The sequence below is a fragment of the Artemia sp. Qi Xiang Cuo genome, chromosome 4, assembly GCF_049724085.1.
Source record: "Artemia sp. Qi Xiang Cuo chromosome 4, ASM4972408v1, whole genome shotgun sequence".
Lineage (NCBI taxonomy): Eukaryota > Metazoa > Arthropoda > Branchiopoda > Anostraca > Artemiidae > Artemia > Artemia sp. Qi Xiang Cuo.
The window spans coordinates 11160132-11232220 of NC_142797.1; positions in this window are offsets into that span (position 1 = coordinate 11160132).

The following is a 72089-nucleotide window of genomic DNA, read 5'->3' on the forward strand; positions in this document are numbered from 1 at the left end:
TGTTACCTTTGACGGATAACTTGCTGCTATCAGAAAAAAAATGTTACTACTAAGAAAAAGCTGTTACTTCCAAGACAAATTTGGTATAATTAAGTAAAAGTTTGTTATTATTAAGGAAAAAGTTGTTACTTCGAAGAGAAAATTTGTTAGTGTTAAGAAAAACTTACTACTTCTAATTGAAAACTTGTCATCATAAAAAAAATGTTACTTATAAGAAAAATATCTTGTCTTTGACGGGAAACTTGCTGTTATTAGAAAAAACTTGTTTCTATTAAGAAAAAACCTATTACTTCCAAGAAAAATTTGAATAAAAGTTTGTTAGTATTAAAGAAAAATTTGTTACCTCGAAAAAGAAATTTGTTAGTGTTAAGAAAACTTGCTACTTCTAACAGAAAACTTGTTATCATAAACAGAAAATTGTTGCTTCTAAGTTAAATTTGTTACCTTTGGAGAAAACTTGCTGCTATTAGAAAAATTTGTTACTATTAACTTCCAACAGAAATTTGATAGTCAGAAGTAACGGTGTAGCGTTGCCTATAGTAAAGGCCATACGGCTCCAATATTTATTATTTATTTGTTATTATTTTTTTCCAAGAGGCACTTCATATGGAACAGGTTGTCGTAGAAACTTCAAAGGTGGCTCATTCGATTGGAAATCGATAGTTCTAGGGCCCTTTTTAATAGTCGAAACTGACTGGAGGGCAAATAGCCCCCCCCCCCGCCCATGAATCCCCCAAACATATCCAATCAAAATTTAGAGATAGCCATTTTGTTCAGCCTAGTTGATTTCCGCACAGAAAATATTTTCTTGAGAAGGACATTCCCCCACAACCCCCAGGGCAAGGGTTTTAAGTTGTGCCCTGGGGGCATAAAAATTTTTTATACAAGGCGTTGTCGTAGAAACTTCAAAACAGGCTCATTCGATTGGAAATTCAAAGGGCTAGTGCCCTTTTTAATAGTCGAAAGTGATTGGAGGGCAACAAGCCCCCCCAAGCGCATCATTTTCCCAAACACATCCAATCAACATTTTGAGATAGCCATTTTGTTCAGCGTAACTGCTTTCCAGATGGAAAATATGTTTTTGAGGAGGAAACTCTCCAAAACCCTCAGGGCAAGGGTTTCCAGTTATGCCCTGGGGGCATATAAGGTTTTTATAGAAGGTGTCGTCGTAGAAAATTCAAAAAAGGCTCATTCGATTGGAAATTCAAAGAGCTAGTGCCCTTTTTAATAGTCGAAAGTGGTCGGGGGGAAACTAGCCTCCCCCCCACACCCCTCGTTCCCACAAACATATCAAATCAAAATTTTGATATAGCCATTTTGTTCAGTGTAGTTGATTTACAGATAAAAATTATGTTGTTGAGGAGGACACTCCCCCAAAACCCTCAGGGTAAGGGTTTTAAGTTATGCCCTGGGGGCATATAAGGTTTGTATAGAAGGCGTTGTCGTAGAAACTTCCAAACACGCTCATTCGATTAAAAAATCAAAGGGCTAGTGCCCTTTTTCATCATCAAAAGTGATTGGAGGGCAACTAGCCCCCCCCCCCTCACGCCAATCATTCCCACAAACACATCCAATCAAAATTTTGAGATAGCCATTTTGTTGCGTAGTTGATCTCCAGATAGAAAATATGCTTTTGAGGAGGACAGTCCCCCAAAACCCTCAGGGTAAGGGTTTTAAGTTATGCCCTGTGGGCATATAAGGTTTTTATAGAAGGGGTTGTCGTAGAAACTTCAAAACACACTCATTCGATTAAAAATTCAAAGGGCTAGTGCCCTTTTTAATAGTTAAAGTGATTGGAGGACAACTAGCCCCCCACGCCCATCATTCCCCCAAACAATCCAATCAAAATTTTAAGATAGCCTTTTTGTTCAGCGTAGTTGATTTCCAGATAGAAACTATGTTTTTGAGGAGGACACTCCCGCACAACCCTTAGGGCAAGGGTTCTAAGTTATGCCCTGGGGCCATATAAGGTTTTTATAGAAGGCGTTGTCGTAGAAACGTCAGAAAAGGCTCATTCAACTGGGAATTGAAAGGACTAGTGCCCTTTTTAATAGTCGAAAGTCATTGTAGGGGAACTAGCCCCCTTCCCCCAACGCCCATCATTCCCCCAAACACATCCAATCAAAATTATGAGATAGTCATTTTGTTCAACGTAGTTAATTTTCATATAGAAAATATGTTTTTGAGGAGGGCACTCCCCCACAACCCTCAGGGCAAGGGTTTTAAGTTATATCCTGGGGGCATATAAGGTTTTTATAGAAGACGCTGTCGCAGAAAAAAGGCTCATTCGACTGGAAATTCAAAGGGCTAGTGCCCTTTTTAATAGTCGAAAGTGATTTGAGGGCAACTAACCCCCCTCTCACGCCCACCTTTTCCACAAGCATATCCAATCAAAATTTTGAGACAGCGATTTTATTAAACGTAGTTTTAAGTTCTGGAAATTAGGTCTTTGAGGATGACAACTCCCCCAGAGTCCTCAGGGCAAGGGTTGTAAGTTATGCCTTGGGGGTATACAATGTTTTTTTTATAGACAACATTGTCGTATAAACTTCAGAGAGGGCTCATTTGATTGGAAATTGAAAATTCTAGTTTACTTTTTAAGTGTCAAAAGATATTGGAGGGCAACCAGCTTTCCTGCCCCTCCTAAACCCTATTTTCCCAAATGCATCCAATAGAAATTTTAAGATAGCTATTTTGTAAAAAATAGTTCAAATATCTTATAACAAAAAATCTGGTGTTTTACACAACCCACCAGGGCCCGGGGGCAGGCGTTGTAAGTTATGCCCTGGGGGCATTTATGGGTCTTATGGAAGGGATGCTTGTATTAACTACAAAGAGGGATCTTTTGATTGGAAATTGAAAGTTCTAGTTAACTTTTAAGAGTTAAAATAGATTGGAGGGCACCTAGCCTCCCCCCTCTACGCCCTTTTTTCCTCAAACCCATCCGATAAGAACTTTGAGATAGCCTTTTTTAAATAGTTCAAAGACCCTATAACGCAAACTCCGGGGTCAAAACAGCCCCCCAGGGCCCGAGGGCAGGTGTTGTAAGTTATGCCCTTGGGTAATATATGGTTCTTATTGAAGGGACGTTCGTAAAAAAATCAGAGATGGCTCATTTGCTTGGAAATTGAAAGTTCTATTTAAGTTTTTTTGAGTCAAAAGATAATGGAGGGCAACTAAGCCCTCGCGCCCCTTTTCCCCAAGTGCATCCAATAAAAATTTTTGAGATAAGCATTAAGTTAAAAATTTCTGAAAAGTCAAATAGTGAAAATTCAGGTGTCGTCACAACCCCCCCCCCCCGTGGCAGGCGTTTTAAGTTATGCCTTGGGGTATATATTGTTCATATGAAAGGGATGCTCGTATAAATTTCAGAGAGGGCTCATTTGATTGCATATTGAAAGTTCAAGATCACTTTTTAAGATTCAAGAGGGTTAAACTAGCCCCCCCTCTCTCTTTTTCGCCAAACCCGTCCCCTGAGATTTTGAGATAGCCAGTGTTTTGGAAGTTGTTCAAAAATTAGATAACAAAACACCCCCAGAGTCCGGGGGATAGGAGTTGTAAGTTTTGTCCCTTGGGCGTATATGGTTCTTATGAAAGGGATGCTCATATAAACTTCAGAGGGGGCTCATTTGATTGGAAATTGAAAGTTCTAGTTCAATTTTAAGATTCAATAGAACCCCCCCCCCCCAGGGCACAGGGGAAAGCGTTCTAATTTATACCCTAAGGGCATGTATGGTTCTTATGAAAGGGATGCTCGTATAAACTTCATAGAGGGCTCATTTGATTTGAAATTGAAAGTTGTAATTCACTTTTTAAGAGTGAAAAGTGATTGGAGGGCATCTAACCTCCCCCAAACTCCATTTATTTTTTCCCAGGGGCACTTCGTATAAAAGGGGTCGTCGTATAAACTTCAAAGGGGGCTCATTCGATAGAAAATCGAGAGTACTAGTGCCCTTTTTAAGAGTAGAAAGTGATCAAAGAGCAACTGGCCCTTTTTCCCCAAATACATCTGATAAAAAATTTTTAGGTAGCCATTTTGTTAAAAAAAATAGTTGAAAGACCATATAACAAAAACACCTTTACGTATGGTTATTTCGTTAAAAATAGTTCAAAGATCAGATAAGAAAAACTTATGTGTCAACATAACCCCCCCCTCTCCAGGGCCGGGGAAGGCGTTGTAAGTATTGCTCTGGGGGCATATATGGTTCTTATGGAAGGTATGCTCGTATAAAATTCAGAGAGGGTTCATTTGAATGGAAATTAAAAGTTGTACTTAATTTTTTCAGAGTGAAAAAAGATGAGAAGGCATCTAGCCCCTCCCGCCCTCCACACCTTTGGGGGTATCGGATGGATAAACCCATCAGATAAAAATTTCAGGTGATAATTTTGTTAAAAATAGTTCAACCATCAGATATTAAAACTCCAGGGTCGACACAACCCCCAGGACCCAGGGATAGGCGTTTTAAGTTATAGTCTGGGGGTATATATGGTTCTTATAAAAGGGATACTCGTATAAACTTCAGAGAGCGCTTATTTGGTTGAAAATAAAAGTTCTAGTTCACTTTTAAAGAGTCAAAAGAGACCGAAGCTTAATCTAGTCCCCCACGCCCTTTTTCCCAAAACCCATCCAATAAAAATTTTGAGATAGCAATTTTGTTAAAAATCGTTCAAACATCAGAAAATAAAAACTCCGAGGTTGACACAAACCCAATTTTTCACCTTAATATTGTTACTTTGATATCGGTTTTGTTATTTTGACGAATATTTGATTTTTTTTAAGTTTGATTTTGAAAAAAGGAATTATTAAAAAATTAAAACTTTTTGCAATTAAAAACGAACAAAACTTAATTTAAAAAAATTTCCGAAAAATAAGTTTTTCAAATAAAAGTAAATGGCATTTTAAGCTTAAGCTCAGAAAATACAAATACCTTCTAAAATTAAAAAACAAAACGACCAGAAATAACTATTAAGAATAAATGAAACCCAAAACGAACAGAAATTAAATAAGCAATCATAGCTAAAACATACAACAAGTAACAAATGAATAAATAGATCTTAAAGCGAGTAATGCTTAGATTGAATATGAATATAAAGCTTAAAATGAAAAAAATATCTTCCTATTGAAGTATAAATGAAACTTAAAACGAACAGAAATTAATAAACAATCAATGCAAATAAACATACAATAGATATTAATGTAAGTAAATAAATAAATCTTAAAACGAGCGAAACTTAAATTGAATACGCAGATCAAGCTTGAAACGAACAAAAATCACCACAACCAAGAGTTTGGGTATGACCTCCTTCTCTCATTGTAAAAGTCTAAAACCTACAGCGTCATAGGCGCTTTACTGAAAACTATTTGCGTCTTGAACAGTCTTGGATAGTATAAACAACATCAAATTGAATATTTGATGAATAATGATATTAATTTTTGAAAGATCCATCAGTTCAAGAATTTATTTCACTGTAATTGTATTTTTATTTTCAATACTGTAAGAAGTGGAAAAGAAAATATTTGTAATATAATTCATTTTAATTAAGGCCAATTACGCAGTAGGCTTTTGTTTTTTATTTACAGTTAAGGAGGGGGCAGTCAGCTTCACTTACCTATGTTGTATTATTAGTAAAGATGGTGGGAGCAGTAAAGATGTTAAATATAGAATAGCAAAGGCTCAGGGTGTTTTTTCACAGTTAAAAAAAGTCTGGAAGAATAGAAAGATAAGTCTGCAAACCAAGATTGGAATATTAGAAGCCACAGTGATGACAGTGGTCAAATATGGCTCTGAAGCATGGACACTCCGAAAAGCGGATGAAGATTTTCTAGATGTTTTCCAGAGAAATTACTTAAGGATTGTTCTGGGTACCCGGCTGACTGACCGTATTTCAAACAATAGGATATATAAAAAATGTGGTTCAATACCGCTCTCTAGGGCTATAATGAAAGAAAGGCTGAGGTAGCTAGGGCACGTTGTATGGATGACGGATGACAGATTGCCAAAGATTGTCCTTTCCGGCCAACCGTCGAGGGCTAAACAGAAAGCAGGTTGTCCCCGTCTGGGGTGAGAGGACGTTATAAAGAAAGATTTAAAGGAAATGAAAACTTCGTGGACAGGTGTTTGAATAGATTGGGGTGGATGAGGAACTTGCGTAGCTGTGTTGGCCTCAGGTGGCTAGGTGCTGTGGTGAGTTGTTAGTAGTAGTAGTAGTAGTATCCAAACTCTTTTTTGTAGTGAAATTTAATTCGTCTTGTACAACTTTAGAAAGAACTAATAAATTAAACTGAATATATGTGTTATAATGATATTAATTGCTGAAAGTTCATCAGTCTAAAATTTTACTATAATTTTAATGTTTATTTTTAATATTAAGTACAAAAAAAAATATTTGTAATAAAATTGGTTTTCAGAATAGCGCCAATGAAGCAGTAGGTTCTAGACTTTTACAGTGAGAGAAGGAGGTCAATCCCAAACTCTTGCTTGTGGTGATTTTTGTTCGTTTCAAGCTTGATTTGCGTCTTCAATTTAAGTTTCAATCGTTCTAAGATTTATTTAATAATTTACATTAATATCTATTGTATGTTTGTTTGCATTGATTGTTTATTTAATTTTTGTTCGTTTTAAGTTTTATTTATACTTCAATAGGAAGATATTTTTTAGACATTAGGAAGTATTATGGAAATATTTGTTACTTCGAAGAGGAAGTTTGTTAGTGACAAGGAGAACTAACTTTTTCGAACAGATCACTTGTTATCAAAAATAAAAATTGTTACTTCTTGTGAAGTTTTTTATCTTTTACGGGAAACTTGTTGGTATTAGAAAAATTTGTTACTATTAAGAAAAAACCTGTTACTTCCAAGAGAAATTTGATAGAATTAAGTAAATATTTGTTAGCATCAAGGAGAAAGTTATAACTTCTAAGAGAAAATTTGTTAATATTAAGAAAAATTTGCTATTTCTAACAGAAAACTTGTTATCAAGAAAAAATATGTTACTTCTAAGAGAAATATCTTATCTTTGACAGAAAACTTGCTGTTTTTTGAAACAGTTGTTAGTGTTAAGAAAAATATGGTACTTCCGAGAGAAATTTGATAATATTGAGCAATAGTTTGTTAGTATTAAAGAAAAAATTGTTACTTCGAAGGGAAACTTTGTTAGTGTTACGAAAAACTTTTCAGTTCTTGCAGAAAACTTTCTAGCGTAAGCAAAAAATTGTTACTTCTTAGAGAAATTTGTTATCTTTTAACGAACAAGTTACTGCTATTAGAAAATATTTGTTACTATTAAGAAAAATCTGTTAATTCCAAGAGAAATTTGATAGTATTAAGTAAATTTTTGTTACACTGATAAGATAAACCACGACACAACACTAGAAAAATATCTTGAGTCTCGTTTCAAACGAAAAAAACTTCCAAAATGCACTTTGAAAACATCAACAAAGGTAGCACTGACAAGATAAATCACGACGCAGCGCTACAAGAACACTCTTAGTCATACGTTTTGAGCGAGAAAAATTTTACAGATGGACTTTTAAACTTCAAGTGAGGTGACAGGATAAACCACGACACCACTTTACAAAATTTTGGTTAATGGTCTGCAATGGCTTGGTATAGGGCTAAGAATTGTCGGAAAATAATAGCAATAGGAAGTATAACCTGACAGTGTAACACAGTGGTGTGAATTGCTTGGAGTATCACACTCTCGTAATGAAATGGCGAGTTCTGCTTTTCAAGTAATATCAGTGTTTAATCTAGATGCGTGAGCTTATTTTCGGTGGGAAAAGGTTGAAAATATCGTAGAGGGGCTCCATATGGATGACGGAGGTGGAGATATGTGATGCCATCATGGCGTGGAGTATTTTAGAGGTTATTATAAAAGTCCAGGCTCGCAAAAAACATATATCAATGAGTTGAAGTATAATTCTTAACAAAAAATCTCGGCAAAAATGTCTTTTGGGTGATGGGGCGATGTCAGAGGGTGCCACAGAGCAGTAATAGTTGGTATTGTGGTGTGAATTTCTTGTTTTATCAGATTCTAGCAATGAAATACCAAGTTCTGCTGTTTAAGAAAAAAAGTGTTTAATATAGATTCATAAGGTTGTTTTCTCTAAAAAAAGGTTGTAAATGCCCTAGTAGGGGAGGGGGAGGTCGTGAGGATTGAGGGGGACATGTGTGAGGCCACGATGGCGTGGAGTGTTTTCGAGGTTATTGTGAAACTCCAGGCTCGCGAAAAACTTGAATCAATGGGTTGAAGTATAATTTTTAACAAGTAATGTCTGAATAATTGTTTAGGGTTGATGGGGCGATGTCAGAGGGAGGCCACAGAGCAGTAAAAGTGTGGCATTGTGGCGTGAATTCCTTGGAGTATCTTGCTCTAGCAAGGAAGTGCTGAGTTCTGCTGTTCAGGTAAAAACAGTGTTTAATTAAATAGATTCATTAGCTTATTTTTTTAGGAAAAAGTTGAAAATGTCTTGGGGGGAGGGTAATCATGGAGGGGGAGGTTTGTAATAAAATGTGTTGTGGAGCGTTTTAGAGGTTATTATGAAAGTCCAGGCGCTCAAAGAACTTTAATCAATGGGTTGAAGATTAATTTTTAACAAGAAATGCCTGAAAAATGTCTTGGGGGTGATGAGGCGATATCAGAGGGGCTCCAAAGAGCACTAATAGTTGTCATTGTGGCGTGAATTGCTTGAAGTATCATGTTCTACAGCTTTAACGTTAGGGTGGAGGCTTTAAAGAATTTTTACCTTGGAGCGGGGAAGGGGGGGTGAAAATATAACTTGCGCTCTAAGGGCAATTCAAGGCTGTCGGAAATACCTCAATAATACCTAAAATTTACATCTAATGTCAACCGTACCCACTGAAAATGATTGCTAGGGGGAGGGTGGGGCGTACTGTCATGAAGCTGTGAAATATTCATAGTCACTGCTCAATGAAAACAGTGGCATTTTCGTTAATACCTCAATAGTATTTAAAAATTTGCATCCAATATAAATCTGGCCCTTTGGAATGATTGCTAGGATTTATTTTTCTTTAATGCATGGTTCCTTTTGCTTATACTTTATTCTTTATAAGCTTTTTGACATTTTAGTTTTTGTTTGTCGTTTTTTTAAGTCTTTTTTCTGTGTTTTAATATTGTTGTAAATTTGTTTTAGTTAATAAAACTTTTATTCACAATAATCCTAATCCTTTAGATTTATTTAGGATGCGTCTCTAATACCTAGGTGTTTAGTTAATTTAAGCATGCATTTCGCCTTTATTACTAAATATATTTTGAGAGAAATCATCAATAAAATTTGACAGCAATCCTCAAAAAGCATTACTTAATGAAGAGGTTAATTTCTGGAAATAAATTTTTTCCGGCTGCGTGTCAAATTTTTGCTGTAAACATGATATTCTTGCGTGTACGAAAAATGGGCAAATCTCAGGTGTTTCGCAATAGGTTAATTTTAGAATGTAATAAGTAAAAAAAAATACTGGAAATAGCAGATTAGTCTTGATGGCTGGAGTGATGGAAGGAAATTGACCTTTCAAGTCCCAGCGAGGACAAAGAACTAAAGAAGAAAGAAAGAAAGAATAAGGGAGAAAAACAGTTTGTACGTTTCGTCTTAAAATGAAATGTAAAAAAAGTATGATGTGACAGTGATATCCGCGCTGTTATTAAGTAGGATATGCACCGTCGTTGCGTAAGATGCGCTAACCTTATATATAGTGCTTGGCACCATTAAGTTAAAAGAAATAAAAATGAGTTGAACATATCGGGCGAAACAAAAATTCCCAAAAAGTATTATGCGAGAGGAATATATGCACTGTTATTACGCAAGATGTGTGCTGCCATTGCGTAAGGTGTGTGCCGTCGTTAAGTTACAAGCGGGGATTTCCCGCGGAGCCTGTGGCAAGGCTATATAAAATTGTGTTATCCATATTACACCGGACCGTTTAAAACGGGGTAAGTTGTGTGGCGTCATTGGGGTCCAGAGATGTGTGTTGGAGGGAGTCTCACCATCTGAAATAAGATTGCGTCAAGCATATTACATCTGGAAACAGGAGCCGCATTGCACAGGTGCGACGGCATAGGGGCTAGTAGCTCTACTTATAGGCTCCCTATCTGGGGAGGGTGTGTCGCTAGCTGTGCTCCCTATATTGGAACACCTGGGCTAGTAACCCAAATTACTGCTACTTGTGTATTTTATTGACCACACTCCAATTACACTTATAAAAAATACTAAAACATCCGGGAATCGTGCCAGGGCATGTTGTCGGAATCTTGCCAGCGTATGTTGTCGGAATCTTGCCAAAACTGAAACAAAATTAGACCATCGGGGATCTTACCAGGGATATTGTCGGAATATTTTCAGGGATGTCTCGATTTCACAGGGCATCATAGGGATTCCATGCTATTTTCCTAGGGCTGTCACAGAAACCCTATGCTATTTTCCTAGGGGTGTCACAGTAATCTTGCCTGGGCTGCCGTGACGTTACAGGGAGTCGTAGAAATTCCATGTTAATTTGCTATGGGCGTCATAGAAGGCCTTAATGCCCCTCTATTATAAGATACGTTTGGTGAAAAGAGGGGTAGTTGGGAGGGGCTAGTTGACGTTCATCGCTTTTGACTCCTAAAGGAGAGCTAGAACTTCCAATTTCAACCAAACGAGCCACCTCTAAAGCTTGTACAGCCTTCTCTTCAAAAAACCTTAAATACCCCAGGGAAATAACTTACTACCCTCCCACTCAGACTCTGCTGGTCTTTATTAATTTAAATGCCTTGATGTATAGCCTTTGGACTATTTTGAATAAAAGGACCATCTCTAAATTTCACTTGGATTATTCCTATCAGAAAAACACGATGAGAATCTTTATTTTTGTGTGTGTGTGTGTGGAGGGGGGGGGGGGGCAGCTGCACTCTGATCCCTTTGACTCTTAAAAAGAGCACTAGAACTTCTGATTACCAATCCGATGAGTCCGCTCCAAAGCATATATGACCGCCCTTTCTATAAGAGCCTTATAAGCCCCCAGGTCATAGCTTGCAACCCTTGCCCTGAGAGCTGTAGTGGGAGGAGGGGGTATCTTGCTCGGAGCCATAAGTAGAATGGGGGGTTCTACTCCCACCCCTCACCCGTGCTGCCACCTATAACTTTTTTGCACCCCAAATATGGGCATAGTGTCCCTAGAGAGAACACGTGGTTAATGGGGTCAATGACATTTCTCCAGGAATAGATCCAAGTCATTAATGCCTTTGCCTCGGAAACAACTCTTTTGGTCGAACTCCAAAGGATATTAATAACCAAACGCCATGGAAACAGTTCTCCAAGAAACATCTTAGCGATGAATTGTTTTAGCGCGGGAATCAGGTTTCTAAATAATTTGAAATGTGCCAGCGCAGAGATGCCAAAAAAAAGGAACACGCTGAAATTTCGTTTAGGGATTATTTGGGCGAAACTGTTTTAGCCATTTTATGTAATTATTTCGACGAAACAGTTAGAGGCATTTTAAAAGATGATTTAAAAGATGTTTTAGAAGAGGTTTTGAGTGTGGTCGTTATAATACACAAGTTCAATTTGAACAGTGTTGTGAGGTCCTCTACCCCAACCCCAAAGGGCTCCGATCCCCCTACCCCAACCCCAAAGGGTTCCAATCCCCCTTCCCCAACCCCGAAGGAAGCCCCCGGTACTCAAAGGTCCCCCAAGCTCACCAAGGGCCCCCGGCCCTCAAGGTTCCCCCAGACCCCCCCCGGGGCCCAAGGGGCCCCTCCCCCTTTGGCCCCCCAAAGGGGCCCCTCTCCCTCCATCTCCTCCCTCCTCCTCCTCCCCTCCCCTCCCCTCCTCCCCCTCCCCTCCCCTCCCCTCCTCCTCCTCCTCCCCTCCTCCTCCCTCCTCCCTCCTCCTCCTCATCCCCTCCCCTCCTCCCCTCCCCTTCCCTCCCCCATTTCTTACACTTTTTTGTGCATTGAGACACAGAACGACCCCCTCCCCCCGGCCCCTCCCCCCTCCATAGGTCTGATTTTTCAAAGTTCATTTTGAATTTCCTTCGTTGAAATGCAAGAGTTGGAATGTTTCAATAGTGTTTGGTTGTGGTTTACCTTGTCACAGTTAAATTTTCTGGGTTTTTCATAGTTCAATTTGAATTTCTTTCCTTGAAATGGAAGAGTTGGAATATTTCAGTAGTGTTTGGTCGTGGCGTACCTTGTCATAGTTACATATTCTTGATTTTTCAAAGTTCATTTTGAATTTCTTTCGTTGAAATGCAAGAGTTGGAATGTTTCAATAGTTTTTGGTTGTGGTTTACATTGTCACAGTTACATTTTCTTGATTTTTCAAAGTTCATTTTGAATTTCTTTCGTTGAAATGCAAGAGTTGGAATATTTCAGTAGTGTTTGGTTGTGGTTTACCTTGTCACAGTTACATTTTCTTGATTTTTCAAAGTTCATTTTGAATTTCTTTCATTGAAATGCAAGAGTTGGAATATTTTAGTAGTGTTTTGTTTACCTTGTCACAGTTACATTTTCTTGATTTTTCAAAGTTCATTTTGAATTTCTTTCATTGAAATGCAAGAGTTGGAATATTTCGGTAGTGTTTGGTTGTGGTTTACCTTGTCACTCTTATATTTTCTTGATTTTTAAAGTTCATTTTGAATTTCTTTTGTTGAAAGGCAAGAGTTGGAATATTTCAGTAGTGTGTCGTTGTAGTTTACCTTGTCATAGTTACATTTTCTTGATTTTTCAAAGTTCATTTTGAATTTCTTTTGTTGAAATGCTAGAGTTGGAATATTTCAGTAGTGTTTGGTTGTGGTTTACCTTGTCACAGTTACATTTTCTTAATTTTTCAAAGTTCATTTTGAATTTCTTTCGTTGAAATGCAAGAGTTGGAATATTTCAGTAGTGTTTGGTTATGGTTTACCTTGTCACAGTTACATTTTCTTGATTTTTCAAAGTTCATTTTGAGTTTCTTTCATTGAAATGTAAGAGTTGAAATATTTCAGTAGTGTTTGGTTGTGGTTTACCTTGTCACAGTTACATTTTCTTGTTTTTTCAAAGTTCATTTTGAATTTCTTTCGTTGAAATGTAAGAGTTGGAATATTTTAGTAGTGTTTGGTTGTGGTTTACCTTGTCACACTTACGTTTTCTTGATTTTTCAAAGTTCATTTTGAATTTCTTTCGTTGAAATGCAAGAGTTGGAATATTTTAGTAGTGTTTGGTTGTGGTTTACCTTGTCACAGTTACATTTTCTTGATTTTGCAATGTTCATTTTGAATTTCATTTATTGAAATGCAAGACTTGAAATATTTCACTAGTGTTTGGTTGTGGTTTACCGCGTCACAGTTACATTTTCTTGATTTTTAAAAGTTCATTTTGAATTTCTTTCGTTGAAATTCAAGAGTTGGAATATTTCAGTAGTGTTTGTTTGTGGTTTACATTGTAACAGTTACATTTTATTGATTTTTCATATTTCATTTTTAATTTCATTCGTTGAAATGCAAGAGTTGGAATATTTCAGTAGTGTTTGGTTAAGGTTTACCGTGTCGCAGTTACATTTTCTTGATTTGTCAAAGTTCATTTCGAATTTCTTTCGTTGAAATGCAAGAGTTGGAATATTTCAGTAGGGTTTGGTTGTGGTTTACCTTGTTATAGTTACATTTTCTGGATTTTTCAAAGTTCATTTTTAATTTCCTTCGTTGAAATGCAAGAGTTGGAATATTTCAGTAGTGTTTGGTTGTGGTTTACCTTGTCATAGTTACATTTTCTTGATTTTTCAAAGTTCATTTTGAATTTCATTCATTGAAATGCAAGAGTTGGAATATTTCAGTAGTGTTTGGTTGTGGTTTACCTTTTCACAGTTACAATTTCTTGATTTTTCAAAGTTAATTTTGAATTTCTTTCGTTGAAATCCAAGAGTTGGAATATTTCAGTAGTGTGCTGTTGTAGTTTACCCTGTCACAGTTACATTCCCTTCATTTTTCAAAGTTCATTTTGAATTTCTTTTATTGAAATGCAAGATTTGGAATATTTCATTAGTGTTTTGTTGTTTTTTACCTTTTAACAGTTAAATTTTCTTATTTTTTCATAGTTCATTTTGAATTTCTTTCGTTGAAATGCAAGAGTTTGAATATTTCATTAGTGTTTCGTTGTGGTTTACCTTGCCACAGTTACATTTTCTTGATTTTTCAAAGTTCATTTTGAATTTCTTTCATTGAAATGCAACAGTTGGAATATTTCAGTAGTGTTTGGTTGTGGTTTACCTTGTCACACTTACATTCTCTGGATTTTTCAAAGTTCATTTTGAATTTCTTTCGTTGAAATGCAAGAGTTGGAATATTTCAGTTGTGTTTCGTTGTGGTTTACCTTGTCACAGTTACATTTTCTTGATTTTTCAAAGTTCATTTTGAATTTCTTTCGTTGAAATGCAAGAGTTGGAATATTTCAGTAGTGTTTGGTTGTGGTTTACCTTGTCATAGTTACATTTTCTTGATTTTTCAAAGTTCATTTAGAATTTCTTTCTTTGAAATGCAAGAGTTGGAATTTTTCAGTAGTGTTTGGTTGTGGTTTACATTGTCACAGTTACATTTTCGTGATTTTTCAAAGTTCATTTTGAAATTCTTTCATTGAAATGCAAGAGTTGGAATATTTGAGTACTGTTTTGTTGTGGTTTACCTTGTCACATTTACATTTTCTTGATTTTTCAAAGTTTATTTTGAATTTTTTCGTTGAAATGCAAGAGTTGGAATATTTCAGTAGTGTTTGGTTGTGGTTTACCTTGTCAGAGTTACATTATCTTGATTTTTCAAAGTTCATTTTGAATTTCTTTCGTTGAAATGCAAGAGTTGGATTATTTCAGTAGTGTTTGGTTGTGGTTCACCTTGTCACAGTTACATTTTCTTGATTTTTCAAAGTTCATTTTGAAATTCTTTCGTTGAAATGCAAGAGTTGGAATATTTCAGTAGTGTTTGGTTGTGGTTTACCTTGTCATGGTTATATTTTCTTAATTTTTCAAAGTTCATTTTGAATTTCTTTCGTTGAAATGCAAGAGTTGGAATATTTCAGTTGTGTTTCGTCGTGGTTTACCTTGTCACAGTTACATTTTCTTGATTTTTCAAAGTTCATTTTGAATTTCGTTCGTTGAAATGCAAGAGTTGGAATATTTCAATAGTGTTTGGAAGTGGTTTACCGTGTCACACTTACATTTTTTTGATTTTTCAAAGTTCATTTTGAATTTTTTTCATTTAAATGCAAGAGTTGGAATATTTCAGTAGTGTTTGGTTGTGGTTTACCTAGTCACAGTTACATTTTCTTGATTTTTCAAAGTTCATTTCGAATTTCTATCGTTGAAATGCAATATTTGGAATATTTCAGTAGTGTTTTGTTGTGGTTTAACGTGTCACAGTTACATTTTCTTAATTTTTCAAAATTCATTTCGAATTTCTTTCGTTGAAATGCAAGAGTTGGAATATTTCAGTAGTGTTTGGTTGTGGTTTACCTTGTCACAGTTACATTTTCTTGATTTTTCAAAGTTAATTTTGAATTTTTTTTTCGTTGAAATGCAAGAGTTTGAATATATCAGTAGTGTTTTGTCGTGGTTTACCTTGTAACAGTTACATTTTCCTGATTTTTAAAATTTCATTTTGAATTTCTTTTAGTTGAAATGCAAGAGTTGGAATATTTCAGTAGTGTTTCGTTGTGGTTTACATTGTCAAAGTTACATTTTCTTTATTTTTCAATGTTCATTTTGAATTTATTTCATTGAAATGCAAGAGTTGGAATATATCAGTAGTGTTTTGTAGTGGTTTAACTTGTCACAGTTACATTATCTTGATTTTTCAAAGTTCATTTTGAATTTCTTTCGTTGAAATGCAAGAGTTGGAATATTTCAGTTGTGTTTAGTTGTGGTTTACCTTGTCACAGTTACATTTTCTTGATTTTTCAAAGTTCATTTTGAATTTTTTTCGTTGAAATTCAAGAATTTGAATATTTAAGTAGTGTTTGGTTGTGGTGTACATTTTCACATATTCATTCTATATATTATTCATAGTTCATTTTTAATTTATTTCTTTGAAATGAAAGAGTTGGAATATTTCAGTAGTGTTTGGTTGTGGTTTACCGTGTCACAGTTACATTTTCTTGATTTTTCAAAGTTCATTTCGAATTTCTTTCGTTGAAATGCAAGAGTTGGAATATTTCAGTAGTGTTTGGCTGTGGTATACCTTGTCACAGTTACATTTTCATGATTTTTCAAAGTTCATTTCTAATTTCTTTCATTGAAATGCATGAGTTGGAATATTTCTGTAGTGTTTTGGTGTTTTTATCCGTGTCAGACGGTAATTCTACTGATATTTATTATTTTGTTTTTAATTTGTTTCTTTGAAATTCACGAGTCGGAATATTTCAGTAGGGTGTGGTTGTGGTTTACATTTTTAGTGTTACATTCTTTCTATTTTTGAAAGCTCATTTTGAATTTCTTTCGTTGAAATGCAAGAGTTGGAATATTTCAGTAGTGTTTGGTTGTGGTTCACCTTGTGACAGTTACATTTTCTTGATTTTTCAAAGTTCATTTTGATCTTCTTTCGTTGAAATGCAAGAGTTGGAATATTTCAGTAGTGTTTGGTTGTGGTTTAACTTGTCATTGTTACATTTTTTTTATTTTTCAAAGTTCATTTTGAATTTCTTTCTTTGAAATGCAAGAGTTGGAATATTTCAGTTGTGTTTCGGTGTGGTTTACCTTGTCACAGTTACATTTCCTGATTTTTCAAAGTTCATTTTGAATTTCTTTCGTTGAAATGCAAGAGTTGGAATATTTCAGTAGTGTTTGGTAGTGGTTCAAAGTTCATTTTGAATTTCTTTTGTTGAAATGCAAGAGTTGGAATATTTCAGTAGTGTTTGCTTGTGGTTTACCTTGTCACAGTTACATTTTCTTGATTTTTCAAAGTTCATCTGAATTTATTTCCTTGAAATGTAAGAGTTGGAATATTTCAGTAGTGTTTGGCTGTGGTTTACCTTTTCACAGTTACATTTTCTTTTTTTTTCAAAGTTCATTTTGAATTTCTTTCATTGAAATGCAAGAGTTGGAATATTTCAATAGTGTTTGGTTGTGGTTTACCTTGTCACAGTTACATTTTCTTGATTTTTCAAAGTTCATTTTGAATTTTATTCATTGAAATGCAAGAGTTCGAATATTTCATTAGTGTGTTTTAGCGTTTTAACTTGTCAGAGTTACATTTTCATTAATGTTAATATTTCATATTTAATTTATTTCTTAGTTTATATTTTTATGTTCTATATAAGTTTTGTTATGTTGTAGTTTACAATTTAAAAGTTAAACTCCCTTAATTTTCCAAAGTTCATTTTGAATTTCTTTCGTTGAAATACAAGAGTTGGAATATTTCAGTAGTGTATGGTTGTGGTTTACCTTGTCACAGTTACATGTTCTTAATTTTTCAAAGTTCATTTTGAATTTCTTTCGTTGAAATGCAAGAGTTGGAATATTTCAGTAGTGTTTGGTTGTGGTTTACCTTGTCACACTTACATTTTCTTGATTTTTCAAAGTTCATTTTGAATTTCTTTCGTGGAAAAGCACGAGTTGGAATATTTCAGTAGTGTGTTGTTGTTGTTTACCCTGTCACAGTTACATTCCCTTAATTTTTCAAAGTTCATTTTGAATTTCTTTCGTTGAAATTCAAGAGTTGGAATATTTCAGTAGTGTTAGGTAGTGGTTAAAAGTTCATTTTGAATTTCTTTTGTGGAAATGCAAGAGTTGGAATATTTCAGTAGTGTTTGCTTGTGGTTTACCTTGTCACAGTTACATTTTCTTGATTTTTCAAAGTTCATCTGAATTTCTTTCCTTGAAATGTAAGAGTTGGAATATTTCAGTAGTGTTTGGCTGTGGTTTACCTTATCACAGTTACATTTTCTTGATTTTTCAAAGTTCATTTTAAATTTCTTTCATTGAAATGCAAGAGTTGGAATATTTCAGTAGTGTATGGTTGTGGTTTACCTTGTCACAGTTACATTTTCTTAATTTTTCAAAGTTCAATTTGAATTTCTTTCGTTGCAATGCAAGAGTTTGAATATTTCAGTAGTGTTTCGTTGTGGTTTACCTTGTCACAGTTACATTTTCTTTATTTTTCAAAGTTCATTTTGATTTTATTTAATAGAAATGAAAGATTTGTAATATTTAAGTATTGTTTTTTCGCTGTTTAAATTTTCAAAGTTACATTCTCTTAATTTTTCAAAGTTCATTTTGAATTTCTTTCGTTGAAATGCAAGAGTTTGAATATTTCAGAAGTGTTTGGTTGTGGTTTAGCTTGTCACACTTACATTTTCTTAATTTTTCAAACATCATTTTGAATTACGTTCGTTGACATGCAACAGTTGGAATATTTCAGAAGTGATAGGCTATGGTTTACCTTGTCACACTTTCATTTTATTGATTTGTCCACGTTCATTTTGAATTTCTGTAGTTGAAATGCTAGAGTTGGAATATTTCAGTAGTGTTTGGTAGTGGTTTACCTTGTCACAGTTACAATATCTTGATTTTTCAAAGATCATTTTTAATTTCTTTAGTTGAAATGAAAGAGTTTGAATATTTCAGTATAGTTTTGTTGTGGTTTACCTTGTCACAGTTACACTTTCTTGATTTTTCATAGTTCTTTTTGAATTTCTTTTGTTGAAATGCAAGAGTTGGAATATTTCAGTAGTGTTTGCTTGTGGTTTACCTTGTCACAGTTACATTTTCTTGATTTTTCAAAGTTCATCTGAATTTCTTTCCTTGAAATCCCCCCCCTCCAAACTCAAAAATTTCTAGGAACGTATTTTCATCATATTTAAATATTTACCTACGTACGCATCACAGGTTAGATTAGATTAGGTTAGAGACAGACAAAAAGTTAGGTGTATGGTTAGGTTAGGTTAGATTATGTTAGGTTAGGTTAATTTAGGTTAGACTCGGTTAGCCTACGTACGCGCGCGTACGTAGGCTAACCGAGTCTAGCCTAAATTAACATAACCTAACATAATCTAACCTAACCTAACCATACACCTAACTTTTTGTCTGTCTCTAACCTAATCTAATCTAACCTGTGATGCGTACGTAGGTAAATATTTAAATATGATGAAAATACGTTCCTAGAAATTTTTGAGTTTGGAGCGGGGGGGGGGGGATTTCAAGGAAAGACATTCAAATGAACTTTGAAAAATCAAGAAAATGTAACTGTGACAAGGTAAACCACAAGCAAACACTACTGAAATATTCCAACTCTTGCATTTCAACAAAAGAAATTCAAAATGAAGTTTGAAAAATCAAGAAAGTGTAACTGTGACAAGGTAAACCAAAACCAAACAATAATTAAATATTACATATCTTGCTTTTATAAGATAGAATTTCAAAATTATCTTTTATAAATCAAGTAAATGTAACTGTGACAAGGTAAACCACAACCACACACAACTGAATTATTCCAACTCTTGCATTTCAACGAAAGAAATTCAAAATGAACTTGGAAAAAGCAAGAAAATGTAACTGTGACAAGGTATACCACAACCAAACACTACTGAAATATTCCAACTCTTGCATTTCAACGAAATAAATTCAAAATGATCTTTGAAAAATCAAGAAAATGTAAGTGTGACAAGGTAAACCACAACCAAACACTTCTGAAATATTCCAACTCTTGCATTTCAACGAAAAAAATTCAAATTGAACTTTGAAAAATCAAGAGAATGTAACTGTGACAAGGTAAACCACAACCAAACACTACTGAAATATTCCAACTCTTGCATTTCAAGGAAAGAAATTCAAAATGAACTTTGAAAAATCAAGAAAATGTAACTGTGACAAGGTAAACCACAACGAAACACTACTGGAATATTCTAACTCTTGCATTGCAACGCAAGAAATTCAAAATGAACTTTGAAAAATTAAGAAAATGTAACTGTGACAAGGTAAACCACAACCATACACTACTAAAATATTCCAACTCTTGCATTTCAACGAAAGAAATTAAAAATGAACTTTAAAAAATTAAGTGAATGTAACTGTGACAAGGTAAACTACAACAACACACTTCTGAAATATTCCACCTCTTGCATTTTAACGAAAGAAATTCAAAATGAACTTTGAAAAATCAAGAAAATGTAACTGTGACAAGGTAAACCACAACCAAACACTACTGAAATATTCCAACTCTTGCATTTCAATGAAAGAAATTCAAAATGAACTTTGAAAAATCAAGAAAATGTAACTGTGACAAGGTAAACCACAACCAAACACTATTGAAATATTCCAACTCTTGCATTTCAATTAAAGAAATTCAAAATGAACTTTGAAAAATCAAGAAAATGTAACTGAGATAAGGTAAACCACAGCCAAACACTACTGAAATATTCCAACTCTTACATTTCAAGGAAAGAAATTCAGATGAACTTTGAAAAATCAAGAAAATGTAACTGTGACAAGGTAAACCACAAGCAAACACTACTGAAATATTCCAACTCTTGCATTTCAACAAAAGAAATTCAAAATCAACTTTGAACCACTACCAAACACTACTGAAATATTCCAACTCTTGCATTTCAACGAAAGAAATTCAAAATTAACTTTGAAAAATCAAGAAAATGTAACTGTGACAATGTAAACCACACAGAAACATAACTGAAATAGTCCAACTCTTGCATATCAACGATAGAATTTCAAAATGAAATTTGAAAAATAGAGAAAATTTAAACAAGATAAGGTAAACCACAAACAAACACTACTGAAATTATCCAACTCTAGCATTTCAACGAAAGAAGTTCAAAATGAACTTTGAAAAATCAGGGAAATGTAACTGTGACAAGGTAAACCACAACCAAACACTACTGAAATAATCCAACTCTTGCATTTCAACGAAAGAAATTCAAAATGAGCTTTGAAAAATCAAGATAATGTAACTCTGACAAGGTAAACCACAACCAAACACTACTGAAATATTCCGACTCGTGCATTTCAACGAAAAAAATTCAAAATAACCTTTGAAAAATCAAGAAAATGTAACTGTGAAACGGTAAACCACAACAAAACACTACTGAAATATTCCAACTCTTGCATTTCAATGAAATAAATTCAAAATGAACTTTGAAAAATCAGGAAAATGTAACTGTGACACGGTAAACCAAAACCAAACACTACTGAAATATTCCAACTCTTGCATTTCAACGAAAGAAATTCGAAATGAACTTTGAAAAATCAAGATAATGTAACTGTGATACGGTAAACCACAACCCACTACTGAAATATTACAACTCTTGCATTTCAAAAATTTAAATTCAAAATGAGCTTAGACAAATCCTGAAAATGTAAATTTGAAAAGGCAAAACAATATAAAACACTACTATAATATTACAACTCTTCCATTTCAACTAAAGAAATTCCAAATGAACATTTAAAAATAAAGAAAATGTATCTGTGAAAATTTAAAACACAAAGAAACACTACTGAAATATTCAAACTCTTTAAGTTCAACGAAATAAATTCAAAATGAAATTTGAAAAATAATGAGAATGTAACTGTGACAAGGTAAACCACAACCAAACACTACTGAAATATTCCAACTCTTGCATTTCAATGAAAGAAATTCAAAATGAACTTTGAAAAATCAAGAGAATGTAACTGTGACAAGGTAAACCACAACCAAACACTACTGAAATATTCCAACTCTTGCATTTCAACTAAATAAATTAAAAATGAACTTATAAAATTCGGTAGAAGGTAAATGTTACAATGAAAACTATCTACAGACACTGATTAAGTATTCAAACTATTGCTTATCAACGAAAAAAAATACAAAAGTAAATTTGAGAAATCAAGAAAATGTAAAACTTATAAGTTCAACCAGACCAAAACACTACAAAAATATTCCAACTCTTGCATTTCAACGAAAGAAATTCGAAATGAACTTTGAAAAATCAAGAAAATGTAACTGTGACACGGTAAACCACAACTAAACACTACTGAAATATTCCAACTATTGCATTTCAACTAAAGAAATTCAAAATGAACTTTGAAAAATCCAGAAAATGTAACTGTGACAAGGTAAACCACAACCAAACACTACTGAAATATTCCAACTCTTGCATTTCAATGAAAAAAATTCAAAATTAAAATTGAAAAATCAAGAACATGTAACTGTCACAATGTAAACCAATACAAAACACTACTGATATATTCCAACTCTTGCATTTCAACGAAATAAATTCAAAATGAACTTTGAAAAATCAAGAAAATGTAACTGTGACAAGGTAAACCACAACGAAACACAACTGAAATATTCCAACTCTTGCATTTCAACGAAAGAAATTCAAAATGAACTTTGAAAAATTAAGAAAATGTAACCATGACAAGGTAAACCACAACCAAACACTGCTGAAATATTCCATGTCTTGCATTTCAACGAGAGAAGTTCAAAATGAACTTTGAAATATCAAGAAAATGTAACTGTGACAAGGTGAACCACAACCAAACACTACTGAAATATTCCAACTCTTGCATTTCAATGAAAGAAATTCAAAATGAACTTTGAAAAATCAAGAGAATGTAACTCTGACAAGGTAAACCACAACAAAACACTACTGAAATATTCCAACTCTTGCATTTCAACGAAAAAAATTCAAAATGAACTTTGAAAAATCAAGAAAATGTAACTGTGACAAGGTAAACCACAACCAAACGCTACTGAAATATTCCAACTCTTGCATTTCAATGAAAGAAATTCAAAATGAACATTGAAAAATCAGGAAAATGTAACTGTGACAAGGTAAACCACGACCATACACTACTGAAATATTCCAGCTCTTGCATTTCAAAGAAAGAAATTCGAAATGAACTTCGAAAAATCAAGAAAATGTAACTGTGACATGGTAAACCACAACCAAACACTACTGAAATATTCCAACTCTTGCATTTCAACGAAAGAAATTCGAAATGAACTTTGAAAAATCAAGAAATGTAACTGTGGCAAGGTAAACCACTACCTAACACTACTGAAATATTCCAACTCTTGCATTTCAACGAAAGAAATTCAAAATGAACTTAGAAAAATCAAGAAAATGTAACTGTGACAAGGTAAACCACAACGAAACACAACTGAAATATTCCAACTCTTGCATTTCAACGAAAGAAATTCAAAATGAACTTTGAAAAATCAAGAGAATGTAAGTGTGACAAGGTAAACCACAACCAAACACTACTGAAATATTCCATCTCTTGCATTTCAATGAAAGAAATTCAAAATGAACTTTGAAAAATCAAGAAAATGTAACTGTGACAAGGTAAACCACAACGAAACACTACTGAAATATTCCAACTCTTGCATTTCAACGAAAGAAATTCAAAATTAACTTTGAAAAATTAAGAAAATGTAGCTGTGACAAGGTAAACCACAACCAAACACTACTGAAATATTCCAACTCTTTCATTTCCACGAAAAAAAAATTTAAAATGAACTTTGAAAAATTAAGGGAATGTAACTGTGACAGGGTAAACTACAACAACACACTACTGGAATATTCCAACTCTTGCATTTCAACGAAAGAAATTCAAAATGAACTTTGAAATCAAGAAAATGTAACTGTGACACGGTAAACCATAACCAAACACTGCTGAAATATTCCAACTCTTGAATTTAAATGAAAGAAATTCAAAATGAACTTTGAAAAATCAATAAGATGTAACTGTGACACGGTAAACCACAACACAACACTACTGAAATATTCCAGGTTCTGCATTTCAATGAATTAAATTCAATATGAACGTTTAAAAATCAGGAAAATGTAACTATGACAAGGTAAACCACAACCAAACATTACTGAAATATTCCAACTGTTGCATTTCAAATAAAGAAATTCAAAATGAACAGTGAAAAATAAAGAAAATGTAACTGTGAGACGTTAAATCACAACCAAACACTACTGAAATATTCCAACTCTTGCATTTCAACGAAGTAAATTCAAACTTAACTTTGAAAAATCCAGAAAATGTAACTGTGACAAGGTACACCACAACCAAACACAACTGAAATATTCCAACTCTTGCATTTCAAAGAAAGAAATTAGAAATGAGCATTGAAAAATCAAGAAAATTTAACTTTGACACGGTAAACCACAACCAAACACTACTGAAATATTCCAACTCTTGCATTTCCACGAAGGAAATTCAAAATGAACTTTGAAAAATCAAGAAAATGTAACTGTGAGAAGGTAAACCACAACCAAACACTACTGAAATATTCCAACTCTTGCATTTCAACGAAAATAATTCAAAATGAACTTTGAAAATCAAGAAAATGTAACTGTGACACGGTAAACCACTACCAAACACTAGTGAAATATTCCAACTCTTGCATTTCAACGAAAGAAATTCAAAATGAACATTGAAAAATCAAGAAAATGTAACTTTGACAATGTAAACCATAACCAAACACCACTGAAATATTCCAACTCTTGCATTTCAATGAAAGAAATTCAAAATGAACTTTGAAAAATCAAGAAAATGTAACTGTGACAAGGTAAACCACAACCAAACACTACTGAAAAATTCCAACTCTTGCATTTCAACGAAATAAATTCAAATTAACTTTAAAAAATGAAGAAAATGTAACTGTGACAAGGTAAACCACAACGAAACACTACTGAAATATTCCAACTCTTGCATTTCAACGAAAGAAATTCAAAATGAACTTTGAAAATTTAAGAAAATGTAACTGTGACAAGGTAAACCACAACCAAACACTACTGAAATATTCCAACTCTTGCATTTCAAAAAAACAAATTCAAAATGAACTTTGAAAAATCAAGAAAATGTAACTGTGACAAGGTAAACTACAACAACACACTACTGAAATATTCCAACTCTTGCCTTTTCAACAAAAGAAACTCAAAATGAACTTTGAAAAATCAAAAAAATGTAACTGTGAAAAGGTAAACCATAACCAAACACTACTGAAATTTCCAACTCTTGCATTTCAACGAATGAAATTCAAAATGAATTTTGAAAAAACAAGAAAATGTAACTGTGAAAAGGTAAAACACAACCAAAAACTAATGAAATATTAAAACTCTTGCATTTCAACGAAGGAAATTCAAAATGAACTTTGAAAAATCAATAGAATGTAACTGTGACAAGGTAAACCACAACCAAACACTACTGAAATATTCCAACTCTTGCATTTCAATGAACGAAATTCAAAATGAACTTTGAAAAATAGATAAAATTTAAATGTGAAAAGGTAAACAACAACCAAAAACTACTAAAATATTCCAACTCTTTAATTTCAACGAAAGAAATTCAAAATGAACTTTTAAAAATCAAGAAAATGTAACTGTGATAAGGTAAACCACAACCATACACTACTGAAATATTCCAACTCTTGCATTTCAACGAAATAAATTCAATATGAACTTTGAAAAATCAAGAAAATGTAACTGTGACAAGGTAAACCACAACCAAACACTATTGAAACATTCCAACTCTTGCATTTCAACGAAGGAAATTCAAAATGAACTTTGAAAAATCAGACCTTTGGAGGGGGAGGGGCCGGGGGAGGGGGTCGTTCTGTGTCTCAATGCACAAAAAAGTATAAGAAATGGGGGAGGGAAGGGGAGGGGAGGAGGGAAGGGGAGGAGGAGGAGGAGGGAGGAGGGGGAGGAGGGAGAAGGAGGAGGGGAGGAGGAGGAGGAGGGGAGGGGAGGGGAGGGGAAGGGGAGGGGAAGGGAGGGGGAGGGGAGGGGGAGGGGAGGAGGAGGAGGGAGGAGATGGAGGGAGAGGGGCCCCTTTGGGGGCCCAAAGGGGGAGGGGCCCTTTTGGCCCCGGGGGGGGGGGGTCTGGGGGAACCTTGAGGGCCGGGGGCCCTTGGTGAGCTTGGGGGACCTTTGAGTACCGGGGGCTTCCTTCGGGGTTGGGGTAGGGGGATTGGAACCCTTTGGGGTTGAGTTAGGGGGATCGGAGCCCTTTGGGGTTGGGGTAGGGGACCTCACAACACTGTTCAAATGGAACTTGTGTATTATAACGACCACACTCAAAACCTCTTCTAAAACATCTTTTAAATCATCTTTTAAAATGCCTCTAACTGTTTCGTCGAAATAATTACATAAAATGGCTAAAACAGTTTCGCCCAAATAATCCCTAAACGAAATTTCAGCGTGTTCCTTTTTTTGGCATCTCTGCGCTGGCACATTTCAAATTATTTAGAAACCTGATTCCCGCGCTAAAACAATTCATCGCTAAGATGTTTCTTGGAGAACTGTTTCCATGGCGTTTGGTTATTAATATCCTTTGGAGTTCGACCAAAAGAGTTGTTTCCGAGGCAAAGGCATTAATGACTTGGATCTATTCCTGGAGAAATGTCATTGACCCCATTAACCACGTGTTCTCTCTAGGGACTCTATGCCCATATTTGGGGTGCAAAAAAGTTGTAGGTGGCAGCACGGGTGAGGGGTGGGAGTAGAACCCCCCTTCTACTGCCATAATTTTTTGAAATTTTAAGTACGATGAACAAAATTGTTATCTTCAAATTTTGATTGGAGGTGCTAAGAGAAATGATGATAGTGGAGGGGGGTGGAGGGGGCTGGTTCCTATCAAATCACTTTGACCCTTGAAATAGGCACTTTAAATTCAAATTTAAAAAAAGAGCCCCGACTGAAGTTTATACGGCTGCCAATTCCATAAAAATGTTATATGCCTTCATGGCATAACTTAAAACACTATCCCCAGGGTACTGGGGGGGGGGGGTTGTGTCAACCCTATGGGCATTATTATCTGTTCTTTGGACTATTTTGAACAAAGTCGCTACCTCACATTTTCGATCTGATGTGTTTGTTGAAACGAGGGGCTGTCGAGGAGGGGAGGGGGGCTAATTTCCCCCCATCACTTTGGACTTTGAAAAGAGAACTAGAACTTCAAAGCTTTTACGACCACCCATTCTATAAAAACCTTATATGCCCCAGGGCATGGTGTACAACCCATATTCCCAGGAGAATGGGGGTTGTGTTAATCCTAGAGGCATTTTATACGTTCTTTAGAATTTTTTGAGCAAATTCAATATCTCAGTATTTCAATCAGTTTAGTCTGGGGAAAAGAGGGGCAGTCGAGAGGGGAGCACTAGCTGCCCTCTGCCACTTTTAACTCTTAAAAGAGAACTAGAACTTCCAATTTTCAAACAAATGAGCCTTCTCTAAACTTTATACAACCCTCCCTTGCATAAAAACCTTAATGCCCCCGGGGCATAACTTACAGCCGTTATCCCTTGGTTCTGGGGGTTTGTTTCAACGAAGAATGTCTTGTTATATGATATTTAGGCTATTTTAAATAAAATGACTATATAGTATAATAGTTGTTTCAAAATTTTGATCGGAAATGTTTGGGATATGATCGACATAGGGGGGGGGGGCATTTGCCCTCGGATCAGTTTCGACAATCAAAAAGGGCACTACTCGTCTCTGTTTCATGTCGAATGAACCCTTTTTGAAGTTTCTATGACAACTTATAAGAACCTTATATGCCCCCAGGACACAGCTTAGAACCCTTGTCCTGAGGTCTGTGGGGGGGGGTCTTATCCTCAAAGACATAATTTCCATATCTTTCAACTAGGTTGAAGAAAATGGCTACATCAAAATTTTGATCGGAAGTGTTTGGGGAAAAAATGGGCGTAAGGGCGCGTTTCCCCTCTGATGGCTTTGGATTATTAAAAAGAATACAAAACCTCTCAATTTTCAATTGAAAGAGCCATTTTGGAAGTATCTACGACAATATTTTCTATAAAAACCTTACATTCCCCTAGGGTGTAACTTACAGCCCTTACCCTGATGGCTGTGGGGGGGGGGGGACATTGTCATTCTCAAAGACATAATTTCGGAACCTTCCAACTACGTTGAAAAAATGGCTATCTCCAAATTTTGCCCCCCCCCCACCACTTTTGACTTTGAAAAGAGAACTAGAACTTCCAAGTTCTTAAGACCACCCATTCTATAAAAACCTTATACGCCCCAGGGCATGACGTACAACCCTATTCCCCGGAGAATGGGGGTTGTTTAATCCTAGAGGCATTTTATATGTTCTTTGGACTTTTTTGAGCAAAGTCAATATCTCACAATTTCAATCAGATTAGTTTGGCAAAAAGAGGGGCAGTCGAGAGGGGGGGGGGGCACTAGCTGCCCTCTGCCACTTTCGACTCTTAAAAGGGAACTAGAACTTCCAATTTTCAAACAAATGAGCCTTCTCTAAAATTTTTACAGCCTCATCTTCCATAATCCCTTAAATGCCCCGGGCATAACATACAGCCCTTGCCCCTTGGTTCTGGGGGTTTGTTTTAACCACGAAAGTCTTGTTATATGATATTTAGGACATTTTTAATAAAATAGGTATCTCAAAATATCTATTAGATACATTTCGGGAAAATACAACGTGTGTTTGGGGCGGGGGGGGGGCTACCCTCCGATCACTTTGACTCTTAAAAAGGGCATTCGAGCTTCTGATTATCCATCCAATAAGCACCCTCCAAAGTTGATATGACCACAATTTCTATAAAATCCTAATATGCCCCCATGGCATAACTTACAGCCCTGGCCCTGAGGGCTGTAGGGGGGGGGGTGTCATCCTCAAAGACATAACTTCCGGACCTTTGAACAGCGTTGAACAAAATAGATATTTCAAAAGTTTGATCGGAAATGTTTGGGAAATGATCGGTATGGGGGAGGGGGGCATTTGCCCTCCGATCAGTTTTGTCAATTAAAAAGTGCACTAGTCGTCTCTGTTTCATATCGAATGAACCCTTTTTGAAGTTTCTATGACAACTTATAAGAATCTTATATGCCCCCAGGACACAACTTAGAACCCTTGTCCTGAGGTCTGTGGGGGGGGGCCTCATCCTCAAAGACATAATTTCCAGATCTTTCAACTACGTTCAAGAAAATGGATACATCAAAATTTGGATCGGAAGTCTTTGGAGAAAAATGGGCGTGGGGGCGTATGTCCCCTCTGATGTCTTTCGATTATTAAAAAAGAACACAAATTCTCAATTTTCAATCGAAAGAGCCATTTTTGAAGTTTCTACGACAATGCTTTCTATAAAAACCTTATATGCCCCTAGGGCATAACTTACAACCCTTACCCTGATGGCTGTGGGGCGGGGCAGGGCGTTGTCATCCTCAAAGACATAATTTACGAACCTACCAACTACGTTGAAATAACGGAAAAATCTGTAATTTTTTTTTGTTGAATTGAAACTTGAAAAAATCTCCAAATTTTGATTGGAAGTGTTTTGGCAAAAGATTGTAGTGGGAGGGGTTAGTTGCCCTCTAATCTTTTCTTAAGATTAAAAAGGGCACTAGCTCTCTCATTTTGCAATCGAATGAGTCTTTTTTTGAATTTTCTACAACAGCTACGTCAATACGAAGTGTCCTGGCTTATTAAAAACAAATAAATAATACATTGTGAAAACATTGTTCTTTACTAAGACAGCGCTATTTCGCTGCCTATAATTATGAAGAGATATGTATAATTGGGGATCAGCTATTATGTAGAAGACAACTGGATCATTCCGTTGGTGGTAAAAGGGGGTTCCTGATGCCTCAAAAAGTGCATTTTTATAAGCACATTTTTAATTTCAATGAGTATTCAGGTAAATATAAAAAAGGGTCCGCTGGAGGGGAAAGGGTATAAATTGATCTCCAGTCTCCCTTCGTTAGGATTAAACCTGAATATGTAGATGCTTTGAGTGACATATACCTTTTTATTGCAGATGTTGGTTTTTATGTTTCCATGAGGTTTATATATCCATTTGGGTTTTAAATTTGGTTTTTGTTTTTCCACATTTTTTATCTTTCCATGAGTATTCAGTTATATATAAAAGAAGGACAGAATGTAATGGAAGGGGAACCTTTCTATAGCAGATTTTGGTTTCTATATACTAAACAGTTGTGTGACAACAAAATACAATCATGTACATTAAATGAATCGGCCTTTCATGGCTATTTCAAAGATGTAAAATTGGTTAAATTTAAAGTTATCCAACAACAGTTATGAGCTTGAGAAAAATTTTTTCCATTTACAAAACAGGGAAGCACTTTTGAAACTATGTTCTTCTATTTATGAAGTGACCTCAGTTTCATCATCCCCGCTAATCTTCAACCATTCTTTTTTTCAAATGCATTTAATTGCTTGTGATAAAAGATGTAATGAAAATATTAAAAACTTATAGAACTTTTAATAAGGCAGTGAGAACTGAAATAAATTCTCACGTTCAGCCTATAGTTTATAGAATATGACCTTCTTTAGTTTTTGTTGTTGTAAACTATCTTTTTGAATCTTTCAATATGTTTTTTTTAATTTTTTAATCAATTTAATCGTGCCACCTGTTTTTGTTAGTTTTTTTCTGTGTTTTTAAGCTGATTCTTTCTCATTTGCTGAAATATTAGGATTTATTGGGACAAAATTAAAAAAAAAAACTGTTTTTCCATTTCAGTGTTCATTGTCTTATTAAATCTTATTCTTTTTCATATTTTATTTGAATTTAATCTTAAATGACTTAACAGGGTTCCATATACAGCCCCACGTCCAATATTAATTGCTAACTAGTGCCAAGGAGATACTCTATTTATATTAAATTGCCTCAGAGCTCTTTAGTCTAATTAAAAACAGAATTTAAAGAAAGACTCGAAGCGAGTCACGAAGAATTTTGTTGACAATAATTTAGGGAAAGAGCTATAAAATACTGTAATCAGGGACCATTATTTAAGTTGCCGGACATTTTTGGGGGACATTTTACATTCCACGATGTTTTTATAGCAAAATGAGCTCGGTCTTGAAGGGTGAATGGAAATTTATGACCTTGCATATGAGGGGAAAATTGGAATAGGTGATGGTAATGGAAAATAAAGTGGCTAGATATTCGTTAATGAGGCTGAATTGTGATATATGGAACTCTGGAAAGTATAAAAAGGAATATTGTGTCAGTTCCATATGGCAACGTAACTTTTTCCCAAAGTAAATAACCAATCATAATGAAACAATCTAGACCACTGTCAATGATAATGACCCTGAGGAGGTCTAGGAAAAGGAAAATGAAGTTCCCTTCTAGAAACGAAACAAAGGCAAATACCAGAATCTAAAAATAAAACAACTTTTTTCGCCATTTTGTGCGTCTTCCTCATTAACCAGGGACGACAGGCAGGGACCCATGGATAATATTTGGCCCAGAGGTTAATGGTCAAAATACTTACCAAAAAAGAAAATTTGTCTGAATAATGAAGTGGTAACGAAATATTTTTTCAGTAACTCTCCAATTTGCTCTTCCGGTAAGGCATTTATTAAATTATGATTTAATCTACGTAAAAAAATTCTCCATTTTGCAGACAATTCGTGCATCTCTTAGTATCTCTTTTTGTGCATCAAAACGGTAGCAGAATTAATTTTTTTTTTTTTTTATACACTCCTACTCGATTCGACAGGTTTCTCGGCCTCCATCACCACGTGAACATCTCGGAACGTCTCTAAATTGGCAGCTCGTAGACATACTTGGCAGCCCCACACTTAGCACATTCGACATGATGTAAGCCATTTTTGAATGTGGGTATATATAGCCCTACTCTCGGTTTGATTAAGTCCAATCCACACGGTTGCTTAGCTAGACATCAATGTCTAGCTATAATTTTTTTTAACCAATCGCAACTTAATTTTCTTTTACATACATCCGTGATTGGTCCCCCGGAAAAGAATCTGAAATTCCTTGGGTTTCTAGGCACTTCTAATTCAAATAATCAAATAAAACATCTTCTTTTATTATCACCCCCCCAAAAAAAAAATTATTATTACACCAACCCCCACGAAAAATTCTTCGGTTGGCTACGTGGCTGGTGCCTCGTTTTTTATTCTTTTTTTTCGGGTCTGTCATAGAACAGACTCAGCTGCTAGTTAAATTGTAACTTAGTTGTAAATTGGTTAAACTATTCCTTTGTGGAACATTCCTCGATATGTGCCAGGTAATTATTATTATTTTTTTTTCTCTCTTTTTTTTGTGCATGTCAACCAACGGGCTCAGCTGTTGCTGTAATTATAACTTAGTGGTAGCGTAAACCCCTTCTCCGTGAATCATAGATTCGAGCCTACGCCTAAAGTTTGATTATTTGTAAGGGATTAACATGGCCATGTATATCCTTCGAGAAGCGAGTTCATATGTACTGTAATGGTAATAAATCACAAGAAAATGGGTGGCAATGCTGTCAATAATACGTGATTGCCCCGTAAATCAGCAAACGTGTCTTGTCTGCCAATAAACAATTTAGCCTTATCTGGTTATAAGTCAGAACTCACATTTGGCGTTTTTACATCCCAAAAGTACATAGAAAAAATCTGAAAGTATAGGGTGACTCGACCTACTAGTAAAAAAAAAACTATAAAAAAAAGGGAAATTTTAATAGCAATTTTTACATCAAAAGAATTGGATTTTCAAGTTGATTCTGAATATGTAAAACTAATTAGATTTGAAGTTACTCATCAAATTTATGAACCTAATGAATTAGAAAAACGGGGGAAATGGCTCAGAGAGGGGAGTGATCTTGATAAACATTACAATAAAAATTTCAGCGTATCGGAGAACCGTATTGGAGGAGCTTGAGGTCCTACAAAAAAAAAGCGAAACATATTTTTTTTAAAAAGGTGACCGCAGAATTGTGTCTTTTTCTACTATTATTTTTTATTTTCCCCAGATGTGATCCTACAGTACCATTGGTCCTAAAATATCAAGAGCAAGAGGGCTGATTAGAACGGAAATTGAATGCTTTAAGAGGGAACAGTGTAGAAAAATTCCCAGCTATTTCATCCATGTTAAATTACTTTTAGCTTGTCTGGCGACAGCAGACGCATAAAGTCATCAATTTTGGTTTCTATCTGTTCCCCTGGTCTAGCAAAATAGTGTGAATTTGCTAATTTTTTTTTGGGGGGGGGGGCTTTCTAAATTAGGATTTTCTTGCAAATTCTATTTCAACTTGTATATACAAATTTAACAAAACTAACACGGACTTGTAGAGGAATTTGAAAGGGACAACTTGACTTTAAATTTTTTTCCTAATAAATTCAAAAAAGACATTTTCTTAAGTTTATTTGTTTCTACTAAAAGGTTGTTACCATCAGTTTTATATTAGAAACTCCTGAACTGCTGCATATTTAGTTTCAGTAAGCGGGCATAAATAGCGGTCATCATCGGCTGGCATGATAAGTGAATGTTTCAACATATTATGCAAATAGGAATGCTCCGTCAAATTAGTTTACAGTCAAAGATTTTGAAAGAAGAGAAAGGAAATTAAAGAAGAACTTGGCCTAGTTAGTTCACAAGAGTGCTTTGTGAAATATGGTAAAGAAGCGTAATAAAAGAAGCATTGGCTTGGTGACTGTGCAGAAGCACAGGGAAAAACTAAAGCAAAAATACAAAAAGCTTGGAAGACCACGACTTTCAAAACATTTGCTCGACTTGAAGGAAACATCTCTTCAAGAAGAGCCTGCAGCAGAACTCCCAAAACTAAAACTCTTAGGAAGTTGTTCAGACGAATTAAATAGATTTAGACTGATAAACAAAGCAACACGGGAAACGGAGGAGAGGGCAAATACAAATTTTATATTTAAGTTTGTTTAATCATTTTCTTTCTTTTTCAATTCTATTCACCTAGACTTTCAAACTAAAACACACTAAATTTGCCTTTGGAAGAAGCATGTGACTAATAACCCTTCAATTTTTATTGTACTCGGTCCCTAGTAGAAAAAATTGAATACAACTATAATTCATTCTAATCTGTAGCGTAAATCTTGAAAAAAAAACTAGACTTTGATCTATGAACTTCTACTTAGTCACTGGCTGATCCAGGAATGGGTCACCCCCTCAACATTTTCCTGGAACCAATTTGGTCAATCATTGACACTCTTGTCAAATTGCCCTACACCCCCCCCCCCCCCCAATATTCTGCTATAAATCTGCCCCTGTATTTAGTGATATTTATGCAAATAAAAACACCACAATCATACGGGCAAATGAAATACTTAGTCACGATTTATGCAATGTAGTTTTTTTTTACTTTTGCTTTATATAGTTTAGTACATAATTTTACATAACATTTTACCGACAGATGCAAGGGTCTGTATAATATTTTGACAAGAAAGTTAAAAAAAATGAGGGGGGGAGGTATTGAAGTTTCAAAACTTATAACTTTTTACTATCTATTCCACTTAGTCCTAGTAGAAAAAATGTTTGATAATCCGGGAGAAATATAGGAAATGCTACCAAAGCAAGAAAGATTCTTCTTTGAAGCACTTCTGCCAGAAATAATTGATGGTAGGGTTCCAAGAAGCATGGACATTCGGGAACCATTCCTTTGAAGCAATTAACTTAGTGTCGAATTGATATATTATATTTTTTCAACGAATTCCGCTTGAATAAATTTTTGAACCACATGCTATCATATAAAAAAAAATTAAAAGCCTTACCTTCACAATTCTTACTGTATTATCATTAAATTTCATTTAACTATAATGTTAAACTTAAATTTTTAGTGCTTTTTATAAGATTCAAAGGGATATGATGCCAACCCGTTTCCCTCTCAAGCCCTTTTTCGCTACCCTTCTTCCAAAGACATTTGATCAAAATTTGGCATTTTGTTCAAAATGGTAAAAAAGTCATGAAGTTTCACCGTAATACCCTCATCCTTTTTTTTGTTATACCCAGGATATATCCCTCCCCCTTCTCAATCATAAATACTACACGGAAAAAAAATCGACAAATTGCGTAATTTTTCATTCTTGCCCCAGGGTCTGTTGGGGACGAGGCACCACAGATATATGAATCTGAGTTGTCAGATTTGTAGCCCCTCCCCCTCAATTACTTTCTAATATCCCTTTCAACAAGTCGTGAAAGTTTTAACTTAATACCCTCGGCTCTTCTAAGGCTATTGCTGATAGAAAATTTTAACAACCCGCATGCAAATAATATGCCCTGATGTTGATCAATAACCCTTCTAAAATTACCTGAAAGCAGTCCCAATTGGAAATGGTCACAGTCGCAAGTAGTTGCAATCAAATTAATGAATGGTCTTAGCTGTTGCAGAAGTAGCAACAGTAGGGGGCCTGAAAGTTTCAAGTTAAAGCCCTTAGCTATTCCTATGGTATTACAGATACGCCTTTTTTATAGGCCATGTGTCCGTATAATGTCCTTTGATTTAGTTAAAAATATCCCTCAACATTCACTTATGTTGCACATTGACACCCTTACTCTTTTGGAACACATGGGGGTTGAAAATCCCCCCCCCCCTTTCTCAGTGATAAATAATGGGTGTAAACAATCGAAAAATTGCATAATTTTTAAATTGCCAAATAATTTGCCCCAAGATACCCGTATTCTTTATTGTAAATATTTTACCAATTATCCTTACGTTTTTTTCTCTAAATAATTGTTTTTCAAATTTTATTCCTCCTTCCATACAACCAGGATGCACAGAGTGGTTTTTTATTTAGTTAGAAATATCCCTCACCATCCACTAAATTTTCACATTTAGACTTGTGCTCTTTTGTGACCCAACCAGGATAGAATATTTTTCCCTTTCCTAGTGACACATCCTGCGTAAACAATCAAAAATTGCATAATATATGAATTTTCAAATAGTTTACCTTAATTTTGCGTATTCTTTCTTGTAATTGTTTTATCAATCGTCCTTACATTTTTCTATAATTGATTCTTCTTCCTTTTTTAAATTACTAGTCTTTCTTCGACTTGACTAAAGACTAATGCTGAGAGCGAATAAAATTCTTCCAATCTGTCCACTTTTTAACTTTTTTTGGGATTTTGTCTTTTAAAATCAGGTGACAGCTTGAAACCCTGCTATCCCAATTTTGCTGAGTTAATTTAAGGACCGCCTTCTAAACCCGTTTATATTCATCAAAAAATAACTGTCCCATTTTTGTACATTAAGATCTCTTCTGTATAGCTAATTTTTGGTTTTGATACCGTCCAGCCTTAAAGGCAAGTTGTCGGGGATTTTGAAATAGCCAGAAGGCCCTATATGTATACTTTTATTACTACCACTACAGTTAATGTAAATAATGATGCTAAAGGTATTAAGATAAAATTTTTATGTAACGTTTAGGAGGAGTTTCAATTAAACGAAAAAAACTGTAGGAATTCAGGTTTTCAATGGGGCATATCAGCAATATCCGAACCAGAAAAACTCTGTTACAGCTAGAAGAATAATTAGAACTTGTAAAGGAGCTGACTCGATTGACAAGTAAAACTTCTGGTGGCCTTTTTAAAAGTAAGAGGAGATTGGAGGGCAAGCAGCCCTCTTCCTAAGCCCGTTTATTTTCCAAACAATTTCAGTCAAAATTTTGAGACAACCATTTTATTCAGCATAGTACAACTGTCCAGCAACTATGCGAGGTCCAGCGAGTATTAAGGTGAAACTTCTAGGAAGTGTTTAGGGGGCTTTCCAATTAAAAGAAAAACTGTATACATGCAGGTTTTCAAAAAGGCATACAAGCAATACCAAAGGCAGCACCAATCTATAATAGCTAGAAATATCATTGAAACTCTTGAAGGAGCTAATTAAATACAAAATTAAAAGTTCTGCTGCCCTTTTTAAGAGTAAGAAGAGATAGGAAGGCAAGCAGCCTATCTCCCAAGCCCATTCATTTTCCAAACGCATTCAGTCAAAGTTTTGAGAAAACGATTTCATTCAGCATAGTACAATGGTCCAGCAACTATGTCTTTAGGGATATTAAGTATACCCCCCCCCCTAGAATTGTGCAATTGGTCCATTATGCTTTAAAACTAAATGTTGCTTTTAAATAAATAAAAAGGCATTGTGTTAATAGTTGCAAATAAGACACCTCAGCAATATATTAAAGACGACTGAGGGTATTAAGTTGGAGCTTTTTTAGATATTACTATTAATGCTTCTGCTCTTACAATTTAAATAAATAGAAACAGTGTAAGTGTATCCAGGTTGTCAAAGAGCATAGATAGAATCTTTTGGGAATGATATTAAGTTTTATTTTTCAGGTCATTTTCAGAAGCTATAAAATTAAATTAAAAAATATTGTTTGTGTCAGGATTAAAAATTGTTGAAAAGTTTCTCCAACATACAAATAGCCTCCCATACTATGGATTCTCATAGAAAATTAAATAATAAATAACATTTTTTCAACTGAAAGTAAGGAGCAAAATTAAAACTAAAAACGAACATAAATTATTAAAACTCAGTTTAAAATTCAAACTTTGGCGTAAAGAGCGAAGTGCTGAAAAGGAGACAACCCCCTTTCGATACGTAATAATTTCTGGTCGTTCTAATTTTTAATGTAACTCCTTACTTTCAGTTTAAAAAATTAATACACATTAATACACATTTTATGTTGAAGTTTATTTAATCATTTTCTTCATTTTTCAATTCTATTCACCTAGACTTTCAAATTTAAACATACTGAATTTGCCTTAGGAAGAAGCATGTGACTTATGACCCTTCAATTTTCATCGTACTTGGTCCCTAGTCGAAAGAATGACATACAACTATAATTCATTCTATTCTATAGCTTAAATTTTGAAAAAAACTAGACTTTGATCTATGAGCTTCTACTTAGTCACTGGCAGATCCAGGGATGGACCCCTCCCCCATCATTTTCAAGGCACCGATTTGGTCAATTATTGGCACTCTTGTTACATTGACCCCCACCCCTCCAGGGTTATGCTTTAGAGCCGCCCCTATATTTAGTGATATTTTTGCAAACAGAAACACCGCAAATACGGCAAATAAAATGCTTAATCACGATTTATGCAATGTAGTTTTTTTTTTAATTTTGCTTTATATAATGTAGTGCATAATTTTTACATAGTATTTTAACGAGAGATGCAGAGGTCTCTGTAATCTTTTGACACTAAAGTTAAGAAAATGAGGGGGGGGGTACTGAATTTTCAAAACTTATAACCCTTTACTATCTATTCCACTTAGCCTTAGTAGAAAAAATGTTTGATAATACGGGATAAATATAGGAAAATGCTATCAAAGCAAGAATGATTCTTCTTTAAAGCACTTCTGCCAGAAATAGTTTATCGTAGGGTTCCAAGAAGCATGGACATTCGGGAACCAATCCTTTGAAGCAGTTAACTCAGTTTTGATTAGATATATTAATTATTATTCAGTGAATGCAGCTTGAATAAATTTTTGAATTACGCACTATCATATAAAAAATTCAAAGCCGTACCTCCACAATTCTTACTGTTTTATCATTATAGTTCGTTTAACTAAGGTTTCAGCATAAGTGAGGAAGAAGCTGTTATGCCTATTTTCTATTGTTTTATTGTTACATGATTGCTGTTACAAGATGTTTTTGTCGTTTACAAAGATGAGTTCCTTATCTTTTTGTTTGTATTTGACATGTTTATTATTATTTCGCAGAATTTGGAACATTTTTAAAATCAAAACATCGATCCTATAGTTGGACTTTTACTTAATCATTGGGATAATAGGGAGACAGTAGTTGTATTGGACATCATTTTTGCTCTTTTGGAGGGAGAAGGGATGCAGCTGAAGAAATATACTCTGTTTGGCCTTTTCAGTTATTTATTTCACTTCTTTTTATGGCTTCTTTTTGAAACAATGCTATACGCTGCAGTTCAGTACAATTTTTTTAATGATTAATATATCTGTTAAAAGGGAATATCATATGCATATACATTTAAGGGAACTGTCTTTCACACATATACAGGGCCCCTGAAAGGGGAGAAGGTACAAGAGTAGGAGGGACCTAATATCTCCGAGGGGGACATAATTTATGCATGTTTTTATGGTTTTTGTCACTGAGAATGAAAAAACAGGATTTTTCTCACTTTGATGTATTTTCATGGTTTATTGATTCTAATGGGGTCAAGGTCAATTTATTTTTTGTTGTTTGTCTAGGTGTAATGACTCCGAGGGGAAGTTTGCCCATGCGCATTAACGGGGAGAGATGTATTGATCTAGGACAAGAGGGGGAAGTGGATTTCCGAGAAATTGATTGCGTAATCGGCTAGGAACTAGATTTCTGAGAAATTGATTGCGTAATCGAAGGGGAAGTGGATTTCCGAGAAATTGATTTGAATAATCGAGGGGAATTACTGATCCACAAAAGGGGAATTGAGAAACATTATGGCTTCTTTGATCCTTAGGTCTGAGGGATAAATGATCTTTAGTGACAGAGATAAATTAATATTCTATTTTTAAATATGGCTTTTCCGATGTTAAGGTCTGAGAGATAAATTAATATTCTAGCGAAACCATAATAGGATAGCTAGGAGCATATTAGAGATGAAGAGATTAACCCGGGAAAGGGTTTCCTAGGAATTTCAAATGTGACAGTGCAGGGATGCCAAAACAAAAGGAACACGCAGAAATTACGTTTAGGGATTATTTGATCGAAACCGTTTGAGACATTTTAGAAGATGATTTAGGCGAAACCGTTTGAGACATTTTAGAAGATGATTTTTAGGAGATGATTTAGAAGATGATTTGGGGTGAAACTCTGTGGTCGTTATAATACACAAGTTCCATTTGAACAGTGTTGTGAGATCTCCTACCCCAACCCCAAAGGGCCCCCTACCACAACCCCAAAGAGTCCAAAAGCCCCCACGGGCCACCAAAGGGCCCCCTCCCCCTCCCCCTGGGGCCCCCAAAGGCCCCCTGGCCCCCAAAGGCCCCTTAGCCCCCAAAGACCCCCACGAGCCCCTAAAGGCCCACCGAGCCCCCAAAGGCCCCCGAGCCCCTCCCCTCCTCCATCCCTATTTGATTTTTTTTTTATTTTTTTCGGACTGATTTTTTTAGACTTAGAAATTATCCAACATTTTTCCGGTTTTTTCTTTAACCCATTGGCATAGAGTTTCAGTCTAGAGTCTTAGCTTAGTTTTTTTTAGAGTTGAAGTTTACTTTAGTTTTAGTTAAGAGTATAGAGTTTTTAGCTTAGAGTCTTAGTTTAGAGTTTTGTTAGAGTTCTATTTTAGTTTAGTTTTAGTTAAGAGTTTAGAGTTTTACATTAGAGTCTTAGCTTCGAGTTTTAGTTAGAGTTGAAGTTTACTTTAGTTTTAGTTAAGATTTTATAGTTTTAGCTTAGAGTTTTTGTTAGAGTTCTAGTTTAGTTTAGTTTCAGTTAAGAGTTTAGAGTTTTTAGATTAGAGTTTATAGTTTTAGTCAGAGTTGAAATTTTGTCTTGTTATAGTTAAGAGTCGAGAGTTTTAGGCCAGAGTCTTAGCATAGATCTTGTGTTGGAGTTTTAGGTCACTTTAGTTTTAGTTAAGAGTTTAAGAGTTTTAGCTTTTAGTCTTAGCTTGCAGTTGTAGTTAGAGTTGAAGTTTAATTTAGTAATAGTTAAGAATTTAGAGTTTTATCTTAGATTCATAGCTTAGAGTTTTAGTTAAAGTTGTAGTTAAGTTTTAATTAAGAGTTTAGAGTTTTAGCCTAGAGTCTTAGCTTAGAGTCTTAGCTTAGAGTTTTTGTTGAAGTTTTAGTTTAGTTTAGTTTTAGTTAAGAGTTTAGAGTTTTACCTTAGAGTCTGAGCTTAGAGTTTTGTTAGAGTTCTAGTTTAGTTTAGTTATATTTAAAAGTTTAGAGTTTTAACTTAGAGTCTTAGCTTAGAGTTTTAGTTAGAGTTGAAGTTTACTTTAGTTTTAGTTAAGAGTTTAGAGTTTTAGCTTGGAGTATTAGCTTAGAGTTTTTGTTAGAGTTTAGTTTAGTTTTAGTTAAGAGTTTAGAGTTTTAGCTTAGACTCTTAGCTTGGAGTTTAGTTAGAGTTGAAGTTTAGTTTAGTAATAGTTAAGAGTTTAGAGTTTTAGCTTAGAGTCAAAGCTTAGAGTTTTAGTTAAAGTTGTAGTCTTAGTTAAGTTTTATTTAAGAGTTTAGAGTTTTAGACTAGAGTCTTAGCTTATAGTCTTAGCTTAGAGTTTTTGTTGAAGTTCTTGTTTAGTTTAGCTTTAGTTAAGAGTTTAGAGTTTTACCTTAGAGTCTTAGATTAGAGTTTTTTAGAGTTCTAGTTTAGTTTAGTTTTAGTTAAGAGTTTTACCTTAGAGTCTTAGCTTAGAGTTTTAGTTAGAGTTGAAGTTTACTTTATATTAGTTAAGAGTTTAGAGTTTTAGCTTAGAGTCTTAGCTTAGAGTTTTTGTTGAAGTTCTAGTTTACTTAAGTTTTAGTTGAGTTTAGAGCTTTACCTCAGAGTTTTAGCTTAGAGTCTTAGTTAGAGTGCCAGTTTAGTTTAGTTAAAGTTAAGAGTTTGGAGTTTTACCTTAGAGTCTTAGCTTAGAGTTTTAATTAAAGTTGAAGTTTACTTTAGTTTTAGTTAAGAGTTTAGAATTTTAGCTTGGAGTATTAGCTTAGAGTTTTTGTTAGAGTTCTAGTTTAGTTTAGTTTTAGTCAAGAGTTTACAGTTTTTAGCTTAGAGTCTTAGCTTAGAGTTTTTGTTGAAGTTCTAGTTTAGTTTAGTTTTAGTTAAGAGTTTAGAGTTTTAGCTTAGGCTCTTAGCTTGGAGTCTAGTTAGAGTTGAAGTTTAGTTTAGTTATAGTTAAGAGTTCAGAGTTTTATCTTAGAGTCAAAGCTTAGAGTTTTAGTTAAATTTGTAGTTTTAGTTAAGCTTTATTTAATAGTTTATAGTTTTAGCCCATATTATTAGATTATAGTCTTAGCTTAGAGTTTTTGTTGAAGTTCTAGTTTAGTTTAGTTTTAGTTAAGAGTTTAGAGTTTTACCTTAGAGTCTTAGCTTAGAGTTTTAGTCAGAGTTGAAGTTTACTTTAGTTTTACTTAAGAGTTTAGAGTTTTAGATTAGAGTCTTAGCTTAGAGTTTTTGTCGAAGTTCTAGTTTACTTTAGTTTTAGTTAAGAGTTTAGAGTTTTATCTTAGGCTCTTAGCTTAGAGTTTTAGTTAGAGTTGAAGTTTAATTTAGTAATAGTTAAGAATTCAGAGTTTTAGCTTAGAGTCATAGCTTAGAGTTTTAGTTAAAGTTGTAGTTTTTGTTACGTTATATTTAAGAGTTTAGAGTTTTAGCCTAGAGTCTTATCTTAGAGTCTTAGCTTAGAGTTTTTGTTGAATTTCTTGTTAAGTTTAGTTCTAGTTGAGAGCTTAGAGTTTTACCTTAGAGTCTTAGCTTAGAGTTTTAGTTAGAGTTGAAGTTTAGTTTTGTTTTAGTTAAGAGTTTAGAGTGTTTAGCTTAGAGTCTTAGCTTCGAGTTTTTGTTAGTTCTAGTTTAGTTTAGTTTTAGTTAAGAGTTTAGAGTTTTAGCTTAGAGTCTTAGCTTAGAGTTTTAGTTTGAGTTGAAGTTTAGTTTAGTAATAGTTAAGAGTTTATAGTTTTGGCTTAGAGTTGTAACTTAAAGTTTTAGTTAGAGTTCTAGTTTAGTTTAGCTATAGTTAAGAATTTGGAGTTTTAGCTTAGAATCATAGCTTAGAGTTTTAGTTAAAGTTGTAGTTTAGTTAAGTTTTAGTTAAGAGTTTAGAGTTTTAGCTTAGAGTCTTAGCTTAGAGTTTTCGTTAGAGTTACAGTTTAGTTTTAGTTAAGAGTTTAGAGTTCTTAGCTTAGAGTCTAAGCTTAGAGTTGTTGTTGAAGTTCTAGTTTAGTTTAGTTTTAGTTAAGAGTTTAGAGTTTCAGCTTAGAGTTTTAGCTTAGAGTTTTAGTTAGGGTTGAAGTTTAGTTTAGTAATAGTTAAGAGTTTAGAATTTTAGCTTAGAGTTTTTGTTAGAGTTCTAGTTTAGTTTAGTTTTAGTTATGAGTTTAGAGTTTTACCTTAGATTCTTAGCTTAGAGTTTTAGCTAGAGTTGAAGTTAAGTTATAGTTAAGAATTTAGAGTTTTAGCTTAGAGTCATAGCTTAGAGTTTTAGTTAAAGTCGTAGTTTAGTTAAGTTTTAGTTAAGAGTTTAGAGTTTTAGCCTAGAGTCTTAGCTTAGAGCTTTAGTTAGAGTTGAAGTTTAGTTTAGTTATAGTTAAGAGTATAGAGTTTTTAGCTTAGAGTCTTAGCTTAGAGTTTTTGTTAGAGTTCTAGTTTAGTTTTAGTTTAGAGTCTTAGCTTAGAGTTTTAGTTAGAGCTGAAGTTTAGTTATAGTTAAGATTTTAGAGTTTGAGCTTAGAGTCCTAGCTTAGAGTTTTAGTTAGATTTTTATTTAAGTTTAGTTATCTTTAAGAGTTTATAGTTTTAGACTAGATTATTATCTTAGTTTTTAGTTATAGTTGGAGTTTAGTTTGGCTATAGTTAATAGTTTGGAGTTTTATCTTCGAATCTTATCTTAGAGTTTTAGTTATAGTTAAAGTTTAGTTTAGTTATAGTTAAGAATTTAGAGTTTAAGCCTAGAGTCATAGGTTAGAGTTTTAGTTAAAGTTGTAGTTCAGTTAAGTTTTAGTTAAGAGTTTAGAGTTTTAGCCTAGAGTTTTAGCTTAGAGTTTTTGTTGAAGTTTTAAGTTGTAGTTTAGTTAAGTTTTAGTTTTACTTTAGTTAAGAGTTTAGAGTTTTACCTTAGAGTCTTAGCTTAGAGTTTTTGTTAGAGTTCTAGTTTAGTTTAGTTATAGTTAAGAGTTTGGAGTTTTACCTTGGAGTCTTAGCTTAGAGTTTTAGTTAGAGTTGAAGTTTACTTTAGTTTTAGTTAAGAGTTTAGAGTTTTAGCTTAGAGTCTTAGCTTAGAGTTTTTGTTAGAGTTATATTTTAGTTTAGTTTTAGTTAAGAGTTTAGAGTTTTTAGATTAGAGTCTTAGCTTAGAGTTTTAGTTACAGTTGAATTTTAGTTACAGTTAAGAGTTTAGAGTTTTAGCTTAGAGTCTTATCTTAGAGTTTAGTTAGAGTTGAAGGTAAGTTTAGTTATAGTTAAGAGTTGATAGTTTTAGCATAGAGTCTTAGCTTAGAGTTTAGTTAGAGTTGAAGTTTAGTTTAGCTCTAGTTAAGAGTTTGGAGTTTTAGCTTAGAATCATAGCTTAGAGTTTTAGTTAAAGTTGTAGTTTAGTTTTAGTCAAGAGTTTAGAGTTTTAGCTTTGAGTCTTAGCTTAGAGTTTTCGTTAGAGTTCCAGTTTAATTTAGTTTTAGTTAAGAGTTTAGAGTTTTAGCTTAGAGTCATAGCTTAGAGTTGTTGTTGAAGTTCTAGTTTAGTTTAGTTTTAGTTAAGAGTTTAGAGTTTTTAGCTTAGAGTCTTAGCTTAGAGTTGTTGTTGAAGTTCTTGTTCAGTTTAGTTTTAGTTATGAGTTTAGAGTTTTACCTTAGAGTCTTAGCTAAGAGTTTTAGCTAGAGTTGAAGTTTAGTTATAGTTAAGAATTTAGAGTTTTAGATTAGTATCATAACTAAGAGTTTTAGTTAAAGTCGTAGTTTAGTTAAGTTTTAGTTAAGATTTTATAGTTTTAGCCTAGAGTCTTAGCTTATAGATTTAGTTAGAGCTGAAGTTTAGTTTAGTTACAGTTAAGAGTTTAGAGTTTTTAGCTTAGAGTCTTATCTTAGAGTTTTATTTAGAGTTCTAGTTTAGTTTAGTTTTATTTAAGAGTTTAGAGTTTTAACTTAAAGTCTTAGCTTAGAGTTTTAGTTAGAGCTGAAGTTTAGTTATAGTTAAGAGTTTAGAGTTTTAGCTTAGAGTATTTGCTTTGAGTTTTATTTACATTTTAAGTTAAGTTTAGTTATATTTACGAGCTTAGAGTTTTAGCATAAGATATTATCTTATAGTTTAGTTTTTGTTGAAGTTTCGTTTAGATATAGTTAATAATTTGGAGTTTAAGCTTAGAGTCTTAGCATAGAGTTTTAGTTAGAGTTAAAGTTTAGTTTAGTTATAGTTAAGAATTTAGAGTTTAAGCTTAGAGTCATAGGTTAGAGTTTTAGTTAAAGTTGTAGTTCAGTTAAGTTTTAGTTAAGAGTTTAGAGTTTTAGCCTAGAGTCTTAGCTTAGAGTTTTTGTTGAAGTTCTAAGTTGTAGTTTAGTTAAGTTTTAGTTAAGAGTTTAGAGTTTTAGCCTAGAGTCTTAGCTTAGAGCTTTAGTTAGAGTTGAAGTTTAGTTTAGTTATAGTTAAGAGGTTAGAGTTTTTACCTTAGAGTCTTAGCTTAGAGTTTTAGTTAGAGTTCTTGTTTAGTTTAGTTATAGTTAAGAGTTTAGAGTTTTAGCTTAGAGTCTTAGCTTAGAGTTTAGTTATAGTTGAAGTTTAGTTTAGTTTTACTTTTTAGTTTTAGCCTATAGTCTTATCCTAGATTTTTAGTCAGAGTTTAAGTTTAGTTTAATTATAGTTAAGATTTTAGAGTTTTAGCCTAGAGTCTAAGCTTAGAGTTTTAGTTTGAGTTTTAGTTTAGTTCAGTTTTATTTTATAGTTTAGAGTTTTAGCCTAGAGTCTTAGCTTAGAGTTTTAGTTAGAGTTGAAGTTTAGTTTAATTATAGTTAAGAGTTTAGAGCTTTACTAAAACAAACTCTTAACTAAAACAAAACTAAACTTCAACTCTAACTAAAACTCTGAGCTAAGACTCTAAGCTAAAACTCCAAACTCTTAACTATAAATAAACTAAACTAGAAATCTTACTAACACTCTAGTCTAAGACTCTAAGGTAAAACTCCAAACTCTAAACTGTAATTTAACTAAACTAGAACTTCAACAAAAACTTTAAGCTAAGACTATAAGCTAAGACTCTAGGCTAAAACTCTAAACTCTTAACTAAAACTTAACTAAACTACAACTTTAACTTAAACTCTAAGCTATGACTTTAAGCTAAAACTCTAAACTCTTAACTATAACTAAACTAAACTTCGACTATAATTAAAACTCTAAGCTAAGACTCGAAGCTAAAACTCCAAGCTCTTAACTATGCCTTAACTAAACATAAGCTGTAGCTAAAACTATAAGCTAGGCCTATAGGCTAAAACTATAAAATCTTAGCTATAGCTAAACTTCAATTCTAAGCTCAAACTCTCAGCTAAAACTCTAAACTCTTAACGAAACTAAACTAGAACTCTAATAATAATTATAAGTTAAGACTCTAAGGTAAATAAGCTAAGACTCTAAGCTAATAAGTAAGCTTAGAGTCTTAGAGTCTTAAATAAATAAGCTATGCATCTAAGGTAAAACTCTAAACTATTAACTAAAACTAAACTAAACTAGAACTCTAACTAAAACTCTAAGCTATGAGTCTAAGGTAAAACTCTAAACTCTTAACTAAAACTAAACTAAACTAGAACTATAACAAAAACTCTATGGTAACACTCTAAGCTAAAACTCTAAACTCTTAACTATTTCTAAATTAAACTTCAACTCTAACTAAAACTCTAAGCTAAGACTCTAAGTTAAAACTCTAAACTCCTAGCTAAACCTAAACTAAACTAGAACTTCAAAAAAAACTCTAATATAAGAATCTAATATAAAAACTCTAAACTCTTAACTGAAACTAAACTAAACTATAAGTCTAAGAAAAACTCTAATCTAAAACTATAAACTCTTTACTAAAACTTAAGTCAACTTTAACTCTAACTAAAACTCTAAGCTAAGACTCTAAGGTAAAACTCCAAACTCTTAACTATAACTAAACTAAACTAGAACTTCAACAAAAGCTGTAAGCTAAGACTCGAAGCTAAGACTCTAAGGTAAAACTCTAAACTCTTAACTAAAACTTAACTAAACTACAACTTTAACTAAAACTCTAAGCTATAAATCTAAGCTAAAACTCTAAACTCTTAACTAAAACTAAACAAAACTAGAACTCTAACAAAAACTCTAAGCTAAGACTCTAGGCTAAAACCATAAACTCTTAACTAAAACTTAACTAAACTACAACTTTAACTAAAACTCTAAGCTATGACTCTAAGCTAAAACTCTAAATTCTTAACCATAACTAAACTAAACTTGAACTCTAACTAAAACTCTAATCTAAGACTCTAAGGTAAAACTATAAACTCTTAAATAAGACTAAAATAAAATAGAACTCTAACAAAAACTCTAAGCTAAGACTCTAAGCTAAAGCTCTAAACTCTTAACTATCACTAAACTAAACTTCAACTCTAACTAAACTAAACTAGAAATTCAACAACAGCTCTAAGCTAAGACTCTAAGCTAAAAACTCTAAACTCTTAACTAAAACTAAACTAAACTAGAACTCTAACAAAAACTCTAAGGTAAAACTCTAAGGTAAAACTCTAAACTATTAACTTAAACTAAAGTAAACTTCAACTCTAACTAAAACTCTAAGCTAAGACTCTAAGGTAAAACTCCAAACTCTTAACTATAACTAAACTAAACTAGAACTCTAACAAACACACTAAGCTATGACTCTAAGGTAAAACTCTAAACTCTTAACTAAAACTAAACTAGAACTTCAACAAAAACTCTAAGCTAAGACTCTAAGCTAAGACTCTAGGCTAAAACTCTAAACCCTTAACTAAAACTTAACCGAATTACAACTTTAACTAAAACTCTAACTTATGACTCTAAGTTGAAACTCTAAATTCTTAACTATAACTAAACTTAACTTCAAATCTAACTATAACTCTAAGCTAAGACTCAAAGCTAAAACTCCAAACTCTTAACTATAGCTAAACTAAAATTCAACTCTAACTAAATTCTAAGCTAAGACTCTAGGCTAAAACTCTAACTGTGAAGTATAACTTAACTAAATTTCAACTCTAACTAATAACTTTAATCTAAGACTCTAAGCAAAAACTCCAAACTCTTAACTATAACTGAACTTCAACTCTAACTAGAACTTTAAGCTAAGACTCTAAGCTAAAACTCTAAACTCAACTAAAAATAAACTAAACTAGAACTCTAAGTTAAAACTATAAAGTAAAACTAAACTAAATTAAACTCTAACTAAAACTCTAAGCTAAGACTCTTAGTTAAAGCTCTAAACTCTTAACTAAAACTAAACTAAACTAGAACTCTAACAAAAACTCTAAGCTAAGACTCTAAGCTAAAAACTCTAAATTTTTAACTATAATTAAACTAAACTTCAACTCTAACTAAAAATCTAAGCTAAGACTCTAAGATAAAACTGTAAGCTCATAACTAAAACTAAACTAGAACTCTAACAAAAAATCTAAGCTAAAACTCTAAACTCTTAACTATTACTAAACTAAAATTCAACTCCAACTAAAACTCTAAGCTAAGAGTCTAAGCTAAAACTCTAAACTAAAACTCTAAACTCTTAACTAAAACTACACTAAACTAGAACTTCAACAACAACTCTAAGCTAAGACTCTAAGCTAAGAACTCTAAAGTCTTAACTAAAACTAAAGTAAACTTCAACTCTAACTAAAACTCTAAGCTAAGACTCTAAGGCAAAACTCCAAACTCTTAACTATAACTAAACTAAACTAGAACTCTAACAAAAACTCTAAGCTAAGACTCCAAAGTAAAACTCTAAACTCTTAACTAAAACTAAAGTAAACTAGAACCTCCAAAAAAACTTTCAGCTAAGACTCTAAGCTAAGACTCTAGGCTAAAACTCTAGACTCTTAACTAAAACTTAACTAAACTACAACTTTAACTTAAACTCTAAGCTATGACTCTAAGCTAAAACTCTAAACTCTTAACTATAACTAAACTAAACTTCAACTCTAACTAATACTCTAAGCTAAGACTCAAAGTTAAAACTCCAAAATCTCAAATAAAGCTAAACTAAACTACAAATCAAGATAAACTCTAACCTAAGACTCTAGGCAAAAACTCTCAACTCTTATCTATAACTAAACTTAACTTCCACTCTACCTAAAACTCTAAGCTAAGACTCTAAGCTAAAACTCTTAACTAAACTAAACTAGAACTCTAACAAAAACTCTAAGCTAAGACTCTAAGGTAAAACTCTAAACTCTTAACTAAACTAAACTAGAACTCTAACAAAAACTCTAAGCTAAGACTCTAAGGTAAATAAGCTAAGACTCTAAGCTAATAAATAAGCTTAGAGTATTAGAGTCATAAATAAATAAGCTAAGACTCTAAGGTAAAACTCTAAACTATTAACTAAAACTAAACTAAACTAGAACTCTCACTAAAACTCTAAGCTATGTTTCTAAGGTAAAACTCTAAACTCTTAATTAAAACTAGACTAAACTAGAACTCTAACAAAAACTCCAAGTTAAGACTCTAAGCTAAAACTCTAAACTCTTAGCTATTTCTAAATTAAACTTCAACTCTAACTAAAACTTTAAGCTAAGACTCTAAGTTAAAACTCTAAACTCTTAACTAAAACTAAACTAAACTAGAACTTCAACAAAAACTCTAAGCTAAGACTATAAGCTAAAAACTATAAACTCTTAACTGAAACTAAACTAAACTAGAACTCTAACAAAAACTCTAAGCTAAAACTCTAAGCTAAAACTTTAAACTCTTAACTAAAACTAAAGTAAACTTCAAATCTAACTCAAAATATAAGATAATACAATAAGTTAAAAATCCAAACTCTTAACTATAACTAAACTAAACTAGAACTCTAACAAAAACTCGAAGCTAAGACTCTAAGGTAAAACTCTAAACTCTTAACTAAAACTAAACTAGAACTTCAACAAAAACTCTAAGCTAAAACTCGAAGCTAAGACTCTAAGCTAAAACTCTAAACTCTTAACTAAAACTAAACTAAAACTACAACTTTAACTAAAACTCTAAGCTATGACTCTAAGCTAAAACTCTAAATTCTTAACTATTGCTAAACTAAACTTCAACTCTAACTAAAACTCTAAGCTAAGAGTCTAAGCTAAAACTCTAAACTCTTAACTAAACCTTAACTAAACTAGAACTTCAATAAAAACTCTAAGCTAAGACTCTAAGCTAAAAACTCTAAACTCTTAACTAAAACTAAACTAAACTAGAACTCTAAAAAAAACTCTAAGCTAAGACTCTAAAAGCTAAAACTCTTAACTCTTAACTAAAACTAAAGTAAACTTCAACTCTAACTAAAACTCTAAGCTAAGACTCTAAGGTAAAACTCCAAACTCTTAACTATAACTAAACTAAACTAGAACTCTAACAAAAACTCTAAGCTAATACTCTAAGGAAAAACTCTAAACTCTTAACTAAAACTAAACTAAACTAGAACTTCAACAAAAACTCTAGGCTAAGACTCTAAGCTAAGACTCTAGGCTAAAACTCTAAGGAAAAACTCTAAATTCTTAACTAAAACTAAACTAAACTAGAACTTCAACAAAAACTGTAAGCTAAGACTCTAAGCTAAAAACTCTAAACTCTTAACTAAAACTAAAATAAACTAGAACTCTAACAAAAACTCTAAGCTAAGACTCTAATCTAAAACTCTAAACTCTTAACTAAAACTAAAGTAAACTTCAACTCTAAATAAAACTAAGCTAAGACTCTAGGCTAAAACTCTATGGCAATGGGTTAAAGAAAAAACCAGAAAAATGTTGGACAATTTCTAAGTGTAAGAAATTCAGTCCGAAAAAACTTAAAAAAATTCAAAAATGGAAGGAGGAAGGGAGGGGCTCGGGGGCCTTGAGGGCGCGGGGGCCTTTGGGGGCTCGGGGTGTCTTTGGGGGCCCGGCGGGCCTTTGAGAGGGGCCTTTGCGGGCTCGGAGGGCCCCGGAGGGAGGGGGAGGGGCCTTTTTGTTGCTCGGGAGGCTTTGGGACCCTTTGGGGTTGTGGTAGGGATCCCTTTGGGGTTGGGGTAGGAGATCTCATAACACTGTTCAAATGGAACTTGTGTATTATAACGACCACAGAGTTTCACCCCAAATCATCTTGTAAATCATCTTCTAAAATCATCTTCTAAAATGTATCAAACTGTTTCGCCTAAATAATCTTCTAAAATGTCTCAAACTGTTTCACCCAAATATTCCCAAAAAATCTTGTCTATGTGTTCCTTTTGTTTTGCCATCCGTGTACTGTTATATATGAAATTCCTAGGAACCTATTTCCTAGTTAAATCTCTTCATCTCTATGATGGTCCTTGCTGTACTATTATTGCTTCGATAGGATATTAAATTACCTTTCTGACCTAAAGATCGGAGAAGCCATATTTAAAAAATATATTAATTTATCTCTGTCACTAAAGACCATTTGTCCCTCACACCTAAAGATCAAAGAAGCCATAATGTTTCTTAATTCCCCTTTCGTGGATCAATATTTCCCCTCGATTATGTAAATCAATCTCTCGGAAATCCACTTCCCCTTCGATTACGCAATCAATTTCTCAGAAATCTAGTTCCTAGTCGATTACGCAATCAATTTCTTGGAAATCCACTTCCCCCTCTTGTCCTAGATCAATTCATCTCTTCCCGTTAATGCGCATTTGCAAACTTCTACCCGGAGTCATTGCACCTAGACAAACAACAACAAATAAATTGACCTTGACCCCATTAGAATCAATAAACCATGAAAATACATAAAAGTGAGAAAAATCCTTTATTTTCATTCTCAGTGACAAAACCCATAAAAACATGGATAAATAATGTCCCCCTCGGAGATATTAGGTCCCTCCTACTTACATGGAGGTCATATACCAGATCAGGAGACATTGACACTAGTAGTAGAAGAGTTGGTATTAGTAAAAGTAATAACAGTAGTAGCAATAGCACTTGTAGTAGCAGCAGTAGAAGCAGTATCAGCATGTACATAGTAATCATGAGTAAGTCAAATCTCCCCCTTAACATATACTATAAGTTTTCAGTTTAATACACGAAACCGGCCCGATGATATTACTGATAGGCTCCTTTGACAGCTTGAATGCAAATAGTGTGTTTTGATTGGGTTAAATTTTTTTTCTCAATATTTCCTGAAACATTTCCCCATAATACCTTTATACCACTGTAATACCGTAATAGCCTGAGTAGTAGCAATAGGAGTATTAGTAGCAGTATGGACAGTAGGAGTGGTAGTAGAATCTAAAAAATAAATTGGATTTCCGACTAATTTTTGCTGAAATTTAAATCGGTTAAGAAAAGACAAAAATTTTTCGTTGAAATTTTGGTTCGAGTTTCAAGTCCATCAAATTTTTGAAATTACTAAGATTTATATAGTTTTCAGCAGAAAAAAATGTAATTCCCAACGAAAATAGACTTTATTAATCAATATTGTTTTGATTTGTCTGCTAGATCAAATTTTCTTTAATATCTTATTGAATTTGACTAAGGTGATTTTTAAAGTAGTATGTCATGTAGTAATTCAAATCAAAGGTTGGAATTACAACGGGAAAAAAGAAGCTAATTATACTTTTGAGTAAAAAAAAAGAGCATAAATTTTGGGTTGATTAAGATGTATAAAGTTTAATTTATACCTCTACAAAGTGCTTCCACAAAAATTGTCTACAAATATTACATTTGCATAAAGCTTTTATAGGCAATTTTGTTTCGTAATACATTTTGTAATACATACATTTTATGATTTTCCTTAGCTAGAAAATATGTGAAGCTGCTACCCTATCCTGAAAAATACCAATGCTCAACATATTTTACATATGTTGATACATGGACATGTATCAATTACAGAAGAGACGTGACTTGTCGAGCATGTTTTTCTAGGTTCAATAGCCCACAACTAAAGTTCGTCATATTACGTATTCAAAGATGGTCTGTTTGTAAAAATACTGGTTTCACCCGGTATCAATTACCGCAAAAGGGACAAGCCCAGGGCCATAAATATGTGTGCAGTTTCACGGATACATTGGCTTACCACGGTTATTCATCTATTACTACGACCGGTACATGCCTTAGCAGACTGATTTCTGAGGCAATACCTATTTTCTGCGCCAATCAGAGAGAACGAATAAAGAGGGTACTTAATATACAGTGCACTTTCAACGATACATGCCTTATCATGGACATGTATCAATTACAGAAGAGACGTGACTTGTCGAGCATGTTTTTCTAGGTTCAATAGCCCACAACTAAAGTTCGTCATATTACGTATTCAAAGATGGTCTGTTTGTAAAAATACTGGTTTCACCCGGAGGGCATGTAATCATGTTTCTTACACTTTAAATTAAGATGCAATTAGTATTTCTAGATCAGTTGAAAAAAAAGAACTTGAAAAGATAACCTTTTATTGTTAAATTTGTTCATTTTCCAATGGAGAATTCTAAAAGAATCTTGTTAAGTATATATATATTATTTTTTTTATTCGAGACTTTTTCCTATAGTTACCAATTAGCTATCTTTCATCTGCGTTTCAGGGAACTATTGCAATTATCAAATGCAAATTCATATGTTTATGTGACAGCTGGTTGGTATAGGGTATTTGTCAGAACGCTTGTCGGAATATCTCATATTTAAGACTAAATTTTGTCCTCTGACTTTCAGCGAACTAGTGCAATTATCAAACGAAAATTCATATGTTTTATGACATCCGTTCAGATATAGGCTATTTTGTCTAAAATGATTCTTAAATACAATGCAGAAATATCTCTTTTTTAAGATTAAAATTGATCACTGTGTCTCTTTTAAATATAAACAATATCCTTAATTTGTTGGAGTAATAGCTTTGGTTTGTAGGGGATGGGGGATGGTGTACCCCATTGAAATTCTGAATTAATATCAGACGATCATAATAGTCAAAATTGTGTGTTTTTTTTCTTTATGTATCGTATTTAAAATATGTTTTATGACACCCGTACAGATATAGGCTATTTGGTCTAAAATGCTTCTTAAGTACAGTGCAGAAATATCTCATTTTTAAAAGTAAAATTGTACAATACCTCTCCTTTCAATATAGACAATATCGTTAATTTATTTGAATAATAGCTTTGGTTTTGCGAGGGTTGGGGGTCCTACCATTTTTTTTTCTTTTTTCTATGAGATTAAGCCTATAAAGTTATAAGTTACCTAGCGAAAAAACTGAAAATTAATTTTTTATTCCAGGAGGTTAATACTCAAAGTCCTGACCAAAGGCGACCGAAGCTAGATGCCGGCTATGATAGAATTGACAGGAGCCTAATCAGATCTTTGAACCTGAGGAGGGAGAGTGTAATCTGCTTTCTGCCACCTTCAGATAGACAGGGTATTTCTAATGATCTACCTGTAATTTCTAACGTAAGTGCATTTATCAAATAACCCTATAGTTTTTATTTAGGTTTATAACTCACTTACAATTTCGCTTTGCAAATTCCTTTTTTAAACAAGTTGCTTATCGTTTAACTTTCACGCCTTGATTAATCAGAGATGGCATCCATGTAACAAAGTTAAAAATAATACATTACATAGCAAAACCCGATCTAATGCATTTTCTGTTTAACTTGTCAGGAAGTAATTAACTTACAGCTTGGGGACAAGCGCACCTCTTGGCCAAATCAGATACAGGAGGCCTTTAGCAGTCACATGCTATGCATACAAAAACCTGCCTTTGATTGTGGATTCTTGTATGCAACATGTATATTTTGCAAAGGAATTTAAAGAAAATAGGTATTTCTCATTCGCGCGTTTCTTAAAAAACTATCATCAAAGCTATAGTTTTACAATTACGACACAAGAAGGGGTAGATATTCTGAAACTATGATTATAATAATTTCGTAAATCATTTCTTTCTATGATTGTGGTCAATAGAATCTTTCGAGATTGACATGTAAACAATGCACTATGTAGCAAAACTTGATATAAGGCACTTGTCGTGAAATCTGTCCATATTTTATTTGCAATCTTAATTAAGCAAACTCAACGAGACGACCGTCGTTTGCTCTGTTAATAATTTTATATTGGCTAGTTGTACTTGCGCATGTGTAATTACTCATGGGGTAATTGTCGTAGGAGAGAGGGATGGAGGAAAAACACCTTAATTAGATAGTGTTTCAACTACAATATATGACTTTTGGTACTTATTTAGTATCCGGTAAACGTGTGACTAGAGGCGCATTGAAATGCTTTACGAAAATTGAGTTATCGCTTCTTAGTGAGTTAATGGCAAATCCGTGACCGATATTTTTATCATAATTTCTTTTATTTCATTGGTATTAGCCAAACTTCCCGTCGTGTATGCATATCAACTACTAAATAAGTACCAGGCTTTTTCTGGTCAATTATTTTCTGCGATAATAATATCGTAAAAATGGTGAAATATGAAATTGGTTAAGCTGTCTGCAGGTACTTTATAAGATTGAAGTGGAAAAGTATTGAGCCAATATAATAATATGATGTCAAGTAAGTTTTGACGGGGCAAAAAATCGGCATAGTTTTTTGACGTTATAAAACAGTGGATATTGCGCATAGAAAATAACCCTATTTGTATAGATTAACATCGGCGAATTAATGGCAACATCGCTGTCAAATCAAGAAGTACTTATTTGCAATGAACCTTAGACAATCCTTACATCACCACCAATGGACTTTAGAGATAGTTCTTTAGTTGTTGATAATATGCAATGGCAAAGGGGTTTTTTAAATGATTGTTCTGGGGATATTGGCTAGCCTAGATGATTCAAGCTGTGATATAGATATGACTGAGGACCCGGAATGGACAAATATGTTTATAAGCGAATATTTCGGGGATAATAGCACAAGTGCATCTAAACCGGGTCCTCATGTTAATAGTCAAAAAGACATACCGTCACAGGACAATACAGGCTGGCTAGATCAGCTATCCCCAAATACCCTGGAAGGTATCCTCGATGAATTGGGTGATTTCACACCACGGTCAACTAATGCAATTGAACAGACTGGGGGTGGTGCTATTGACGATTCTATGCCACCCCCCACCTTTAAGGTGATAGTAGTAGTAGTAGTGAAACATTACCCCGACCAGCGTTTATACTATCAGATTTTTTCTTGTCTCACTCTGCCTTGCACTATACTAATGTCTATACGGCCGTTTTCGGTGACCCCTTTAACTCTTTAGTGTCAGAGGGTATAATAACAGATCCCCTGGCTATTACTCATTCCCATGTTAAAAAGATTCGAGCCCTTCTTGAACAACAGATGGGGATGTTGGGAGGGAGGGACAGTTTAAAGGCATTAATAGCACTAAAAATATATTTTTTAAATGAAAATGCGAGCGAACTTTATTCAAAGCACTTGCATACAGAAATGTTAGCAATTCGCCCGCATTTGTCAAATTATGAGGAGTTTTTTTGGATTGGGTATGCAGCATTGTGAATAAATTAGATAATTATAATGAGGGGGGGGGGGTTGGGATGGTTGTTTTATTTATTGAGAATTTAAGCGTTAACATTTGTAGATTTAAAAAGGATATTATTTTAAGAGGTGGGGCTAGGGAGAGGCCTATTGAATTAAAATATCATTATGATTTAGAGGGTTGTAAAGGAATATAAAGAATATGTTTCGATACGAGGCTACATTGTTTCAAATATGCATATAAAATTGCCACCTTTAGACCTCTGCGCGAAAATGCCTCTAAGAAAAATTTTGACGAATTAACAGCTAATGGATATGGGTCAAAGTTTCCTAAAGTAGATTTTAATTGTTTTAATGGCCAATTTCCCGTAAAATTAAGGGGAATCGGTATTTTTGAGCGGTCCAATGCACATTTAAAGATTGGTTTTCCGGTAGTGCAGTATGAAACATAATTTAAGGAGGGTCAGCGTTCTGATAAAAAGGGGGTATTATTTCCAGTGAGGGCTCCGTCCATTGAGTCAGTGAAGCAATGGGTCTGGCTTCTATACACGCCTCCTTCAGAGCCTGATCCAATAGGACATTTCAATCCAATTACATTGACATTTCAATCCAATTACAGATATTAGTAGGATTTATGTGAGGGTCAAAAGGGGCGTGGGGGTGTATGCTATTACTGTTCAACATACCTCTCAAGATTTCGTAGTAATTTAAAAATAAAGCATCATATTAAACACTGTAAACGTCATGGATACCAGGATGTGGAAACGGTTAGCGGAGATAGGGCGGTCTTACGTTATAAGAACTTTCAGAACACGCTCCTGCAGAGCAATAAGCATACATTTCAGAGCAATAAGTAATTACGCTCCTGCAGAGAGTAATTACGTCGGGTGAGAGTAACTGTAGAGGGGTTGGACATCAATCGTGCAATGTGAACGTTAGACAGCAATATTTCATACCGGTTCATATACACAATTCCAATTATGATTTAAAGTTTATTTTATCGGTGTTGGCCCGCATTGCCAAGGGAGGAGTTGTAGATAACGCATGGATAGATGGTTCTATTTCATATAATATTATACCATAATCATCAGAGAAGCTACTGCTTCTAGAATTCATCTGGAAAACAGTTGGCAAGGGTAACACGTGCCTGAATAAAATCCGTTTTTAGACTCTTTCAGTTTCTTCCCCAAGTCCTTAAGTCAATTGATTCAGGTAAAGAAAAGCGACAACTTTGATAGCTTAGCCCCTCCTTAATTAGCTCTTCCCCGATAATGAAATGTATGATTTATTAACCTGTACGGGCATAAATGCGTATGATTAATACAACTCTGCCTCGAGGCTAGATGAGGTGTCATTACCACCTATCGAAGAATTTTAAAATTCTCTTATGGACAGTCAGTGCACCACTGGTGACTATGAATCTGCTAAGAGGGTTTGGGAAAAGGGTGGGTGTAAAAATGGATGGGATTACTGTAAACTGTACTTGGCAATTCATGTACTGACTCTTTTGGACATTGTGTGCAAAAAAAGGGATACAACCTATGGGGAATTTGGATTGGATTTACGGTATTATTTTTCCACTCCTCATCTGGTGATGGACATGATTCTTAAAATCAGCAAAGAAGAAATAGGTCTGATCGCCGACGTGGATCAGCACCTGTTTGTAGAGAGATCAATTAGGGGTGGGTATGTTTTTCACGGGGACCGCATCATGAAAACTGATCCGACCGGACAGCACACAGTTGAAAAGTCAGACGTAGTTTTTTCTATATGAATTCCCTATACCCGTTCACTACTGTTTGCCGTGTCGGAACTACAAATGGCTTAATGATCCATTTACCTCGAATTTACCCAACATTGCAACCGTTGAGGAGTATGGACCGCAGGGATGTTTTTTTTAAAATTAACGGTGAAATACCCATGGAAATCCATGCCTCGGTAAAAGACTTTGTTTTCCCGTGCATAAGTAGGCCGGTGGGCAGGGACTCTCTGAGTCCCTACAATTTATCTTTAGTAGAAGATGTGAGTATGCAATGGGTACCTTCAAAGCAAAAACTTATTGTCAACCTCAACCTGAAACAGAATATCGTTGTACATCACGTGCTGTTCAAATGGATGGTGTTCAATGGTTTCATAGTCAAAAAGACTCATTTAGCCCTCCAATTTGATCAAAAACCATACTTGAACACTGTTACTGACACCTTTGTCATTAAACATTTACAAGAGAAAACGACGTTTGAAAAAGAAGTATGTAAACTCCATTTAACCTCAGCCTGCGGTAAAATTTGGCGAAAACGTACGAAACAGAAGTCACTTTGATATCGTTACCACTCCCGAAAATTTTACTTGAATCATTGCGGGCCCGAAATTCACGTTGTTCACTGTCTTAGACACTGATATGGTGCTCCTACATCGTAAGAAAAAAAACATTATTTTAAATAAAAATATTGCAGGCGAGAGTGCAATAACGGAAATATAAAAAAACTCATGTTGTCATTTTATTATAATGTATGCAAGGTACAATGGCCGATTGAGGGACAAGTTCTAGTTTATTATTGGGACACTGATTCACTCCTGTTAAAAGTTAAAACTGAAATTTATTGAGCGATTTGGAAAATGGAGAGTACATTAGCTCACGAATGGACTACACCAACAAGAATGAATCCCTTTATCCAGAGCTAGTAAAACGCCAGGCTCCAAATAAATTGTAAATTTTATAATCTGAAACAGGAAGTGATATGATATACTGTGGTGTTTCTCCTGGGCCAAAGGTATACTGTGTGGAAGCATAAAACAAGGATATCAAACAAGTTTGCAAGGGGTGCCTACATACTTTGTAAAAAATAATTTCAATATGAGTGTCTATAGAAACTGTTTGAAACGTAGGTTTAGTCCCAAGAGAGAAAGTCATGGTGATTCGCTCTTTACAATTTAAAAACTACACAGTTAGAGTTGAGAAAAATGCCATGTCCGCCATATCAGACAAAGTTTATGTACTTGAACATGGTGTGAAGGTACTACCACACGGTCACTATTTAATTTCAGACCGAGTTGATTGTGTAGAGTATAGAAAACAACTCGGTCTGAAAAAATTAACTTCAATTCTTTCATAGTACAATACGGGTGGTGGGTGTTTAAATTTTTTTTTCAATCAAAATAAATAATTTTCAATATGTGTGTGTGCAAGGCAGAGCAGTTACTTCTTCATAATTTCAATATATATATGCAGAGTTATTTAATGCCCCCTCCGGCCCAGCCCTGGCCCGCCACAGCGGGTCCGCCGAGCTTTCTGGCCACCGCAGCGGCCGTCTTGGCCTTCGGCCGCCACAGCGGCCACCCCCGAGGGGTTGAAGAGATCCCAGTAAATAAAAATGTGATATTATTTTAAGTGTTTTTTCCTAGTGTCTATTTAAAATAAATGTTTTATTTTTTTTGAAGTGCTTAGAACGGAAAATAAATGTCTATTTTCATGTAGTTTCTTCAGTGTCATGATACCAACTAATATCCTTTTTTACTATTCATGGGTAGATATACTGTAATTTCATTGTCAAAAATATCTGTGACTACATTTAAATTATCAGGTGTATTTTGATTAAGATCCAATAGGATGTAGCCGTAGGGTTTATTAGTTGCCTGATTGTACGCTGAAAGCACAATTTTGTGTGCCCGGGATATATTTGTTTATTGAGAGTTATTAGCAAGCTAGAATCACGAACAAATCTGTAAATGATATAGTAGGTACAGTTCAAAGCAAGTGTTCGGATACATTTGCTCTGATGAAACAGAGTGTGTAGAACTAGAGTAACGGAAATCTGTTCATGATGAGAGCGAACGGTAAACAATTGTAGCATTTCCTGGGACCATTGTTCAAAGGATTCAGCTAAATCGTCAATAATCAGCCAAGAGTTGGGTTCAATAATCTCTAAAACATCAAGTCTCCGTATTAATTGTATCTGCACGTCCGATATAGCAATTGCTTTTATTTTATCGTATGACTCCTGCTAAATACTTTAGCAATAGTAGATTTTTTTTCGGCTTTTCCATGAACATTTTATCGCAATTTTTAATTGTTTTAGTTTAGAGCCTCGTTTTGCCTGACGTTGATGGACGACACAGAAACGATCTGAATGGTGTTTTAAATTGATACATATCACTGTTCCCTTCAACAGTTTACCTACAAATAACTGTAGACTATGGATGTCTAATGACTAAATAATTTCCCTATTACTACTCCGTTCAAGAATAATAAGAAATCATATAAAGAATCATATTTTCTTTTATTATAAACATAAAAGCAACACTTCTCAAATAATTCAATTAGAAAAAAGCACATTAAACAGAAAATATAATCAACATTTTATTTTAATTTATTTATAACAAAAACAAAAATATAAAAATTTATTTTTAATAAGCACTAGGAAAAAAGCACTTTATATTTAATAAATACAATTCTTTTTTTTTATTTATAAGAAAATTATAACATTTATTTTAAATAGACACTAGGAAAAAAACTATAAATAATATCACATTTTTATTAAAAAAAAGCATTCGGATCTCCCACCCCCCGGGGTGGCCGCTGCGGCAGCCGAAGGCCGAGGCAGCCGTTGCGGCGGCCGGGAAATGTGGCAGGCCCGCTGCAGCGGGCCCAGGCCTGGCCGAAGGGGGCATTAAATAACCAATTATATCGAAATTATGAAGAAGTAACTGCTCTGCCTTGCACACACATATTGAAAATTTATTACAAGACCCACCGCCCATCTTGTACTATGAACGAATTTAAGTTAATTTTTCCAGACCTAGTTGTTTTCTATACTCTACACATTCAACTCGGTCTTAAATTAGATAGTGACCGTGTGGTAGTACCTTCACACCATCCTCAAGTACATAAACTTTGTCTGATATGGCCACCATGGCGTATTTCTCAACTCTAACTGTTTAGCTTTTAAATTGTAAAGAGCGAATTGCAATGACTTTCGCTCTTGGGACTAAACTATGTTCCACACAGTTTCTATTGACACTCATATTGAAATTATTCTTTACAAAGTGTGTAGGCACCCCCTTGCAAACTTGTTTGATATCCTTGCTGTGCGTTTCCACAAAGTATACCTTTGGCCCAGGAAACACACCACTGGATATCAGATGAGCTTCCCGTTTAAGATTTTAACATTAGCAATTGATTTGGGGCCTGGTGTTTCACTAGGTCTGGATAGAGGGATTCATTCCAGTTAAAGTAGCCCATCCGTGACCTAATGTACTCTCCAGTTTTGAAATTATTCAACAAATTTTCAGTTTTAACTTTTAACAGGAGTGAATTAGTGTCCCCATAATACACTTGAACATGTCCCTCAATTGGCCATTGTATCTTGCATACATTATAATAAAATGACAACATTTGTTTTTTTTATTTCCGTTATTGTACTCCCGCCTGCAATGTTTTTATTTAAATTCATGTTTCTTTTCTTACGATGTAGGAGCACCATATCAGAGTCTATGACAGTGAACGACGTGAAGTTTGGATCCGCAATGATTAGAGCACAAAATTTGGGATTGGTTACAATGTCGAAACGACTTCTGTATCGTACGCTTTTGCGTATTTTACCGAATGCTGAGTTTAGAATGAGTTTATAGACTTCTTTTTTTAACCTACATTTTCGCTTGTGAACGTTTACTGACAAAGGTGTCAATAAACGTTTTCATGTAGGGCTTTTGATCAAATTGAAGGGCTCTATGAATCTTTGTAACTTTGAAACCACTGAACACCATCCATTTCAATAGCACGTGATGTACAACGATATTCTGTGTCGGGTTGATCTCAGCAATAAGTTTTTGCTTTGAAGGCACCCAGTGCATACTCCCATCCTCTAGTAAAGGTAAAGTGTAGGGAATTAGAGAGTCACTACCCACCGGCCTATTTAAGCACGGGAAAACAAAGTCTTTTACCGGGTCATGGATTTCCATGGGTAATTCACCGTCAATTTCAAAAAACCATCCTTGCGCCCCATTCTCCTCAACGGTAGCAATGTTGGGGAAATTTGAAGCACAAGGATCGTTAAGCCATTTGTAATTCCCACACGGCAAACAGTAATGAGACAAAGCCGACGGGTAAGGGAATTCATATCCAAAAAACTGCGTCTGACTTTTCATCGGTGTGCTGTCCGGTCGAGTTAGTTTTCATAATATCCGTGAAAAACATACCCACCCCTCCTTGATCTCTCTACAAACAGGTGCTGATCCACGTCGACGATCAGACCTATTTCTTTTTTTCTGATTTTAAGAATCAAGTCCATCACCAGATTAGGAGTGGAAAAATAATACCCTAAATCCAATCCAAATTCCCCATAGATTGTATCTGTATTTTTGTCCATAATGTCCAGAAGAGTCAGTACATCACTGGCCAAGTACAGTTTACAGTAATCCCAGCCATTTTTACAGCCACCTTTTCCCAGACCCTCTTAGCAGCTTTATAGTCACTAGTGGTGCACTGACTGTCCGTAAGAGAATTGTAAAATGCTTTGATAGGCGGTAATGGCACTTCATCTAGCCTCGTGGCAGAGTTGTAGTAATCATATGCATATATGCCCTTACACGTTAGAAAATCCTACATTTCATCATCGGGGAAGCGCTGTTTAAGGAGGGGCAAGCAATCAAAATTGTCGCTTTTTTGTACCTGAATCAATTGACTTAAGTACTTGGGGAAGAAACTGAAAGAGTCTAAAAAACGGATTTTATTCAGGTACGTGTTACTCTTGTCAACTGTTTTCTGCATGAATTCTAGCAGCAGTAGCTTCTCCGATGATTTGTGTATGATATTATATGAAAAAGAACCATCTATCCATGCGTTATCTACAACTCCTCCCTTGGTAATGCGGGCCGACGCCCGTAAAATAAACTTTAAATCATTATTGGAATTGTGTATAAAAACCGGTACGAAATATTGCTTTCTAACGTTTACATTGCACGATTAAAGTGCAACCGCTCTAAAGTTACTCTCACCCGCCGTAATTTTCTGCCATAAATGATCGTGGTCGATTACATATTTTACGATTTTTAATGGTCAATCTGTCATCTTGTAAGAGGAGCATAAGATAGTTTGTGTAGCGAAGGCGTGAAATTGCACCATTCGCTGTTTTAATTAGACTAGTCAATACAGAGCGGATCCAGTCTTCACCCCTCAACGACTCAACTACATCCAGCACTTGCATGGTATTACTGGAGTCTCGTTGCGCATGATCGTAAGAGACCCCTATGGTTTCGTGTATTTTAATACGATTTGGATTTGACGAATCGTACACGTCTGTGGGTTTTGCTTTGCAGTCTAAAATGATCTTATTGCTCTGCAGGAGCGTGTTCTGAAAGTTCTTAAAACATCAGAACACCCTATCTCCGCATACCGTTTCCACAGCCTGGTATCCATGACGGTTACAGTGTTTCATATGATGCTTTAGTTTTTAGTTACTACGAAATCTAGAGAGGCATGTTGGACAATAATAGCATACACTCCACGCCCCTTTTTACCCTCACATAAGACCCTAATAATATCTGCAATTGGATTGAAATATCCTATTGATTCAGGCTCTGAAGGAGGCGTGTATAGAAGCCAGACCCAATGCTTCACCGACTCGATGGACGGAGCCCTCACTGGAAATAATCCCTTTTTATCAGAACGCTGACCTTCCTCAAATTCTGTTTCATACTGCAACACCGTGACCCCAATCTTTAAATGTGCATTAGCCCGGTCAAAAATATATATTCTCCTTAATGTTACTGGAAATTGACCATTTAAACAATTAAAATCTACTTTAGAAAACTTTGACCCATCTCCATTAGCTGCTAATTCTTCCAACTTTTTCTTAGAGGCATTTTGGTGCAGAGGTCTAAAGGCAGCAATTAGATATGCATATTTGAAACACTGTAGCCTCGCATCGAAACATATTTGTTGTATTCTTTTACAACCCTCTAAGTCAGAATGATATTTTATTTCAATAGCCCTCTCCCTAGCCCCACCTCTTAAAATAAAAACTTTTTAAATAAACTAATGTTAACGCTTAAATTCTCAATAAATAAAACAACCAACCCATTACCCCCTCAATATAGTTATCTAGTTTAGTCACAATGCTGCTTACCCAATCTAAAAAATCCTCCTCATAATTTGGCAAATGCGGGCGAATCGCTAACATCTCTATATGTAAGTATTTTGAATAAAGTTCACTCACATTTTCATTTAAAAAATATATATTTTTAGTGCTATTGATGCTTTGAAACTGTCCCTCCCTCCCCAAACCCCCATCTGTTGTTCAAGAAGGGCTCGATTTTTGTTAACATAGGAATGTGTGATAGCCAGGGGATCTTTTATTATAAACCCTGAAATTAAAGAGTTAAAGGGGTCACCGAAAACGGCCGTATAGACATTAGTATGGTGCAAGGCAGAGTTAGACAAGAAAAAATCTAGTATTATAAACACTGATGGGGGTAATATTTCACTACTACTACCACTGTCGTCAACCTCAATGGGGTTGGCATAGAATCGTCAATAGCACAACCCCTAGTCTGTTAAATTACATTAGTTGGCCGTGGTGTTAAATCGCCCAATTCATTGAGGATACCTTTCAGGGTATTTGGGGATAGCTGATCTAGACAGCCTGTATGTCCTGTGAAGGTATTTCTTTTTTACTATTAACACGAGGACCCGGGTTTGATGCACTTGTATTACTAACCCCCAAATATTCGCTTATAAGCATATTTTTCCATTCTGGGTCCTCAGTCATATCTATATCACAACTTGAATCGTCTAGGCTAGCCATAACCCCAAAACAATCATTTAAAAACCCCCTTGCCATTGCATGTTATAAAACTAAAGCACTATCTCTAAAGTCCATTGGTGATGTAAGGATTGTTTAAGGTTCATTGCAAATAAGTGGTTCTTGATTTGAAGTCGATGTTGCCAATAATTCGCCGATGTTAATCTATTAAAACAGAGTTTATTTTCCATTCGCAATATCCACTATTTTATAAAGTCAAAAACCTATGCCAATTTTTCGCCCCGTCAAAACTTACTTTTCCTCCTTCTATTATATTGACTAAATACTTGTCCATTTCAATCATATAAAGTACCTGCAGACAGCTTAACCAATTTCATATAACACAATTTTTACGAGATTAATTTCACAGAAAATAATTGACCAGGTACTTATTTAGTAGTTGATATGCATACACGACGTGAAGTTTGGCTAATGCCAATGAAATAAAATAAAGCATGATAAAAATACCTGTCATGGAGTTTGCCAATACCTCACTAAGAAGTGATAACCTATTTTTCGTAAAGCATTTCAATGCGCTTCTAGTCACATATTTACCGGCTACTAAATAAGTACCAAAAGTCATATATTGTGGTTGAAACACTATCTAATTAAGGTTTTTTGCCCCATGCCCCTCTCCTACAACAATTACCCCATGAGTAAATACAAACGCGCAACTACAACTAGCCAATTTAAAATTATTAACGGAGAAAACGATGTTCATCTCTTTGAGTTTGCTTAATTAAGATTGCAAATGAAATATGGACAGATTTCACGACAAGTGCCTTAGATCTAGTTTTCCTACATAGTGCCTTGTTTACATGTCAATCTCGAAAAAGTCTATTAACCACAATCACAGAAAGAAATGATTTACAAAATTATTATAATAATAGTTTCAGAATATCTACCCCTTCTTGTCTCTTAATTGTAAAACTATAGCTTTGATGATATTTTTTTTAAAAGATGCGCAAATGAAACATATTTATTTTCTTTAAATTAATTTGAAAAATATACGTGTAGCATACAAATGAAACTCAGAGAGGAAAGAAACCAACAAAATGAAAAATAAAATCAAAAAGGTTGTGTTGCATACAAGAATCCACAATAAAAGGCGGGTTTTCGTTTGCATAGCATGTGACTGCTAAAGGCCTCCTGTATCTGATTTGGCCAAGAGGTACGCTGATCTCCGAGGTGTAAGTTAATTACTTCCTGAGAAGTTATATAGAAAATATACTAGATCGGGTTATGGTATGTAATGCTTTTGGTATGTAAATTTTTTTAACTTTGCTATATTGATGCCATCTCTGATTAATCAAGGCGTGAAAGTTAAACAATAATCAACTTGTTTAAAAAAGGAATTTGCAAAGTGAAATTGTAAGTGCGTTATAAACCTTAATAAAAAATATGGGTTATTTGATAAATGCACTTACGTTAGAAGTTGCATGTAGCTCATTAAAAATGCCCTGTCTATCTGAAGATGGCGCAAAGCAGATTACACACTCCCTCCTTAAGTTCAAAGATCTGATTAGGTTTCTGTCAATTCTATCATAGCCGGCATCTAGCTTCGGTCGCTTTTGGTCGGGACTTTGAGTATCAACCTACTGGAATAAAAAATTAATTTTATGTTTTTTCGCTAGGTAACTTATAACCTTATAGGCTTAATCTCATAGAAAAAAGAAAAAAAAATGGTAGGACCCCCAACCCCCGCAAAACCAAAGCTATTATTCAAATACATTAACGATATTGTCTATATTGAAAGGAGAGGCTTAAACGCATAGAAAAAAGCAAAATAATGGTAGCGCTCCCACCCCCCGCAAAACCAAAGCTATTACTCCAATACATTAACGATATTGTCTATATTTAAAGGAGAGGTATTGTACAATTTTACTCTTAAAAATGAGATATTTCTGCATTGTACTTAAGAATCAATTTAGACCACATAGCTTATATCTGAACGGGTTTCATAAAACATATTCAGATAAAACATATATCTGAACGGGTGTCCTAAAACATGAAAGTCAGAGGACAGAATTTAGTCTTAAATATGAGATATTCCTACAAGCGTTCTGATAAATACCCTATACCTGACCAGCTGTCACATAAACATATGAATTTGCATTTGATAATTGCAATAGTTCCCTGAAACGCAGATGAAAGATTAATAATATGTAACTATAGGAAAAAAGTCTCTATAGGAAAAAGTGTAAAAAACATGATTACATACCCTCCGGGTGAAACCAGTATTTTTACAAAGAAACCATCTTTGAATGCGTAATATGACGAACTTCAGTTTTGGGCTATTTGAACCTAAGAAAACATGTTCGACAAGGCCCTTCTGTAGTAATTGATATATGTCCGTGGTAAGAAATGTATCGTTGAAAGCGTGCTGTGTATTAAGTACCCTCTGTATTCGTTATCTCTGATTGGCCCAGATAATAGGTGTTGCCTCAGAAACCATGCCCCCCCCCCCGTGAAATTCGGTGCTATAAAGTCATTAAAAGGAAACCCAAGGAAAGAGAGCAAAATAGAGAAAAACCCTAGAAAAAAGTGTGTTGCTCCATTGTTGGCTGCCTGCCAATATATTTTGGACCTTAATAATGAAAATACAAGTTCTAATTTGTGATTGAGTGACCCTTTTCTAGTTTTCCAGAAACATTTTGCTATATAATTTGGCTCGAGCAACAAAAAAAATCAAATTTTTCATAGTAACGAATGGTAAGTAAATGACGATCCTTGTCAACAGCGAAAATATAAGAGCCTAACTATTGATAACATTAAATCTAAGAATCAGTTTTTTATTGTAACCCTAAATATGTATTTGTTAATTAGTAATTAGTGCAGTTATTAGTACATAAGATAGCTCGTAAGATTATAGTTAAAAACTTAATAAGGAGTAATTTCGGTAAAAATATGCCGTTCACTTTTGTCTGCAGTGCAAGAGTACCCGTGAGCTGATATATGAAGCCACCATAATCAGAAATGTTTCCCCTATACGGAATGCTGAGAGTTTTTTCCCCCGAATGGATAAGGTTTATGTCTTTCCTAGGAGTGATTGTATTTACTTATTTGCCACCTTGAAAAATATTTAATTTTCCACGGTTATGAAGTATAAAGGTGTCAAACATATTGGTTTTTGGTATTCAAAATAAAAATCGAAAATATTTAATAAAATTTTTTTATTTGATTTTCTTAATCTTAGTTTTAATGATTTACTTTGACCAAACTACTTTGATAATGCGTTACTTTTTATAAACACTAAGTATTCCACAAGCACTATATATTTTGGTGTTTGATAACAAAATTTAAAACAGTTGATATTGTTAAATATCAACTGTTAAATATCAACCAGATATTGTTAAATATCAACCATCCAATGCTTCGGCATTGCTCAACAGAACAGATATCTGGGAGTTTATATCTTAGTTTTTGCAAGTAAGCTATTTTTTCGTCTATTGTTTTGTAATTACTTACTTTTTTCATTTTTATATACTTTTACTTTTATTTACATACTTTTTCCATTGCCTTTAGAAAAATATTTTTTCTAAGCATCATTAAAAGAAAATAAGATCTTTCAACTGAAAGTAAGGAGCAACACTAAAACTTAAAACGAACAGAAACTATTATGTATATCATTGGGGTTGCCCCATCTTCAACACCTCAATCTTCACGCTAAAACTTTTCGGCACTTTAAAAAAGGGTATGGATTGCTTTAATTAAACGATCTCGTGTTTCAGAGGTGGTTTTTAAAGAATTGGGACAAAAATTAAGAGCAAGGTGTTGGGGAGGGGCAACTTTGTATGTAAGGGGGACTTACCCCCTTTTCAACACCCTGCTCATTAAACAAAAGTTTCTTAGCGCTTTGAAAAATCTTTTTTTCCAATTGCAAGTTTGCTTTAAAAATTTGAACAAAAGCCAAGCTTCAGAGTAAAGAGTAAGGAGCTAAGGATGAGACAGACTTTTGATCTTTTACATAACTGAAGCCATCACAACCTCCGCGATAGGATGTTCTTATCGATAAATATATTGCGTTCATTTGTTTAAATACATTGAAGTACTTCATATAAATAGAAAAAGAAAAATATTGCCATTTGAAATCGCTAAAAACTAAGTTCGTAGCATTATTTTCTACCCCAAAGAAATTTACTGGTGGGTCTGATGATGGCCTGCCTTGCTTTTCCCCCTTCCGTGCTGGTAGATATGGAAGGTAATATTTTAACTATATAGAGGAACATTTTAATTAATTCCGACTCCCCTCTACCTCTTTTAACATTTATCTGAAGCCTCATTAAGAGTAAGCAGTGTGTTCACTAATATTTAGCCTACGTTTTTAGGAATCTACCCTATCCCCACCTAAAGAATGACTCACCCCCCCTCATTGTAGCTGATACTCAATTACAGATCACCAAACATAGCCTAATTTCATTACAAATAAAGCGACTGAACTTGGTTGAATCCAGTACTGCAACCGTTTGGCATTACTTCTTTTGCAACTGGGAAGTATAAAATATAGTTATTGGTACTTTTAAATCTATTAGCTTCACAAAATTTTAAATTTATTGCAAATTCGTCCTCTTTAGGGTAGAGTTGCAGTTTAATGAAATAAAGTGGAAGAAAACTAGACTTTTCCCTGGCCCAACGTGTATGGTTATTTAAAAAAGAGGTTTTAATTTACGTTTGAATGAGCTCCCTCCCAATTATCTTGAACCTTCGCTTTGACAAAATCACCCTGGGAAAAAGTAAAACAAATAAACATTCATTGAAGATGTTTCTTCTTAAAAAAAATTTGAAACTCCACGTTTTGAACATTGGAGCTTAAAACCTCTATCGTAGAGTTCACTGATATGATTTTTTTAATAAAAGGATTTTCACTAAGATCGCTCACATTTCTGGGTGTGTTCCACTTTTTTTTTAAAAACTAGGCAATTTTTCTCAAATTTTTAGTTTTGGATGGGTAACAATAAACTGAAATAATTTTATATATTTAGAATCAGCATAAACAGCCAATACTTTCGGTCTAGCAATTGTCAAGAGAATTCCATCTTTAGTTTTGATGAATATTGGCCCAAATCGCTTTTTACTTTCGGTTGTTTATCACAAACTATTTTATAAGATTCTCCTGTGACGATTTTTTTTAACCTGTTCCTTTTATTTAGTTGAATAGGCTAATAAAAAGAAGGAGGGTCGATTTGACTTCCTGACAGTAAGATTGAATTTTGTTTTTCTTTCGCTATAATGTAATTTTTTTTAATGTCTGAATTTATAAAGGATTTAAGTTCGAGGCTGAGAATTGTCCTGTTATGAATGAGGTAAATTTTACATGACCGGTATAAAAACAAGACGTGGTATCTATGCAGGCATGATGATTTTTGAATATATCTACTTTTTCTTTAAGCTATTCTAAGGAGTAAAAAATTGCTTAAGGACATGTATAATCCATGGAAGAAATAGATCTTTCCGTAATTTCGGTTTGAATCTGATTTTCTTTTAAGATTAAATTCATAATAATCAAATATATTATTGATTAAATAAAGTGATCTCTTTGCCAGAAATCCTTGATGTTTAAAATTTACTGTATTTTGTTTCATTTTGCATGCAATTTAATTGCTCTTTCTATTTAAGAGTTTTTTCCTAGGAGTATTTAAAAATAACTTTATTCCTACAAATAAAATATCCTGAAATATATTCCCTGTCCCCAACCACCACTACTATTTTGACGTCTGCCCTCCCCCCCTGGAAAATTTCCTGTCGTGGTTTTATTTTGTCTCTGTTATCTTTGTTGGTGTTTCAAAGTGTATTTTGAAAGTTTTTCGTTTGATACGTAAGACTTACAATAATTTGTAGTGTTATGTCGTGGTTTATCTTGTCTGGGTTACGTTTGTTCTTGTTTTCAAACTGTATTTTGGATATCTTGTTTTTAAAAATCATTCCTTAAATCCATTGATTCATGTTTTCAAAACCCAACCCTCCGTGATAAACCATGTCGATTCACACCACCGTGCCACACTTATTACCACCCCTCTGGCACTCTATAACACCTTTTCAGCATTCCTAAGACATTTTCCAGCTATTTTCTTGTTAGAAGTCAGCATTAAATCCATTGATTCATGTGTTCATGTTTTGATCATGTTGTTGATTCCTCTGTAATACACCTCGTCAATTAACATCACCGTATCACAGTATTATAGGCCAACTGGTATCCTCTACCAACAACTCATCATTCCTAAGAAATTTTTCTGATATTTCCTTGCTAAAAATCATGCCTTAAATCCATTGATTCATGCTTTCGCAACCCAAACCCTTTGTAATACACTATGTCAGTTCACACCCCCGTGCCGCACTATTACTGACACACTGGCAACCAGGAAATTTTTGTAGGGTTGTATCGTGGTATATCTTGTCTGTATTGCCTTTGTTGATGTTTCAAAGTGTATTTGGAAGTTTTGCGTTTGGAACGTATAACCTAGGATGTTCTTTTTTTAGTGTAGTTTCGTGGTTTATCTTGTCTGTGTTATCTTGTCTGCCTTGTTAGTTCGTAGTGTATATTGTCTCTTTTACCTTTGTTGGTGTTTCAAAGTGTATTTTGGAAGTCTTTCGTTTGATACGTATGACTTAGATTGTTTTTTAGTGTTGTGTCGTGGTTTATCTTGTCTGTGTTATCTTTATTAATGTTTCAAAGTGTATTTTAGAAATTTTTCATATGAAACGTATGTCTTAAGATGTTTTTGTTGTGTTGTATCGGGGTTTATCTTGCCTGTATTATCTTAGCTGATGTTTCAAAGCGCATTCAAGAAGTTTTTCATTTGAAACTTATCACTGAAAATGCTTTCTGTAGTGTTTTGTCGCGCTTTATCTTGTCTCTTGTACCTTTCTTGGTGTTTCAAAGTGTATTTTGGAAGTATTTCGTTTGAAATGTATGACTTTAAGTGTTTTTGTAGTGTTTTGTCTTAGTTTATCTTGTCTGTAATACATTTGTTGGTGTTTTCAAATTATATTTTGGATATTTTCTTATTAAAAATCACTCATTAAATTCTGTGATTCATGTTTTCACAACCCAAGCCTCCTTGGTACTATCACTGGCCCTCTGGCACTCTCTAACACATATTCAGCATTTCTTGGGTATTTTTCAGTCATTTTCTTGTTAAATATCAAGCATTACATCCATTGATTGATAATTTCAAAACCCAAACCTCCGTGATATACCATGTCAAATAACACAGCCGTGCCGCAATATTACTGGCCAATTGGCACCCTCTACACCGTCTCATCATTCCAAATACATTTTCCTGTTATTTTCTTGTTT